General features: G+C 52.1%; 2 protein-coding genes across 2 annotated transcripts in view; both read right to left on the bottom strand.

Annotated features, from left to right (window-relative positions):
• Nucleotides 1-355: 355 nt before the first annotated feature.
• Nucleotides 356-29,354, bottom strand: LOC116833441 (uncharacterized). Its single transcript, XM_075064652.1, has 9 exons — nt 29,137-29,354; nt 27,544-27,667; nt 26,433-26,540; nt 25,987-26,113; nt 25,510-25,630; nt 23,471-23,923; nt 3,157-3,276; nt 1,204-1,637; nt 356-393 (listed from the first exon to the last, which is right to left on the bottom strand). The coding sequence occupies exons 1-9, from the start codon at nt 29,352-29,354 to the stop codon at nt 356-358; spliced, it is 1,743 nt and encodes a 580-aa protein (XP_074920753.1).
• A 29,935-nt stretch (nt 29,355-59,289) lies between these two features.
• Nucleotides 59,290-61,026, bottom strand: part of LOC116833434 (glycine-N-acyltransferase-like protein 3) — a 5,856-nt gene continuing 4,119 nt past the window's right edge. The window contains exon 6 of the mRNA XM_075064988.1: nt 59,290-59,746. Coding sequence (XP_074921089.1) covers nt 59,290-59,746 — 457 coding nt within the window. The remainder of the gene's footprint in view (nt 59,747-61,026) is intronic.

Genomic DNA, 61,026 nt, shown 5'->3' with positions numbered 1-61,026 from the left:
CCCCCCCCCCCCCCGGCAAAATGCTGCCACCCGAATAATCCTGGTGGCCTAGGCGATTGCCTAGGCTGCCTAAATGGTAGCGCTGGCCCTGTGTGCTCTCCCCAGTTGGGTGCTGGTTTCCCTGTCCCCACTAACAAAGCTCTTCTTGTTTCATACACACTCAGCACTTGTGAGCAAGGAAGCGTTTGCTCTTAAAGTCCCCCCAGGGAAGGTATTTAGTGGTCTCAGAAAGTTGTGGGGTGGCTCCAACTGGTATTGATTACTTTTCAAAATGAAGCCCTTGATATTTGACCCTGACCTTAATTGTTGGAGACACCACCCCGCAGACTGGGTTATGCACCCAGAACACTGGTTTTCAGACCTTCAGTATTTTGACACAAAGCCCGATGTTTTCTGGGAACAAGCAGAAGCTTTTTTAGGAAAATTTCATTTGAAAATCTGGTTGAAAATTGGGACACTGTTGTGTGGCCCTAGCTGTAATTCTGCCTTCCCCCTTTGCCCGTGTGGTCCCAGCCATGCCAGGGAGTGCTGCCCCAAAGGGGAAATACTCAAAGGTGTCTTCAACAATCAGTTTAATCACAGCTGGGATCACAAAGCCCAAAATGCTTCCTGCTATTGGTCAATGTTGGTGGGCAGAGTTAAGGGGATAGGGGTGTTGTGGCTGTGTGGTGCTGAATTTAACATATCTGGATTGCTTTTGGGTGTGACCTCAGGCTGGGAATCTTTGGGGATAGTGACGTTTGGTTTGAGGATTATCAACATTTCCAGGAGGTATTTAACCCTTGGGTTACTGATTCAGACTGGTCCTTGAGGGAGTCCTTGGCATGGGAACACTTTCGGACTTGTTAGTATCAATGTGGAACAGCCAGATGCATTGTGCGCTCAAAGAGATATTGCTGAATGGGGACCTATTGCACAGCCCCTTCAGCCTCATTTAAAGCTGCTGGGTTTGTATTGTCCAGGAGAGAGGAAAAGAGCTGATGAGTGCAGACTTCAATGCTGAGAAATGTGACAAGCCCCAGGGAAGTGGGGGAGAGAGATCCTGGGGAGATGACTCTGGCAAGGTGTGGGGAGGATGACACCAGAGGTGAAAGCAAGCCTGTATGGTATGGTATGGCATACCGGCAAGCCAGCTTCTCCGGGGATTTAAAGGGCCCAGGGCTCTAGCCACTGTGGGGAACCCTGGACCCTTTAAATCCCCACCGGAGCTCCGGCAGTCGGGCTCAGTTCTATGCAGTGCTGCGTTTTGGACGATGAAGTGGCACAAGTTGGGCTGGCGCTGGTAGCCCTGCCTCTTCTGCAGCCTCTGCATGGGGTAGTTGTCTGTGGCTATGTGGCCGTAGCTGGAATAGCCCTGTTCATGCATCTGCTTGGCCATGACATTCATCAGCACTTGCATGCAGCCACACCCCCGGTGCTGGGGCACGGTGTAGCTGTGCCTCATGAGGCCTAACGGGTCTGAAATTGTCCAGCTGACAGGGCATCCAGCAGCATCTAGCAGGCAGATACTGGGGAAGCAACAGATCAGGTTGGTCAGGTACCTCCTGTTGTTCTCATTGCCCCCAAAGGCCCACATCTCATTCAGCAGGATGGTGTGGGAGACATCCAGGGATGACAACCTCATAGCCGGGTCCAGCCTAGAGGGGCAGAGAGCAGCAGGGCCAAGCCCCAAGGACCAGTGATCGGGAGTCAGACGACCAGAATCATTAGGTTGGCCCTAAGATCATAAGGCTTTTTTAAAAATTATGCTGTGATCCTTTGATAGTTGAGCACCTCCCACCTTTGGGTGTTGCCAACACTCCCAGATTTATTATGGTTGTGTGGGCCCCACTGCAGAAGCTCCTAGCCCCACATCTCTCCATCTCCCATACAGCAATTCATCTTGCCCTATCATTTCTGTCCCTAGCCCCCCCTCATAGAATTATAGGGTTGGAAGGGACCTCAGGAGGTCATCTAGTCCAACCCCCTGCTCAAAGCAGGGCCAATCCCCAGATTTTTACCCCAGTTCCCCAAATGGCCCCCTCAAGGATTAAACTCTCAATCCTGGGCTTAGCAGCCCAGGGCTCAAACCACTGAGCTATCCCTCTTCAGCCTCCCCTCTGCACCTTGTGGTGGTGTTCCACATCTCCCAGCCCTGTGGGGGCTGCAGCAAGCTCCCCTCTCCCAGGCCAGGTGTCCCAGGGAATGGGGAAGCCTAAGCACTGTCCTGTCCCCATTGCTCACAGCAAGGGATGGGGAATGGAAGCATGTCACCCTGAGATGCTGAGCAATTCCTGCTGTCTCTCCACTCCCCATCCCCACCCCATGACATGGGTGTCACATTACTGCGGGGAGGGGCAGGGGCAGGGAACTCTTACTGCAGCAGCTCTGAGAGGCAGCCAATCAGAGGAGGCTTCACCCCACAGACAGAGGGGAATTCCCATGAAGGTCCTTGTGAGACCCGGTCAAGCTCATGGGACACAGGAAAGGGGTGTGCTGTAGCCAAGTGGAGGGGGGAGTTGGCTGGCTCAAGGGGTGGGCAATGGGACACTAATCCACACAGTGGCAACTCTGCCTAATGTCTCATTAGAACTGAGTGTCTTATTTCCCTTCCTGGTAGAGATTCCTCTTCTACAAAGCGCCCCCGGGGATCTGCTCCTCCTGGGGTTCTGGATGAGGAGCTGAGGGGTGAACAGGCAGTGGACAGGGAAGGTTCCTCTCCATCCTGGGCCAGGAGAGATGTGGTGAAGGGACAGGGTGAGCAGAGTTGCTCACGGCCCAAGCCTTGCCAAGGCTGATAGCTTTTTGCAAGAGTGCCCTTCCCCAGGGGCTGCAGGTGGGGCCCCATTGGTGGCACAGAAGCCATTTACATCAGCCTGTTCTGACAGAGGCTGGGACCCTGTGCAGCAGCTGAACAGGGCCCTCTCCATGGCTGGCCCCACCCAATGGCTATGCTCCCCAGCCTGGCAGGGTTCCTGAGGGAGGTTGGGCTCAGTGCCAGTTTCACTGGGATTCTGCTGGTGGAAACAGGACTCCAGTGCCCCAGGCCCTGCATGGGGAATAGCCAGCCAGAGTGTGGATATCCCAGTACCATGCTGGCCAATGCTCCAGCCTTTCAAGCTGTCCTCTTCCCTACCACATCCGCTGTTGGGGCCTGAGATGCAGGCAGACACTGACCAGACCTCGGGCATGGTGCTGGGATCTGGGTGGAGGTAAGTGAAGTAGCAGGACACTTCTAGCTGGATTCCCTTAGCCTCGGTGATGTCCCTGGAGGCCTGTACACCCTGTTCTGGAGCCCTGAAAGCGGCAGGAATGCACTGTGAGCAGTGGGAATGGTGATGAGAAAAGGCCCCATATGTGTGGGAAGCCCAGCCTGGGACAGGAGTCTGAACTTCCAATCCCCTAGCTTTGGGGCTGGCACAGTAGGGCGGGATCCAGCGGTTGGGCCCAGACATGACTTATATGCTCAGTTGCTGTGGGGCTCTCCCCAGCACTTTGGGGCTTATGTTACTGTGGATGCAGAAGGCCTGACCCCAGTTGATGGCGCTGCCCAGCAGGGCCCGGTAGATGCAGGGGCGGGTCCAGGGCCCAGCACGCCAAGCACGTGCTTGGGGCAGCAGGCCGCTGGGGGTGCTCTCCCAGCACCGCGAGGGCGGCAGGCAGGCTGCCTTCGGCAGTTTGCCTGCGGAGGGTCCGCTGGTCCCGTGGCTTCAGGACCAGCGGACCCTCCTCAGGCAAACTGCCGGAGGCAGCCTGCCTGCCTGCCGTGCTTGGGGCGGCAAAATCCCTAGAGCCGCCCCTGGGTAGGTGCCCAGGTCCCGGTAGAACGCCACATACGTGCTGGTGTAGAAATCAGAGTTGTCTGATGCCACTTGCCAGAGGAGACATGGAGCAGACTGGGGAACTCTCAGTGGAATGACCGATGTGCCTGGCTACCCTGAGCCATCCTGGAAAGGCTCCAAATCCCAATCCCGCCTCAGCCAGCCAGTTTCCCAGGTGCAATGCAGTGGCTAAGGGGCAGCACCTCTTTGTGTGGCCAGGTGAGGATAGCTTTGAACTTGGGCCACATATCCACCAGAACCTCATGTCCAGCCAGGTTCCCGTGGTTTATGTTCATCACGATGCTGTGAACCTGCCAGAGATACAAGGCTGTTGGGAGGGGAGGAGCTGGAGAAGGGACAGCAATTCCCACTCTCACGACTGTGTCAGGAGCCTCCAAATGTTGATGTGGTTTCGGCGTCTTGCGGTCTTCTGTGTCTTCTTTGGGTGTTTTTTGCCCTTCTCCAAAATGGCCACCCTCTCCGTCCCTGCCAATGTAGCTGACACTACAAGCTGCCCTTAGCGAAGATGGCTACCACCTCACAATGATTTCATAGGCCTAGGCCGGAAAGAAGGCTGCCCCAGGCTCTGGGGAGTGGACACTGGGGAGCAGCAAAGAGAAGCAATAGGGGACTGGGGGGCAGATGTGGGGTGACACTAGGGTTGGGTGTGAGAGGCAGGGAGGGAGTTGGGATGTGGAGGGCATGAATGCTGGGCGGCAATACGTGGCAGGGCCTATGGGGAGTGAGGGCTAGGGGGCTTGTCTTCCCTCCCTCAGTTTATTCTCCTGATTTGGGGTCTGACCCCTGAGTTGCTTTATGGCCCCTGAGCTGCTTTCACAGGGGAGTTCCTGAGTGTGGGGGACAGGGGTCAAAGCAGCTGGTGACCCCCATACACACACTTGAGCCATGTGATGGGCATGGAACCATGGAGGGAGCCAGAGCTACCCAGCTCTCTGATTAGCTGTCACGGTGCCTGCCTGTGGTGTGATTGGCTGACACGGAGCCAACTTTCCTTGTGATTGGTTGGGAAGGTCCCACTGGCTACGGTGGGTGAGCAGCAGGAATTGGTGCTAGGTTTGGACTTTGGGAGGCATGAGGGGTGAGGAAGGAAGTGGCTGGGAGAGCAGCCAGCATCTTCAGGGGAGGGGTCTGCCCCTCCAGCCTGATCTCTAACCCATCTCCCAGAGGAGTCAGAGGGACCTTCACCTGCTCTCTGCCCCATGGATGGGGGTGGGGAGGGTTGAGTCCTGGCACTGGGCAGCAGGCAGTGTGGCTAGGAACAGGCATGTCACCTGCAATGTCTAAGGCAGCTGCCTTCATAGTGTTCCCTCCAGCAGCCGCAGCTTGGAGGAGCAGTTGAGGATCAGCATCTCTTTTGAGATGGGCCCTTCCAGCGGGTGTGGCGTAGGGGGCACCTGCCCAGGTGGAGGAGAGAAGCTCATCAGTTACCTGTGTCTGTCACCACAACGTCACCCCAGAAGCAGGCAGGGTGTGTGTAATCCCCCATCCTGCAATAACAAACAAACCAGTCTGTGTGCAGCCTCTGTGCTCTCCAGAGACCCGACTATAATAAACCAGTCTGTGTGCAGCCTCTGTGCTCACCAAAGATCCTACAATAGCAACCCCTGTCTGTCTGTCTGTCTCCTGCCATGCCAGGGCTGGTCTGCAGGACTCAGGTGGTCCCAGTACCCCTCACTGACCTGAGAAGTCTCTGTGCCAGGGTAAGGGGCAGCCTCTGGGAAGATAGGGGGACAGAGTGTCTGTGAGGCAGTGAGGTCCCTGCCTGGCAGCAGGTGGTTCTGTCCCTGCTGGGTCTCTCCCCTGGAGGCTGCTCCACCCTCTTATCCCTGAGCAAATGAACCATTAACAGAGTCTGTGGCTGGCCCAGAGCTAGGGCAGCCAGGTCCCTGCAGTCACAAGGCACCACTGGGTTCCTTCCTTGCACAGGGAGGGGTGAGAGGGTTTCCTGGGGACGGCGGAGTAGAATTCTGAGGAAATACAAGCACTGCCAGGATTGGGGCATGGGCAAACCAGTTCTGCTGGTGCCCCTCAATCCAGATCCACAGCCTCTGCTGTCCCAGCATGGGCCTTCCCCACTCCAGCTCTGCTGATGCCCCTCAATGCGGAATGACACCATCTGCTGTCCCAGGCATGGGCTCTCGCATAGCAACTCCTTCCTAACTCTCAGTTTCTGTTTATTCCTTTGGCTCAGGGTTGTGCTAGGAGCTCCCAGTCTGTGCCCCTCTCCTTGGATTTCTGCTTGCCTCTGCTCTGTGTCTCCCCCAGCCTTGTCGCCCGAGCATGTGTGCCCTAGGAGATTCTGTGCCTCTTTAGCCCATGCTCTGGCTGGGATCTCATATTGGTCCCTATTGACATTGGGGAGTAGGCATGGGCTCCAGGCTGAGCAGGTTTCTGCCTCTGATTGAATCTCTTTGACAAGGGTCTGTCACAGTTTGTTACCTGCAGGGAGCAATGTAATCCATATCTGCAGCAACTCAGCATCACATTTGTTACCTTAACTGCAATCTGGCATCAGAGAATCCTCAGGTTAGCTTGGCAAAGCCGAGTTGAAGGCAGAGGTTGTGTTGGCAGTAACAACTGCCTCAATTCTCCCAGCTCTGTGGGATCCGTCTTGCCTCTCCCTCCTTTTGTCTCTGTGTTCCCATTTTACTTCCTGGGATGCTGAGTCTCTGGGGTTCTCACAAACACAGTTACCTCCCTCGCACCCTGTAACTTTGTTCCAAGCTACAGCAGAGCTGTGTCCACATCTCCTGCTCCCTTGTATGCCGGGCAGTCAGTGCTAAGTCACTGGCAAACCGTGGAATTAACATTGTGGAAGGGCACATGGAACCTCTAGGCCAGTGGTCCCCAACCTTTTCCGGGTGGTGGTCGCTGGACAACGAGCCACCGAGGACCATGGCTTGTGGACAAGCATCTGCCGAAATGCTGCCGAGAGGTGGCAACGTCAAGAAGCGTTGCTGCGGAAATGCTGCCAAAAATCTCTTGGTGATGCTGCTTTTTGGCAGCATTTCGGTGCATGCATGTCTGCCGGCTAGTACGCGGGCACACATAGATGCCCTGATGGGCGTCAGTGTGACCGCGGGCACCGCATTAAGGACTACTGCTCTAGGCAATGTCGAGCCCAGTAAAATTCGCACATCTGAAAACCAAGCAATGAGGAGTTAAGGTGCCTGTCAATGGTCCTTATCTCTGCCCCTGGAGCTGCCAAGAACCCCGGGCTCCAACTGTCCTCAGAACTGTAAGTGTTGCTGTATTGAACGCGGGAGGGATTAGCTGGACCAGCTCGGCAGAACTGTGACTGAGTCAAGGTGGTTTTGGGGGTTTTTCCATCGGTGACAGTCAGAATCATAGAATCATAGAATATCAGGGTTGGAAGAGACCTCAGGAGGTCATCTAGTCCAAGTCACTGCTCAAAGCAGGACCAATCCCCAACTAAATCATCCCAGCCAGGGCTTTGTCAAGCCTGACCTTAAAAAACTCTAAGGAAGGAGATTCCACAACCTCCCTAGGTAACCCATTCCAGTGCTTCACCACCCTCCAAGTGAAAAAGTTTTTCCTAATATCCAACCTAAACCTCCCACACTGCAATTTGAGACCATTACTCCTTGTTTTCTCAACTGCTACCACTGAGAACAGTCTAGATCCACCCTCTTTGGAATCCCCCTTCAGGTAGTTGAAAGCAGCTATCAAATCCCCCCTCATTCTTCTCTTCTGCAGACTGAATAATCCCAATTCCTTCAGCCTCTCCTCATAAATCATGTGCTCCAGCCTCCTAATAATTTTTTTTGCTATTCGCTGGACTCTTTCCAATTTTTCCACATCCTTCTTGTAGGGTGGGGCCCAAAACTGGACACAGTACTCCAGGTGAGGCCTCACCAATGCTGAATAGAGGGGAATGATCATGTCTCTTGATCTGCTGGCAATGTTCCTTTGTATACAGCCCAAAATGCTGTTAGCCTTCTTGGCAACAAGGGCACACTGTTGACTCGTATCCAGCTTCTCATCCACTAAAACCCCTAGGTCCTTTTCTGCAGAACTGCTGCCTAGCCATTCAGTCCCTAGTCTGTAGCATTGCATGGGATTCTTCTGTCCTAAGTGCAGGACTCTGCACTTGTCCTTGATGAACCTCATCAGATTTCTTTTGGCCCAATCCTCTAATTTGACTAGATCCCTCTGTATCCTATCCCTACCCTCCAGCATATCTTCCACTCCTCCCAGTTTGTCCTGTCTATGTGTCTGTGGCCTCAGCCATGCCAGGGCTGGTCTGTGTAGGATTCAGGTGGCCCCAGTAGCTCCCACTTACCTGGACAGTCTTCCTGCCAGGGTTAGGGGCAGCCCCTGTGAAGATAGAGAGACAAGGTGTCCGTGAGGCGGTGAGGTCCCTGCCTGGCAGCAGCTGATCCTGTCCCCGCTGGGTCTCTCTCTCCTTCAGGGGCTGCTCCAGCCTCTTATCCTTGAGTGAATGAACCATTAACAGAGTCTGTGCCTGGCCCGGAGCTAAGGACTGCCACATCCCTGCAGTCACGGGCACTCCTTCCATGGGCAGGGAGAGGTGAGATGATTTCCTGGGGCCAGTGGAGTACAATTCTGAGGAAACCTGAGCACAGCCAGGCGTGGGACATGGGCAAACCAGTTCTGCTGGTGCCCCTCAATCCTGAGTCCGACCCACAGCTCCTGCTCTCCTAGCCCTGGGCTCCCCCACTGCAGCTCCTTCCTAGCTTGCAGTTTCTATTTCTTTGATTGAGAGTTGTGTTGGGAGCCCCTAGTCTGGGCCCCTCTCCTTGGCTTCATCTTTGCCTCGGTTCTGTGTCACTCCCAGCCCTATCCTCCCAAGAGTTGTGTGCCCTGGGACACTCTTTCCTTGTTACACCATGCGACAGCCTGGATCTCGCATGGTCCCTATCAGCATTGAGGAGCAACTATGGGTTCTGGGCTGGGCAGGTTTCTACCTATGGCAAGATGGAAACCCCTTGGCATGGAGCTGTCACGGTTCGTTACCTGCCGGGAGCAATGCAATCTGTATCTGCAGCAACTTGGTGTCACGTTTATTATTCAGCTGGAATCTGGCATCAGAGAATCCTCAGGTTGGCTTGACAAAGCTGAGCTGAAGGCAGAGGTTGTGTTGGCAGCAACAACTGCCTCAAAACCCCCAGCTCTGTGGGATCCATCTTGGCTCTCCCTCCTTTTGGCTGTATGTTCCTGTGTGACTTCCTGGGATGCTGACTCTCTGCGGTTCTCACAAACACAGTTGCTTCCCGCACTGGCTGTGACATTGTTCCAAGCTGTAGCAGAGCTGTGTCCATATCTGCTCCCTTGTGTGCCAGGCAGGCAGTGCTAAGTCACTGGCAAACCATGGAGTTAACATTGCCCAGAGATTCCATGTACCCTTCCACAATGTCGAGCCCAGCAAAACTCTCACATCTGAAAACCAAGCAATGAGGAGTTAAGGTGCCTGCCCATGGTTCTTAACCTTGCTCCTGCAGCTGCCAAGAGCCCCTGGGCTCCAGCTGTTCTCAGAGTGTCGCTCTACTGAAGGGAGGAGGAGTTAGCTGGAGCATCTTGGCAGAGCTGTGACTGAGACAAGGTGTTTTTGGGGGGCTGTTGCACTTGGCAGAGGTGAGCCCTCTTCCTGCCCCCAGGTGTGTGATCAAAGGAAAGGTGCCTGGGTACCCTGAGAGATCCATTTCACCTCATTATAGCACTGAGTTGTCCATGTTGTCACTAATGGGGCACAGGGTTTTCCTGCCTGGGGGATTGTCATCAGTGAGGTGGGCATGAATGAAAGGTAAATGACAGGGTAGTGTTAGACGACATCATGTATCTGAGGAGGACGAGGTTGAAGGGATTGTAAAATTGAGCAAATGTGATGTGGAGCAGGATCAAGCCGTGTCTACACTGAAAACGCTTCAGTGACAGTTCTTACACCCTCCTAGCGCTGTTTGCGTGGGGACTTAGGGCAGTGTAAATTCATCGTTCCAGATTGGGGATTTCTCACTGGCTTTATCTACCTCTGTAGTGTAGACCAGCCCTTAGTGTTTGTGTTCAGGGTAAGGTTAGGGAGTCAGTGCAACGACAGAGTGAGAGTAGGTGTGTTATGGGTGTATCGTGGCATTGCTTTCCCCACTTCACCACGCACACTTGGTAACAGTGGAATGGGAATAATGCTTGTGCTTTGTAATGTTTGGAGCGTGTAGTTGGTCTATGACCCAAAAACTTGGTGGCTATTTATTACATGTGTAATTCCATCTCCCCTCCTTCACCATCTCCTGCAACTTACAGCCCCCATCCCCTGTCCTCCCTCCAGAATCTCCACCTCACCCTCTCCTTCCCGTCCCATTAAGGAATCAGCATTTCTGAAGGCAGGTGTGCACAAAAACCATTGGTAAAAGCTGTGAACTTGAAGAAAAGTTGTTTTTTCAGATGGCGGGTGGTTGTAGTTTAGGAATCTGTTCAAATGATCTCAGATGTGGGTCGCTAACCCTACATCAGACCCGCAGGAGTCAGTCCAAATTTCAAGACTATCTAGGTAAGCATGGGGATTTCAGAGCACTTAGAAAAATTGGTTTTAAACAGAAGCCTTCTCTATTTTACCCATAGCCGACCTGGCACTCACCTGTAAAATTATATGAAATTAATCATCAGCAGCTGCTTTGCTATCTCCAGATGCCTACCCTGGGACAATCCTGAAGGTACAGGGGGCTCTGAGCAGTGTGACGGGGCCCATGGATCTTGGTGTGATGGTATCCGCTGAAGGAGAGCACCCAGTGAGACGATACAGCCTGGGATAATAGCTCCATTCATCTCAATGGGTGTTCTCAGCCCCCCTCTCCTGGTCAGTGCTTGGGAACTTGTGTTATGCACCAAGCTTTCCTGTTCTTAGTTCCTCATCCCGATCTAGTGGTGTGGTTTTGGTGCATGCTCCTGGGATGGCTGCACTCAGGTCCCCACAAGAGGGACAGGGCTTCCCTAGATGCCGGCTCCCAAGGGTGGCAGAAAAGGACATCAGATACCCCCTAGTGCGGCAGCATCCCCAGATCCCAGCACACATGAGGGGAGGCCAGGAGAGGGGCCAGACACCATATAAAGGTGTGTGGACACTCAGATCTTGGCACACACCAAGGGGCAGGAAGTTAGGCTCGCACACCATCAGAGAGACATTCCCCCCAGATCCCAGCACATGCACAGGGGCAAGGAGAGGGGCTTAGAGCCCCGTAAGCTGGGAGAACCCCATGTTCTGGCTCCCATGATGCCTCCAGACATCCTCAGAGGGACAATACTGCCCAATCCCAGGGCAGATATGGGAGGGAAGAATGTGGGCATGACTGAGACCCGCTCAGCCTCCCTCCCACCATTACATCACCTGAACCCAACATCCCTTACCTGAATTCCCTAACCCCTCTGATCTCCTCATAATCCCCCTCCCTTTGCTGCAGCCCCAATCCCCTATACCCCTATTCCACCCCGCCTCCTAATTCCGTCTTCCAGCAAACGTTCACATATGGCATTTCTTTATTTGTTCTTCAGAGTCTTCTGTCATCCCGCAATTACATTTCCCTTGGTTCTCCAAATAATAAGATTAAAAACCCCTTTGGCAGAGTCATGTTGTAGCAGCTAGAATGGTTTGTTCTCAGACTTATCCCAAGGGTTGCATATGAATTTACAGCCATTCAACCACATTAATAGTGGCCTGTGAGCTGTGGCTGGCATATAGCTTTTTTGGTTGGGAGATTGGTATAGTTGCTAGGAGGTCTACAAAGGGGAGCTGTGCTGCTATGTTTATAGGATTTAGGGTAAGTTCCACCCTGGGAGGTTGTGAAAAATGTATTAGAGACCGTGAAATCTGCTCTACCCCAGGAAATCTGGCTATTGTAGGGGAATCATGGAATTTCCACACATAGTTTTATGCAGTTTTATGGCAGCAGTACTGCCTTATGAGCTGGGTGGCTGGCGAGTGGTGGCTGCTGGCCAGGAGCCCATCTCTTAAGGCAGTGCGGCTGCCAGCAGCAGCCCAGAAGTGAGGGTTCATGGTATGGTATTTCCACCTTCACTTGTGCACCACCACCACAAGCAGCTTCCTGCAGCCAGGAGAGGTTATGGAGGTTGGAGTGTAGAGCCCAGTGCTCAGAAGGAGCCCTCGGCTGGGGTGCCCTAGACCTGCCCCTTCCCGGATCCAGACCTGCTCAGTGGTTAAAGGGGCCTTGGGCTGGCTGTGTGTGCGCCACAGCACCCCAGGGATTGTCCACCCATAAGGCTGAACCTGTACTATCCCCACAAAAGTGACAACCCTCCCCTTACTATGCCACCCTTACTTCTCTGCTGCTGGTGGTGGCAGCTCTGCCTACAGAGTTGGGCTTCCAGCCAGCAGCCACTGCTCTTGGGCCGTCCAGCTCTGAAGGCATCACCACTGCTGGCAGCACTGCAGAAATAAGGATGGCATGATATGGTATTGCCATTCTTACTTACTTCTGCGCTGCTGGTGGTGGCCATGCTCACTTGAGTGCTGCTGCTGGTGATGGTGCTCCCTTCAGAGCTGGGCACCCAGCCATCAGCCACAGAGCTTCCTGCCACCAAGGGAGAATCCCAGAGGTGGGTCTGATCTGGCCCAGGGAGTCGCCCATACAGTGGAAGAGGAAGGTCCATCCTTCCCCAGCCTGACTGGGATTAGCAGCTGGAGCTCAGTATGTGGTAGGATTCCCCTGTCCGGGGAGGCCCCGGCCCTGCCCCTCGGTGACTCCGGTCCCAGCACTCAGAGGTTTAAGGAACTTTGGGATGGCTGACTGTAGGGGGAGTGTCACAGGGTTCTTTGCTGACTCTCCCACTTTTGTTCCTGCACCCTGTGTTTAGGCTGGTGTAATAAAGAGCCTTCCATGCCTTCTTTTGCTGGATCACCCAACTGTCTTTATTTACAACGTTTGTGCATTTCCCTGGTCTCCCAACAGCTAGTGCCCCACAGACTCTCCCCAGGATCTCCTGTCCCAGAGGCTTCCCCCTTTGGTAAGGCAACACAAACTACCTCCGTCCGTCCCTTCTACCTCCTCGATGTTTTCAGGTTAATAGCCTCTGTGGCTCAGTCAGCTTCAGCGACGCAGACGGCAGCTACATTTTGCGGCTTAAAGAAGTTTTACCCCTGCCCTCACACTCGCCCCTTCAATGAGCCAACCACGCCCCCTCTCCCTGCCCCTCCTCGGCAGAACAAAACTGCTCCTTCTTGGCAGTGCCGTTCCCCACTGGGACTTCCATGGCCCTCAGGTTTACAGGTCCTCCCCAGTCCCTGGTAGAGACAGGCCATCCCTTCAGTCCCTTGGGCCCCAGGGATGGTGCAGTAATCGCATCCTAGAGAAATTCACCTTGCACACCCCGCCATCAACCCCCCTACTCTCCAGGCAGCTAACACACCCCCCCACCCCTCCCACCTGAGGAGCCCCTCCCCCCACAGCAGCTAACCCCACCCGCCGTGGCAGCTAACTCACTCTCCCACCTGGGGATCCCCCACCCGGGGATCCCCCACCCTCGCAGCACCTACCCCCCTTTGAAAGCCCTCCCTCCACGGCAGCTAACCCAGCCCGGGGAGCACCCCCTGTGGAAGCTAACCCCGCCCACCTCCACAGCAGCCAATACCATTCCCTCTGTGGCAGCTAACCCCTCCCGGGATCTGAGCCAGGGAGTGGTTCCCCTGTGCGCCACCCCCCGTACTGCGGGTGGCCCTCCCCAAGTCCTCCACACGCCCCAACTCACCTCCACTCCACCTCCTCGCCTAAGCGGGTTTTTAGACACCCTCAACCACTAGGTGCCCTGGGCGACTGCCTAGTTTGCCTAAATGGTTGCACTGGCCCTGCTTGGCCCAGTACAGACCACAGACCCTGGGCTTTAGATTACAGAATAGGCAAATTAAGCATGTATTTAGGCCACCAGCAAACCAGGGGGCACGAAAAAAAAAGATTTTTTTTTTAAAAAATTGATATTTGATATTTCAAAAAAGCATCAAAGTAGTCACCATGGGAAAAATCAGAACTTTGTTAGACTTCCTTACACTCCACTACACGCTCTTCCCCTTCCCCCTTCTCACTGTTCTCTTTTTATTACTTATCTCCACCTGAACCAGGGGGCATCCTACTAACATAGATCGAAATAATGTGAGGAAATCAGAGACTGTAACTGATCATCCTACTGCTGGTGGTAAAACTGACATTGTTATAGTTCTTGAAGGTGTGGATGTGTCAGAGACTGAACCTGCTCATGCTGTAAATAATAGGAGAAAAGATCCTGGTATGTGGGTTGATTTCAGTACCGATGATGTAGCTTACTGGATAGATCGTGGACCAAATGACTGTCAACACCACACCGGGCCATTTGAGAAATCGCGTTGGACTTTTACCAATGGCAAACAAATAAGATATTGTCCACAAAAAATATTTTTCCGCATGAAAGCGAATGCTGAGAAATACACTCGAGAATGGAGACTGTATTCACCATCAACAGGGTCTGTGTACTGTTTTGTTTGCAAATTTTTTGTGCATAAACCTTCAACATCCTAGTTTGCTGCAGGTGGATTTAGTGACTGGCGGAATACTGTTTTAATTGTACAACATGAAAATAGCAATATTCACAGAGATTCAATGTTGACATATTTAAATCGAAGACAGGGCTTTGGATTGACACAAAAATTGGAAGAACAAATTAAAGGGGAATGTGAATACTGGCAACATGTCTTGCAGTGTGTTATAGCTTTATTCAAACATTAGGTGAACGTGGTCTGCCTTTCCGGGGATCAAATGACACATTTGGATCATCGCAGATTGGAAATTTCTTGGGATTGTTGGAGCTTGTGGCTCGGTTTTACCCATTTTTAGCAGGCCATATCTCAAAATATGGGAATGCTGGCAAAGGTAACCCATCATACTTATCCAAGACAATATGTTATGAACTCATTGGTCTAATGAGTGACAAAGTTCGTTCAGCTATTGTGGATGAAATAAGTACTGCTGGGTACTTCAGTTCATCTGTCGACTCTACACCTGATCTTTCACATATTGATCAATTGAGTACTGTACTAAGATATGTGTCTCCCACAGATGGAAAACCATTTGAACGATTTATAACATTCCTCAATTTGAAAAGCCATACTGGTGAAGAAATGGCAAATCAAATACTGCATTATCTGTGCCAAGTTTGCAAAATAGATTTCTCAAAATGCAGAGGTCAGTCTAATGTCAATGCTGCCAACATGTCAGGGCATTATCAAGGAATGCAGAAGAAGCTTTTAGAACAGAACAAATATGCCATATTCATACCATGTGCTGCACACACTCTCAGTCTTGTTGGCCACAATGCTGTTGATTGTTGTCTGGTGGCAGTAAGGTTTTTCTTAACAAGCTACTTACTTTATACTTTTTTCTCTTTCTAATACTCACTGGGAGGCACATGCAGTGTCAACAAGTGCAATTCTGGAGTCCTACTCAAAGATTGTGGATGCATTAGAACAGTGGTCCCCAACGTTTTTTGTCTGGCGGGCGCCGGATGACGAGTCACTGAAGACCATGGCCGGCGGACGAGCATCCTTCAAAATCTCGCTGAGAAGCGGTAACGTCAATAGGCATTGCCACCAAAATGATGCCAACAAGCAACCTCATCCAGAGGCGTCACTGCCAAAATGCCGCCGAAAATCAGCGACATTTCGGCAACGACACCTCTGGATGCTGCTGCTTCTCGGCAGCATTTCGGCGGATGCTCGTCCTCCAGACAGTACGTGGGTGCACATAGATGCCCCAGCGGGCACCATGGTGGGGACCACTGCATTAGAAAGTATAGACCAATCACAAAAGGGAGAAACTATACGAGAGGCAGAAAACACTGCAAACAAGATGCAAGAACTATATTTTGTAATCATGTTGACCATGTGGAATGAAATTTTACAACACTTTTACCACACAAGTCAAGCTCTCCAAGAAAAAGAGTTGGATTTGAAAACATGTGCAGACCTCTGTCAGTCATTAGCAGACCACTTACACACTTTGAGGAATGATTTTGAAAGATTTGAAGACATATCAAAAGATATCTTGCCTGATACTAACTACAAAGAAGCCCAGTCCTGCAAGCAAATCAGGAAAAAACATGCAAATGATAGAGTGCAACAGAAACAGCATTGAATCCTAGAGACAAATTTCACATATTTATTTATAGACTCATATATTATAAGGTCAGAAGGGACCATTATGATCATCTAGTCTGACCTCCGGCAACCTGTTAAACCCTGTGTATGTGGGCAAGACTTACTACACTATAATTGATACACGTGAATCTCATATGAAGAGGAGAGGTGAAGTGTACAAAGAAGTATCAAGTAGATTTTCTTTTCTAAATGATATGGGCTTATCTGATGAACAATATTCACAAGTATCAGAGGGGTAGCCGTGTTAGTCTGGATCTGTAAAAAGCAACAAAGAGTCCTGTGGCACCATATAGACTAACAGATGTATTGTAGCATAAGCTTTTGTGGGTGAATACGCTTGCATCTGATGAAGTGAGTATTCACCCACGGAAGCTTATGCTCCAATATGTTTGTTAGTCTATAAGGTGCCACAGGACTCTTTGTCAATATTTACAAGGTTCCCAAAAGCTAGTTGTCTCTTACTCTGTTGACTTGAACATGAATCTTTGTGGAGAAGTACGGCAGTTCCACTGTTATACACATGCAAAGTTTAATGAAAAAGGAAAAAGGAAATTCAGTCACATTGATCTTCATGACACAATATTGAAAGATGGACTACAATGTGCATTTCCAAATGTAGAAATCACACTATGTATTTTTCTAACATTGATGATTACTAGCTGCTCCGCAGAATGCTCTTTTTCTCAGCTGAAAAGAATAAAAAAGCCTCAGAGAAGAACAATGTGTCAGAACAGTCTTGATTCACTTTCCGTATTGTGTATGGAAGCAGACATGCTTCATCGAGTCAGCTTCAATAAACGTATCCAGAATTTTGCAATCAGAAAATCTAGAAAGAAGCTATTTTAATTTCATCATACATGTAAGTTTTGTGTCATTTCAAAAAATAAAATTTTATTTCACAGTATAGTATTTTTTTTATTTTGAATTACATATGAGGGGCACCATAATCTTTTCGGCGCTTAGGGCCTCTAAAGTTCTTAATCTGGCCCTGCACAGACCTGGTCCGCCAGTTTCTGGGTTCAATTCCTGGGCCCCCTGGGCTCCTGAGAGCCACACCTCTTGGCACTCCTGCTCATCAGGTCCATTATTCCCACATAGCCAACACTCCTTAAGGGGCTCGGCTTGTTGTCCGGGAGTTTTCTGTCCCATGGCCCCGCCTTTCCCCAGCACCGCAGGAGAGAGGGGAGTTCCTTTCCCTAACTGGAATTCGACCCTCTCCTCGCCCCCTTCTGTTCTCTCAGTTAGGTATCCCTGATCTCCTTCCTCTGGCTCCATGTCCTGACTCCTGCCCGACGGGGGTCCCCAATCACCTCCTAGTAGGACCGAATAGGGCAAGTTCTTTAACAACTCTACCCGCTGCCACCAGAAGTGCCCATGGACCTTCAAAGGTACCTACCCGGGCCAGTTGGCATCTCCAGGTATTCCCCTGGATGCACCGTAGGGGATGGGGGTTGCCCCTGGAATCACCCAGCACAGCTTAACTAATCCCTTCAGTACCAGTGAGCGAGTGGAAGCAGAGTCTACCACCCCCTTCCGGGGCTCCCCTCCCAAGCAACACTGGTACCGTAGCCAGGGATTGTACTCTGCTCTCCTCCGTTCTCCAGGCCACCCACAAAAGTCTGCCAGCCCACACTCCATTTGTGGGCAGTCCTGCTTCTTATGGCCCAGATGTCCCCACTGCCAACAGGTCAGTTCTCGACTGCGGACAGGCCCCAGGTCTGACCCCTTCTTGGGAGCAGGATCTGGTGGACTTCTTATCTTGCCCCTTTACTGGGCTTCATCACCCGCTTGGGCCCTTCAGCCTCAACATATTCTTCTGTTAGCCAGACAGCCTCTGCCACCTGGGCCAGCTGATGTCTTCGGACCCATACTCTCACTGGGTCCATAACCTCCTCCATAGTTTGGGTGTTAGGTCTCAGCCAGTGGGTAGCCCAATGGGTGAGTCTTTGGGCCAATGCCCTGGGCCGTGAAATTTCAGATTTAAATATCTAGAACCATGAAGTTTACAATTTTAACAATCCCCTAATTTTGACTCAAATGGAGCATGAATTTGGTTCCCCCGCCCCCTGCCCCCTAAGAAGCTGGTATGTGCTATGTTACAGGGAGGTGCTGAAGAGATGGGAGATGTTTCTAGTTCCATGGGGCCCAATGCAGAGCCCTGGATTTTCCTGGCCACCCTATTGGGCCTCAGCCCTGTCCCATGGAGGTTGCTGGGGAGAAGAAGGTGATGGCTGGTGCTGGGTCAAGGGGCTCAGGCAGGAGTTGTCCCTGTCTCTGGAGTGTGGCTAATGATGGCACAGACTGGGCTGGCGCTGGAAGCCCTGGCTCTCCTGCAACCTCTGTACAGGGAGGTTGTCTAGGGCCACATGGCCAAAGATGGGACAGCCTCGTGCTTGTGTCCGCTTGGCTGTCATGGTGCTGAGCACTTGCAAGTAGCCACACCTCTGGTGCTGGGGCAGGGTATAGCCATAAGCCATGGCACCAAAGGGGTCTATGAGGCTCCAGCTAACAGGGTGGCTGGTGGTATCCACAGGGCCAATGGAGTGATAGCTCAGTGGCTTGAGCCTTGGCCTGCTAAACCCAGGGTTGTAAGTTCAATCTTTGAGGGGGCCATTTAGGGATTTGGAGATTGGTCCTGCTTTGAACAAGGGGTTGGACTAGATGATCTACTGAGGTCCCTTCCAACCCTAATATTCTATGATTTAGGCAAACTAGGCGGCCGCCTAGGGCGCCTAAAAGCCCTCTCAGGTGAGAGGGTGGAGTGGAGGTGAGCTGGGGCGGGAGGCACAGGGAGGGCCACCCGCAGTAACGGGGCGGGGCGCACAGGGGAACCTGCCCAGATTGCCACCACTCTGCCTCCTCTGCTGAGCACACAGCCCCTGCTCTAAGTCTCCTCTAATCGGTGCCACAAGCCTGGGAGGGGAGAAGAATTAGAGCAACGCCGGCGTGCTAAGCGGAGGAGAGCTGGGGCGGGCTCCCTAGGTGGGGTTAGCGGCTGTGGAGGGGCATGAGGTTAGCTTCCATGGAGGTGCTCCCCAGGTGGTGTTAGCTGCTGTGGAGGGGGGCGGAATTAGCTTCTGCCGGTGGGGATCCCTGGTCGGGGTTAGCTGCCACAGAGGGGGGCGGCGTTAGCTTCCATGGCAGGGGGCTCCCCGGGCCGGGTTAGCTGCAGTGGAGGTGGGGCTTTCGTGGGGGGAGTAGCTGCTGCAAGGGGCAGGCTCCCTAGGTGGCGGGGGTTAGCTGCTGCAGTGGGTGGGGTTAGCTGCTCTGGGAGGGCAGTGGTCAGGGTTAGCTGGAGGAGGGGTGGTGCAAGGTAAAAGTTTCACCTAGGGTGCAAAACTTCCTTGCACCAGCCCTGGCTATCCAGGAGGCAGAAGCTGGAAAAGCGACAAATCAGGTTGATCAGGTACCACCGGCCCTGCTCAGTCCTCACAAAAGACCACGTCTCGTTCAGCAGGTTGGGGTGGGAGATGTCCAGGGACGAGAGCCTCAGGGCAGAGCCCAGCCTGGGGAGCACAAAGCGGCAGGGTAGAGCCAAGGGGTGGGAGGGACAGGCTGGCTCAGGAGGTGGGGAATGGGACATGGGGCCTTTCCCCTTAATGGGTGCTGGCTCCAAGCTGGTCCTGGGGCTGGGGAACTGACTGCCTTAGAGAAGTGGGGAGCATGGGATCTTTCCCTGGTAACACAGGTGGGAGCAGCACTGTGTCATGTCCCTGCTTGGCAGGTCTCAGAGGGGATATCTTGTTCCTCAGGGAAGCTTCTCCCAATTCCCAGAGCATCCCCTGGAGCCAGGCCCTTTGCTGGGGGCCTGAATGACTGAACCGGCTTTGGGGAGGGAAGATGCCCCTGACCCCGGGGGGCCCTTACGGCTGGTGGAGCCGCGACATGGGGCAAGTGGCTGGTAGCTGTCTGTGCTGTGCCTGGGCTGCTTGCCAGGGTGCAGGTCTCCAGGGTGCAGGTTGGGCAACTGTTCGGTAGGGCCATCATGTGCTGTGGAGCAAGGAAGGCCATTGCCCCTCTAGACCTTGGCTTGCCCTCTCCCCATAGGTCTGTCTGCTCCACTTTTTGCCCCACCTGGCTTTGCAGGATACAGGATCACCTGTAATAGTCAAACACAGCTTTGCTCTTCCTCCCCCCCTTGAGATTTTCTGAGATTACACCTCTGGTGTTGGGGAATCTAGAGTCCCCGTGCCTGAGATATGCAGTGTCTGCGGGCAGGACCAGCGCTAGGGATTTGAGGGCCCTAGGCGGACAGCAATTTCACTGACCCGTGCTCTGGTCCCGCGGCTCCTGTGGAGCTGCCTTAGTGGTACCTGCAAAGGGTCCGGTGCTCCGTGGCTCCGGTGGAGCTGCCACAGTCATGCCTGAGGGCAGTCCACCGGAGCCGTGCTAGGAGCCGACCATCCGCAGGCACAACTGCAGCAGCTCCACCGTAGCTGCCTGCTGCCCCCCTCCGGCAAAATGCTGCCCACCAATTATTCCGGTGCCCTAGGCGATTGCCTAGGCTGCCTAAATGGTAGTGCCTGCCCTGTCTGCGGGGTCTCTGAGCAGCCAGAGAACGGGCTGTGTGGGCAGTGCCAATCCCAGTGGGATACTGCCACTGGCATCACGAGCCCCTGTGCCTGCGGCCTAGATGAGGTGAGGAACAGGACCAGCTGGCCAGTCTGTGGGACTTCCAGTGACTCTGTCCACCCCACTGTTCACACGCCCAGGCAGACACTGACCAGATCTCAGGCATGGTGCTGGGATCCAGTGGATGTAGGTGAAGTAGTTGGATGCCTCCACCTACACCCCCTTGGCCCTGGTGATGTCCCTCAAGGCCTCATACACTCAATCCTGGAGCCCTGCAGGAGGTGGCGACAGGCCCTGAGCAGTGACAGCCCTGATGGGGAACGTGGCTGTTGGAGGCCCAGCTTGGAATGTGGGGAGGAGAGGGGACCAAGCTAACTCACCGGCATGCCGATCTCATGAAAGGAAGCCTGCACCAAGTGAGGCAATCCAGTCCTGAGACCATGGGGCACATGGGAGCAGCCTGGTGGGAAATGTGTGGACCTGGAGACTCAGAGTCTGGTAGTCTCAGGGCCTGCTTGAGTTTGGCCCCAGAAGTGGGGGGGACATGCCGTGACTGTGGGACTCAGGAGGAGGCAGCCGCAGACATTGCCGTGGATGCAGAAGGCCTAACCTCAGTTGATCATGCCCACGCTGCCCAGAAGGGCCTGGTACAATTCTGCATACATGTTGGTGTAGAAGTCAGAGTTGTCTGATGCCACCTGCCGTGAGAGACACAGAGCCGAAAGGCTAAAGCGGAACTCTCAATAGAACGATTGATTTGTCCGCTCCGCCTCCCCACCCCCTCCAAGTCAGCCGGGCCTCTGTCTGGATGCCCCCTAGAGGGAAAAATGGCTCCGTGTCCACTCCTTGAACCAGCCTGGCCACCTGGGTGCAGCATGGTGCTGAAGGGGGACACTTCAGTCTGTGGCTGAGTGAGAACGGCTTTGGACTAGGGTTGTGAATCCACCAGCACTTTGTGCCCAGTGGATTCCCGCAGTTTATGTTCATTGCGGTGCCGTGGATCTGCTGGAGATATGGTGGCAGGGGGGGAGGGAGTAAGATTTGCAGTTAGAAAACTCTTTGTTGGGAGGCAGCACTGAGGTGCCCCTTTGCCAAAGCAGCAGAGGATGGCACCAGAAATGAGGGAGCCCTGGGCAGCCCTCCCTTACCCCAGGCAAACGAGGCTGAAATCACCAGAGCTGGGTGGGGTAATGGAGCCTGGGGGCTGGCCCAGCCAGCATTTCTCAAAGGATAGGGCACAGGCCTGTCTGATGCCAGGCTCTCGGACGAGGCCAACAGCTGACAGCAAACTGTGAGTGGAGCGTAGCAAAGGAGGAAACCACTGCTGAAGGGGCATCTGTTCAGTGGTTGTGGGTCGGGAACTGAATCAGAGGGCACAGCTGGAGACACTAAGGGGCAGGACTGGGTGTTTACTTATTATTCATAAGTGCAGCAAGGTGAATTGTTATTGCTGAGCTCTCCCCAGGTGGGTGCTGGTTTCCCTGTCCCCTCTAACAAAGCTCTTCTTGTTTCACACACTCTCAGTTTGTCTCTTAATGTCCCCCCCAGGGAAGATATTTAGTGATCCTAGAAATTTGATAGGATGGCTCTAACTGGTGCTATTGGTTAGCTTTCCAAAGGAAGCCCTAGATATTTGACCTGCCCCTTGCTGCGGCGGACACGACCACACAGACCAGTTTACGCACCCAGAGCACTTTAGTCTTCTGACCTTCAGTATTTTGACACAAAGCCAACATTTTCTGGGAACAAGCAGAACCTTTTTTGGGAAAATTTCATTTGAAAAGTGGGTTGAAAAATAGGAAACTGTTGCATGGCCCTAGCTGTAATTCTACCTTCCACCTCGCCCACGTGGTCCCAGCCGTGCCAGGGAGTGCCGCCCCAAAGGGGAAATACTCAAAGGTGTCTTCAACAATCAGTTTAATCACAGCTGGGATCACAAAGCCCAAAACGCTTCCTACTATCGGTCAATGTTGGTGGGCAGAGTTAAAGGGATTTGGGTGTCTTGGCTGTGTGGTACTGAATTTAACACATCTGGATTGTTTTTGAGTGTGACCTCAGGCTGGGAGTCCTTGGGGATGGTTAAGTTTGGTTTGAGAATAATCAACATCTCGGGGAAGTATCTAACTCTTGAGTTACTGAGACAGACTGGCCATTGAGGGAGTCCTTTGCAGGGGAACACTTTCAGGCTGGTTAGTATCAAAGAGGAACAGGCAGATCCATAATGGGTTAGAAGCATCATGGGTTACAGCATGCTGTGCTCAAGGAGATGTTGCTGAATGAGGACCTATTTCCTAGCCTCTCCCACCCCACTTAAAGCTGCTCCAACTTGTATTGTCCATGAGATGGGAAAAAGAGCTGATTAGAGCAGGTTGGAACTGCACAAGACATGACAAGCCCCAAGGAAGTAGGGGAGAAAGAGATCTAGGGAAGATGTCTCTGGCAGGGGATGGGGAGGGTGACACACTGACTTTGGAAGAGTTAGAGATGCAATACGCTGAGCAGAATGCCCCAGGGAAAGCAAGGGAGGAGGAGCAGAGCAGATGCAGGAGGCAGATAAACATGCAGCTAGATTGGGTGGAAGATCATAGAGCCGTTGCTGGAGTGTCTGGAAGAGGAACTGGGATGGGGCACTGCAGGGAAGTGGGATGGGGGTGCTGTGTGTATGGGTCTGGGGTGGTAGGATCCATCAAGAAGGGCAGGTTATGGGCCCTGGAGATTAGGACAGAACCTCTAAAGGTGAGTATAGGGCTGCAGGGGAGAGCAAGGCCTGTGGGCCTGGGGGTAGCAGACCCCATGTGAGGCTGGACTTGGGAGATGTTACTGATTCCATTTGACCAACAATGATCCCCAGACTCCCCTACACTCCCTCACTTGTCAGGTCCCCTGGGCAGTTGGGCTGGGGACTCACGTGGGGGCTGTGCCTGGTACTGGCCTGGGGGTTAACGTGGGGGCGTTCACCAGTGCTGGGTTGTGAAGAATGAAGTACCACAGGTTGGGCTGGTGCTGGAAGCCCTGCTTCTCCTGCAACCTCTGCATAGGGTAGTTCTCTACGTCCACATAGCCGTAGCTGGGATAGCCTAGTGCATGCAACCGCTTGGCTAACAAATTATTCAGCATCCCCATGTAGCCGTGCCGCCGGTGCTGGGGCAGAGTGTAGCCAGGCCCCAGGGCATGAAACGGGTATGAAGCGATCCAGCTGACCGGGTGGCCAGCAGAATCCAGCAGGCAGAAACTGGGGAAGTGGCGGATCAGGGTGGCCAGGTACTTCCTGCTTTTCTCGTTCCCCCCAAAGCTCCATGTCTCATTCAGCAGATCAGCATGGGAGACATCCAGGGACGAGAGCCTCATGGCCGGGTCCAGCCTAGGGGGGCAGAAAGCAGCAGAGCAAAGCCCCAAAGGTCAGCGATCAGAGTGACACCTCAGAATCATGAGATGGTCCTAAGATCATGAGGTTTGTTAAAATTATGACACTGTGATTGCTGGTCTCCCTTGACAGCTGAACTCCCCTGCCCCCAACCCCTGGATGTGACATGATCAGTACTGTCAACACTCTCAGACTTATTATGGTGATGTGGGCCTCACTGCAGAATCTCCTATCCCCATATCTGCCCATCTGTTGCCCAGCAAATCATTTTGCCCCATCAGTTCTGCCCCCACACAGGCACCCATCAACTCTGTCTCCAGCCCTGCCCACCCTAGCCCCTCCCAGCTTCCCCTCTGCACCCCCTGGTGTTCTTTCATGCCTCCCAGCCCTGTGGGAGCTGAAGCAGGCTCCCCTCTGCCCTTCCCAGGCTGGGTGTCCCAGGGAAGGGGTGAACAGGGACACCACACTGTCCCATTGCTCACAAGAGGGGTGGGGGAGCAGGGAGTGGAACCACCCTGAGATGCTGAACAAATTCTGCTTCCTCTTCCTCCAACCAATCCCATGAGAAAGTGTCATGTTACCTCAGGGAAAGGGAGGGTCAGGGACCTCTTACTGCAATAGCTCTGATTGGCTGCTCTTCCCCCAGCAGGGCGTGTGGGAGAGGCAGTCAATCAGATTTGGCTGCCCCCACTGGCAGAGTGGGATTCCCATGAAGATTATTGTAAGATGAGCTCCAGACCTGGCCAAACTTGTGAGTCTCAGGAGAGGGGGATAATAGATCCAAGTGGAGGGGTGAGAAAGCTGCCTTGCTTGGGGGATAGGCAATGGGACAGGGGGCCTTTTCCCCTTACCCATACGGTGGCAAGGCTGCCTAATATCTCGTCTCATTAGAACTGAGTGTCTCCTTCCCCTTCCTGATAGAGATCCCCCATCCCTAAAGTGCCGTCGGGGTATCTGCCCCTCCCTGGATCCTGGGTGAGAAGCCGAGGTCTGCACAGGTTGTGGACAGGGAAGGCTCCTCTCCATCCTGGGCAAGGTGAGATGTGGTGCAAGGATGGGGGGCAGTCTCTCACTGCCCAAGCCCTGCCAGGGCTTGCTGGCTGAAGGAGTGCTTGGTCCCCAGGAGCCATTTGCATCAGGGTTTCCTGGCACAGGCTGGGGGCCCTGTGCAGGAGGTGAAGAGGGATACCCCACCCCATGGCTGGCCACACACGAATCTGGCTATGCTCCCCAGTCCCTGCAGGGTCCCTGAAGGAGGTTGGGCTCAGTGCCAATCCCACTGAGATTCTGCTGGTGGCAACAGGACCCCAGTGCTCTAGGCCCTGCATAAGGAATAGTCGGCCAGATCTTTGGCATCCCAGTTAGGGTGACCAGATGTCCCAATTCTATAGGGACAACCCTCATATTTCGGGCTTTGTCTTATGTATAGGTGCCTATTACCCCCCACCCTCATCCCAATTTTTCATGCTTGCTGTCTGGTCACCTTAATCCCAGTGACATGCTGACCAATGCCGCCACTTCTTAGGCTGCCTCCTTCCCTACCACATCCTCTGTGGGGCCCTGTGAGACAGGCAGACACTGACCGGATCTCAGGCATGGAGCTGGGATCTGGGTGAAAATAGTTGAAGTAGCGAAACACCTCCAACTTGATCCCCTTAGCTTCAGCAATGTCCTTGTAGGCTTCGTACACTCCATCCTGGAGCCCTACAGGAGGCAGAGATGGGCTATGAGCAGTGAGGAAAGGGACTGAATGGTGGTGACAAAAGGGCCCATATGTGTGGGGAGCCCAGCCTGGCACACGGGTCGGGAGGTGCAGGGGTCTGAGCTCCCAAATCCCGAGCCCCAGCCCTCAGGGAAAAGGATATGGTCAGGTGAGCTGACCCCAGCCCAGCACTGTTAAGGGGCTACCCCATATGTTCCTGCCCTGAATAGGGCTCCTGGGAGCAGCCTTGCAGCCTGGGGGGCTGGTATTGTAGGGTGGGATCCTGGGGTTGACCCAGACAGGACATATATGTTCAGTTGCTGTGAGCCTCTCCCAGATGCTTTGGGGCACAAGTTACCAAGAATGCAGAAGCTCTGTCCCCAATTGACAGCACCCGCACTGGCCAGCAGGGCCTGGTAGTCACCTAGGTCCCGGGAGTACACTGTGTATGTGTTGGTGAACAAATCAGAGTCATCCGATGCCACCTGTGGGGGGAGACATACAGCGAAGATGGGAGAATTCCCAGTGGAATGACTGATCTGCCTGCCCCATTTCCCCTGAGCCAGTCTGGTCCCCCCGAGAGGGGAAGGGCTGCATGTCCCATTCTCAGCCCCCAAGCCAGCTTGCCTCAACCCTGTGGCCCGTTGAAGAGGAAGGGCCCCGAATCCCAGTCCCTGTCTCCTTCCTGAGCCAATCTGGCCCCCGTCCTGGAGTCCCCTAGAGAGAAAAGGCCTCGGGTTCTACTCTACATCCTCCTGAGCCAGCCAGGTCCCCAGGTGAAGCGCAGTGACTGAGGGGCTTCACCTCCCTCCGCGGTCGGGTGAGGACGACTTTGAACTCGGGCCATGAATCCACCAGCACCTCCTGCGCAGTCGGGTTCCCCCGGTTTATGGTCATCATGGTGCCATAGACCTGCCAGAGACATGGAGGTGTTGGGGTCAGAGCTGGAGGGGAGGCAGCAATTCCTACTCCATAACTCTGTTTGGAGCCACTCAGTATTTATTGGGGGGGGGGGTTCAGCATCTTGTGATCTTCTGCACATTAGGTGGGTTTTTGCCCTTCTCCAACATGGCCTCCCTCTCCCATCCCTGCCAATGGGGCTGACACCACAGGCTGCCCTTAGTCAAGATGGCCACCACCTCACAATGATTTCAGGGGGCTGAGGCCTGGGAAGACGGGTGCACCAGGCTATGGGTACCAGAGGTGGGGGGCAGGGGAATGTGAGGAGCAGCAAGGAGAGGCGAATGGGGAGCGAGTGTGGGATATGGGGGATGCTAGGGGTTAGGGTGAGGGACAGGGAAGGAGCAGGGATATGGAGGGGAGAGATATGGGGAAGAGAATATGAGGGACGAGGCAGGGCCTGTCTCTAACCACCACCCCAGGTTTACTCTCCTGATTTAGGGGTCTGACTCCTTATTTGTGGGTCCTGGCCTGGTATCACAGGGGAGACCCTGAGTGCAGAGGAGGGGCGACAAAGGGGCTGGTGACCTCCACACACACTTGAGCCCTATGATGACATGGAATCATGGAGGGAGCCAGAGCTACACAGATCTTTGGTCGGCTGGCACGGAGCCTGCCCATGCAGTGACTGCTGGCACAGAGCCTGCCTGTCCTGTAACTGTTTGATATGGAGCCAATCTGCCCTGTGACTGGCTGGGGAGGTCCCGCCAGCTACACTGGGTGAGCAGCAGGAATTTGCTGGATTTGGAGTTTTGGAGACAGGAGATTTGAGTGGGGAAGAGGCAGCTTGGAGAGCAGCCAGCACCTGTGGGGAGGGGCCTGCCCCTCAAGCTAGCCTTTGACCCAGGGGTTGAGTCTTGCCCCCAGCCAGCCCAATCTCATCACCCCATCACCCTGGGGAGAGAGAACTTTCTGCCCTGCTCCCATTCCCGGAAAAAAGATTGGCTCTTGTCACCAGCAATGTATCGGGCAAGTGCCTCCGTAGTGTCCCCTCCAGCAGCCGCAGCTTGGAGGAACAGCTCAGGATCAGCATCTCTGGAGTGGATAGGCCCTCGGCAGATTCCAGCAGGGGTGGCACATGGGATGCCCTGTGTGGGAGAGACCCATCAGTTCCCTGTGACCTTCCCCCAGCCGCCCCCCCGCCACCTCCCTGGTGACATGAGAGGTGGGGTGTCTGCAACCTTCCAGCCCTGCCAAAATAACAAATGCTGTGGGTAGACCTACAATAACAAATCACTCTGGTTACAACACCTGTACCCACCAGAGACCCTACAATAACCACCCCAATGTTTATATTCTCAGTGCAGCATTTCCTGTGGATTTTCCTCTCCTCCTAAGTATCAACACATCCTTGCTGTTAATGTTTCAGCTTTTCAGTCTAAAATTACTTCTGATGAGAATTTGCACAAGTGGTGCTTGGATGTTCCCAGAGCGCAAGCAGTGGAAGGTCAGTACCTCAGCTGAGTCTTATTTCTCTTGTAAGGGGCAACAAATCTTCACAACATTTCCCCACAATTTGCTAAGCTGTGTTTGTGAGACCCTACAAAAACATACCAGTCTGGGTGCTTCTCCCTTGCTCATCATAGAGACCCTACAATAGAATCATAGAATCATAGAATATCAGGGTTGGAAGGGACCTCAGGAGGTCATCTAGTCCAACCCCTGCTCAAAGCAGGACCGGTCCCCAACTAAATCATCCCAGTCAGCGCTTTGTCAAGCCTGATCTTAAAAATCTCCAAGGAAGAAGATTCCACCACCATCCTAGGGTAACCCATTCCAGTGCTTCACCACCCTCCTAGTGAAAAAATTTTCCTAATATCCAACCTAAACCTCCCACACTGCAATTTGAGACCATTACTCCTTATTCTATCATCTGGTACCACTGAGAACAGTCTAGATCCATCCTCTTTGGAATCCCCCTTCAGGTAGTTGAAAGCTCCTGTCAAATCCCCCCTCATTCTTCTCTTCTGCAGACTGAATAATCCCAGTTCCCTCAGCCTCTCCTCATAAGTCATGTGCTCCAGCCTCCTAATAATTATTGTTTCCCTTCGCTGGACTCTTTCCAATTTTTCCACATCCTTCTTGTAGGGTGGGGCCCAAAACTGGACACAGTACTGCAGATGAGGCCTCACCAATGCCGAATAGAGGGGAATAATCACGTCCCTTGTTCTGCTGGCAATGTTCCTATGTATATAGCCCAAAATGCTGTTAGCCTTGGCAACAAGGGCACACTGTTGACTCCTATCCAGCTTCTCATCCACTGAAACCCCTAGGTCCTTTTCTGCAGAACAGCTGCCTAGCCATTCAGTGCCTAGTCTATAGCATTGTATGGGATTCTTCTGTCCTAAGTGCAGGACTCTGCACTTGTCCTTGTTGAATTTCATCAGATTTCTTTTGGCCCAATCCTCTAATTTGACTAGATCCCTCTGTATCCTATCCCTACCCTCCAGCATATCTTCTGCTCCTCCCAGTTTGTCCTGTCTATGTGTCTGTGGCCTCAGCCGTGCCAGAGGTGGTCTGTGCAGGACTCAGTTGGACCCAGTAGCTCCTACTTACCTGGACAATTTCTCTGCCAGAATAAGGGGCAGCCCCTGTGAAGATAGAGAGACAAGGTGTCTGTGAGGCAGTGAGGTCCCTGCCTGGCAGCAGCTGGTCCTGTCTCCGCTGGGTCTCGCTCTCCTTCAGGGGCTGCTCCAGCCTCTTATTCCTGAGTGAATTAACGATTAACAGAGTCTGTACCTGGGCCGGAGCTGGGGGCAGCCACATCCCTGCAGTCACGGGCACTTCTTCCATGGGCAGGGAGAGGTGAGCTGATTTCCTGGGGCCAGTGGAGTAGAATTCTGAAGAAAAGTGAGTACAGCCAGGCATGGGACATGGGCAAACCAGTTCTGCTGGTGCCCCTCAATCCTGATTCCAACCCACAGCTCCTGCTCTCCCAGTCCTGGCCTCCCCCACTGCAGCTCCTTTCCTAGCTTGCAGTTTCTGTCTATTGCTTTGATTGAGGGCTGTGTTGGGAGTCCTCAGTCTGAGCCCCTCTCCTTGGCTTGGTCTTTGCCTCGGCTCTGTGTCTCTCCCAGCCCTGTACCCCAAGGGTTGTGTGCCCTGGGACACTCTTTCCTTGTTACACCCATGCCATAGCCTGGATCTCGCATGGTTCCTATCAGCACTGAGGAGCAGCTATGGGTTCTAGGCTGGGCAGGTTTCTACCTATGACAAGATGGAAACCCTTTGGCATGGGGCTGTCATGGTTGTTTACCTGCCGGGAGCAATGCAATCTGTATCTGCAGCAACTTGGCATCACATTTATTATTCAGCTGGAATCTGGCATCAGAGAATCCTCAGGTTGGCTTGGCAAAGCTGAGCTGAAGGCAGAGTTTGTTTTGGTAGCAACAACTGCCTCAGTACCCCCAGCTTTGTGGAATCCATCTTAGCTCTCCCTCCTTTTGTAATGTTTGGAGTGTGTAGTTGGTCTATGACCCAAAAACTTGGTGGCTATTTATTACACGTGTAAAAAGATGGGCGTATCTCTCTCCCCAATCCCGCCCACCATCTCCTGCAACGTGCAGCCCCCATTCCCCTGTCCTCCCACCAGTATTTCCACTTCACCCTCTCCTTCCCATCACATTAAGGCATCAGCATTTTTGAAGGCAGGTGTACGTAAAAACCATTGGTAAAAGCTGTGAACGTGAAGAAATGCTGTTGTTTCAGATGGCAGGTGGCTGTAGTTCAGAAACCTGTTGTTCAAATGATCTCAAATGTGGGTCACTAACCCTACGTTAGACCCGCAGGAGGCACCCCAAATTTCAAGACTATCCAAGTTAGCATGCGGATTGCAGAGCACTTAGAAAAATTGGTTTTAAACAGAAGCCTTCTCTATTTTACCCATAGCCAACCTGGCACTCACCTGTAAAATTGTATGAAATTAATCATCAGCAGCTGCTTTGCTATCTCCAGATCCCCAGCTTGGGAAACTTGAAAGCACAGGAGGCTCTGAGCAGTGTGACAGGGCCCATGGATCTCGGTGTAATGGTATCCGCTGAAGGAGAGCACTGTTACCAGATGTGCCTGTTACTTTGGGGTATGCTCATTTATTAGGGTTACTCCTCTGAGGAGGAGGGTGGTTCTGTAATTCTATTAATGTACTGCTTGTGTCACTTGTGTGTTCACACGGAGCTCTGCTCCTTCCTTCTGCAAGTTCCCTCCCAATGGAGCTATCCTGCAGGACCTAGGTTCCCCAGGGCTGGGTTCCTCCAGCCCTAGAACCAGACGAACACTGACCCACACACCCACACACTAACAGAGCAAGTCTGAGAAGACTGGGTCAATCAGCATTCCCAAACTGACCCCCTTATAAGTCCATGGACTCAATGAGCTGGATCAAGCAGCACTTTCAGCTGTCACCCTTATATGCCACAGGTTTAACACGTCCCTGTGCCCACTTTCACATCACAATTGTTCTGGTAGTAACCCACTTGATGAGAAAACCCCTCAGTATTTTGGGTGCTGCAGGGATCTTTAGCTTAGGTAAAGGAAGCGTTGCTGCAGAGTAAATGGGGGAAGCTAAAGCCACAAAAGAGTAAAGTTAGAGACAGAGAGAGAAGGAACCAGCTTAACCATAAAAGTTATTCATTGAATAATAGTGATAATTACACAGGGAGAGCCTAAACCAAAATAGCAGTTACATTATTAAAGGTTACTACCTGAGGCCTGGTCTACACTACGCGTTTAAATCGATTTAAAGAGTGTTAAATCGATTTAACGCTGTACCCGTCCGCACTACAACGCCCTTTATATCGATATAAAGGGCTCTTTAAATTCGATTTCTGATTACTCCACCCTGACGGACGAGGAAGTTAGTACGCGCTAAATTCGATATTAACATATCGGATTACGGTTAGTTGATGGACGGAAATCGACGTTATTGGCCTCGGCAGTATATCCGCACAGCACCACTGACCAGCTCTGGACGCAAATCTGACTCGGATGCAAGCGGGGCAGTGTAACAGGAAAAGCCCCAGCAACTTTGAATTACATTTCTGTTTTGGCCCAGGCATGGAGCTCTGATCTACACTGGTGGCGATGCGCAGTCTCAATTCAAAAAGAGCTCCAGCATGGACCGTACAGGATGATACTTTAGAATCTGAACTGCTGCTATGGGGAGACAAATTTTGTGTATCAGACTCCATTACAGATACACGAAATCCAAAGCGTTTGAAAAAAATTCCAGGATACACAGCACTGGCGTGACTAAGCGTAATGGGAAGGCCAGAAGACTCAAATGGATGCTCATCTGGATGGAAGGGGGTATGGAGGACTCCCAGCATATCCCACAGTCCACAGCATTCTTCCTTGAAAAGTATTTGCATTCTTGGTGAAGCTCCCAATGCTGTAGGTTCAAACACAGTGTCTGGTGGTTCGAGGGAATAGCTCCTCACTCCCCCCCCCCCCGCCAACCCGACCGTGAAGAAAAAGGGAAGGAAATCATTTATTGGATTCTTTCAGTGTCACATCCTTATGCTGTTACTTGAAGCTCGCTGGTAGAGCGTCGATGCTGCCAGCACGTGAAAGAGCAGTATCCACTCCTCTTCCCTCCGCCGTGGTAGTATGTGCAATATGACTGTATATCTGTTGTCGCCATACCGGCGTGAGTGGCGTTGGTTCGGCCTAGGGTATGGGCTTGGCCAGGGTGCCTTGGGGGGTGGTAAAACATGGAATGACTCCCAGTTACTCCCAGTAGATGATACAGATGAAGGCGTAACAGCGTCTTCAATCATAGCAACATGGCTAGCTTCATCAGCCCCCCCTTTCTGCTGTAAAGAAAGAATTACTGTACTGTCGTGGACTGTCTATAGCCACGGGAGCTGCCTCCCCCTCATTTTAATCTCACTAACAAGTCTCTGTTTCTTATTCCTGCATTCTTTATAACTTCATGACACAAATGGGGGGGACACTGCCACAGTAGCCCAGGAAGGTTGGGGGAGGAGGGAAGATGGGTGGGGTTGTTGGCAGGGGCACCCACTGTGAATACTGACACAGAGCAGCTGTGCTCTGATACACTGGTCCTCTTATACACTTGCCCCTTATTCTAGTCAGGACTGACTCTATTTTAGAAACCATAAGGGAGGGATTGACTTCAGTCCACAAGTGAGTCAATCAATTTTGCTTTTGCGTTGCGCCCCTCGTCGATTTCAGCCAGGGGCAACTCATGATAGCAGGCGGACAGTACAGAGGAGGAGAGATAACCATCATCTCATTGCCATTTTTTTCGGCAGTAGAAGGTACAGAACACCAGTAACCATTCTGCTATCATTGCAAAAGCAAGTGAATGTGCTGCGTGTAGCTCTGGAGTATCGCCTCTCTTTCCGCGGCATCGCAGTACACATACGGTGCCGGAAAAAAAGCTGAACGGGCTCCATGGTTGCCGTGCTATGGCGTCTGCCAGGGCAATCCAGGGAAAACGGCGCGAAAGATTGTCAGCTGATGTTTTCCGGAGAGGAAGGATGACTGATGACATTTACCCAGAACCACCCGCAACAATAATGATTCAACCCAGAATTCCAAGGGGCGGGGGAGACTGGCGGGAAACTATGGGATAGCTACGGAAGAGCTACCGCACAATGCAACGCTTCAGAAATCGATGTAGCCTCGGACCATGGACGCACAACGCAGAATTACTGTGCCCTAGTGTGGCTGCATGAAATCGAACTCATAATATCAGTTTTATAAAACCGATTTTAGCTAATTCGATATTATCCCATAGTGTAGACGTGGCCTGAGATAGAAAACGAAACTGAGAGAGAGAAGTAGAGAGAGGGATTTCACCCACTCCATGGAGCTTGAACTGATCGGGGTTCCCAGCTGATGGCGGTAGCTCGGGGTCCTGAGTGCTGGAGACAGGCAGAGCCCCCAGCATAATCAGTCAGGAGATGGAATCCCAGTGGAACAGATGCAGGGATTGGGTCCATGCCTCAGAACCCTTATTTGAACATAGGTAGAGGGTTTTGTAGAGAAACAACAATGGTTCAAGGGAGAACACTAGATTTGTTTACGGGTAAACTGATGACTCAAGGGTTTTCTTTAGGCTAGACAATAGGAGCTGATCACTCTTGGCTATGGGTGGTGTTTTCTTCCAGGGAGCTCACAGTGCAGCTAGGCTGCTTCAGTATTTTGGATATCAATCAAGGATTCATTACTAGAATTGGTCTGATAACTGCTGAGCTGGGTGTGTGCAGGTGTAGGTTCATTAACATCTGGAGCAGAGATCCCCCATGATGCAGTGCTTCCCTTCTTTTCTAGTCCCAGAGTTCAGTGTGGTTCTCTGTTCTCCATTCTGTGTGCAAATGAGATGAATCCCTGTCCCATCTTTCATGCAGATGAGGCTAGGGGAGTTGTCTCTGTTTTCCATTCTGATTGCTAATGGAGATATCTTAATCTTGTTACCCAGCCACTCATGAACCATCAATACAGAGGGTACAGCCATTTCCCCCCAGCTCCCCGGCCTTGCACCCCAGACTTGTACTCTCTCACATTGCTCAAGGCTCCTATGGGCAGTGCAAGTTCATTAAGTTCGACATGCCTTCATAGGAAAATGGACATGCACCAGCCATTGTAATCTGAGCTGAGATTCCTCCAGCACTTCACCCAAAAACATACTGCTTTTGGGAAAAGAGAAAAGAGATTGATTAACTACAGAAAGATAGATTTTAAGTGATTTTAAGTAGCAGGCATAGAGATCACAGTTGAAACAAAACTAAGAAACAAAATAAATTCACAGTCTAAATTCTAACTTAAACAGACAAAGCAAGATTTGAATCAAGCAGTGTTTTACCCTAACGCAGTGATTCTCAACCTGTGGGCCTCATGTGGCCCAATTAGCACACAGCTACAGTGCAGTTATGTGCTAAACAAATCTAGTTCCCGCTGAGTTCAGTTGGGTCCAGGGTCCGAGTCCCAGTTGCCCAGCCCTGCACAGCGAGGTCCAGGTGTCTGGGTCCTGCCTGCATGGGGACCCTTGTGTCAGAGCTGTGGCATGTGGTGGCGCCCAGGTGGCATTTCACAAAGGACAGAGCACAGGCATGTCTGATGCCAGGCTCTGGGACGAGGCCAACAGCTGACAGCAAACCGTGAGTGGAGCGTAGTGGAGGAGGAAACCACTGCTGAATGGGCATCTGTTCAGTGGTTGTAGGTGGGGAACTGAATCATAGGACAAAGCTGGAGACACTAAGGGGAAGAACTGGGTGTTTACTTATTATTCATAAGTGCAGAGAGATGATTGGGTTTGTCAACCTCTGAGTCAGGACCCAAAAATGTGTTGCCAGAATATCTGAAACAGTCACATGGCTGCTCCTGTGGCTACTGTCTCATGGCACTGGCTGAACTCACTTCCCTGCTACAGGCACTGCAACCTCTGGGGTCCCGGTGGCATTCAGGTTTGGCTCAACCACTATGGTGATGGGAGGCCAAATTTGAGTGAGTGGCACTGCAGCCCCATGAGCCAGGGCACAACTCCACTCTCACAGATTTGGTCCAGTCAGGGGGGTGGGACCAAACCTGAGCGGCACTGAAACCCTGGAGGTGGCAATGGCCAGAGCAAAGAGCCAAGCCCAGCCAGCCCCACACCACAGGAGCTGCCATTTTGAGGTGAGTGCTAGGCAGGACCCAACCCCGCACAAGGGACAGAATCCAACAGAAACTACCACAGGGCCTCCACCCCCAGACTATTTACTGGGTCACAACAGTTAGAAATGGGTCCTACGCCCCAAAAGGTTGAGAACTACTGCTGTAGAGTGGGAAGATACTTAATACCAATCCCTGCCCCTCTGAACCAGTTTGATCCCTGCCCTGGGGCCACCTAGAGAGGAATGGAACTGAATCCCAATCCCTGCCCTCTGAGCTAGCCTGGCCTTCACACCATGGCCCACTCAGAGGGGAATGGTGCCAGGTCCCACTCCCATCCCCTGAGAGAGCCAGGACACCCAGGTGCAGCATGGTGTCTGAGGGTGGTACCTCTTTGCATGGCCATGCGAGGACAGCTTTGAACTCAAGCCACGAGTCCACCAGCATCTCCTGCGCTGCCGGGTTCCCACAATTCATGGTCATCACGGCGTCATGGACCTGCCGGTGACATGGATGTGGTGGAGGTTAGAGCTGGGGGCAGGGCAGCAATTCCAGCTCTCATGACTTTGTCAGGAGCCTCCCAATGTTTATCGGGGGGTTTCAGTGTCTTGTGATCTTCTGCACTTTGGCCGTTTTTTGCCCTTCTTCAAAATAGCCACCCTCTCCACTCCCTGCCAATGGGGCTGACACCACAGGCTGCCCTTACTCAAGATGGCTACCACCACACAATGATTTCAGTGGGCCGAGGCCAGGGAAGATGGTGGTTTCCTGCCCCCCACTCCGGCATTACTCTCCTGATTTTTGGTGTCTGACCCCTGGACTGGTATCACAGGGGAAACCCTGACCGTGACCCTGACTGTGGCTGGGTCAGGGTTGCCAGGCATCGTTTTCACAGACGCTGGTGGCTCCAGTCAGCACCGCTGACAGGTCAGTAAAAGTCCAGCCGGTGGCATGGTGGGCCTAAGGCAGCCTCCTCTGGCACCGTGCCCCACACTGCAGAGGAAGGCAAAAACAAACAAACAGAGTCTCTGCCATCTGCCTGGAGGAAAATCCTCCCTACCGCCAAATTTGTGATCAGTTAAACCGAGCATGTGGGCAAAGATTATCAACAGAGCACACGCCAGGAATAGGAATTCTCTTGTAGTAACTCAGAAATACTCACCCCATCTAACCATCTTCAATCGCAGGCCATTGGGCATTGTACCGCAACAGTCAAAGATCAATTAATTGCCAAAATTAGGGCTACCTATCATATTGTCTTCATAACTTATCAACTAGTCTTGAAGCAGATATAGTCTTCGCCCCACTGCTCCCTTGAGAAGGTTCTGTTCCAGAACTTCACTTCCTCGAATGGTTAGAAATCTTTATCTAATCTCAAGTCTAAACTTCCTGAAGGACAGTTTATATCCATTTGTCCTTGTGTCCATATTGGACTGAGGCTTAAATAATTCCCTCCCTCCCTGGTATTTATTCTCTTATATATTTATAGAGAGCAATCATAATCCCCTCTCAGCCTTCTTTGGTTAGCGGAAAACAAGCTGAGCGCTTTGAGTCCCTTTCATAAGACAGGTTTTCCATTCTCGATCATCCTAGCAGCCCTTCTCTGTACCTCTTCAGTTTGAATCATCCTTCTAAACTGGGAACCAGAACTGCCACAGTATTCCAGATGAGGTCTCACCAGAGCTTGTTATAAAGGTACTAAACACTTCCTTATCTCCTACTGGAAATACCTCATCTGATGCATCCCAAGACCTGCCTCATCGTGGCAGTCTCTGTGCTAAGGTAAGAAGCAGTCCCAGAGAAAACAGTTGCTGTCTCTGCCTGGTAGCACTGGTCCCGTCTCTGCTGGATCGTCTCCTTTGAGTACTGCTCCAGCCTCTTAATCTGAGTGTATGGGAGCAAATGAACCATTAGCAGAGTCTGTGTCTGGCCCTGAGCCAGGGGTACCTCCCTGAAGTCACAAGGCACGATCAGGCTCTGTCCATGGGCAGCCAGGGGTGAAATGATTTCCTGAGGCCAGTGATGTACAATTCTGAGGAACACGCAGCCAGCCAGGAGTGGGTGCCTGGGAAACCACTCCGCTGGCGCCCCTCTATCCTGACCCACAGTCCCTGCTGTCCCAGCCTCAGACTCCGTGCATAGGCGTCTCGCTACTCTGTTCTTCTCTTGATAGAGGGTTCTGCTGGGAGGGGAGCCCCCCATCTGGGCCCTCTCTCCTTGGCTGCATCCTTCCCTCTGGCCTGTGTCTCTCCCACCGCCGTCCCGAGGAGTGTGGCCGTAACCCTGTGCTTGTTTGCTCATGGAGAGGCTGAGATTCACTATCCTGGGTCCCTATCAGCATTGGGGAGGGTCATGGGATCCAGTCTGGGCAGGTTTCACCCACAACAAGATGGAAGTGTTCTGGGATGGGCTGTCATGGTTCATTACCCGCCAAGAGCATTGCATCAGTATCTGCATGACCTAAACGTCAATATTTATTACTTAGCTGAATAAACATCAGAGAACCGAGCTGAAGGCAAGAGGCCATGTAGGCTGTAGCAACTCTGTGGGATTGATCTTGATTCGCCTCCTTTTGTTCTGCCATCCCCGTGTGAGTTCCTGGAATGCTGAGCCTCTGGGGTTCTCACAAACACAGTTGCTTCCTTGCAGCCCCGTGTCTTTGTTCCAAGCTGCAGCAGAGCTGTGTCCATGTCTCCTGCTCCTTGCATGCAAAGTCACTGGCAAACCATGGAGTATGTTTTGCCCGGAAGTTCCATGCGCCCTCAGAATGTCAAGCCCAGCAAAACCTCACATTCTGAAAACCAAGCAATGAGCAGTTAAGGTGCCTGCCCCTGGGGCTCCAGCGTCCTCAGCGCGTTAAATGTTGCTGTACTGAATGGGGAGTGGTTAGCTGGAGCAAGGAGCAGAGCTGTGATTGAGATGAGGTGGTTTGGGGGAGCTGTTCCCTTCAACAGAGGTGAGCCCTCTTACCTGCTCCTCCCCCACAGTGTGTGATCAGAGAAAGGTTCACAGATACCCTGAGAGATTTATTTTGCCTCATTCCAGTGCTGAGTGCACGTTGTGTCACTAATGAGGCCCAGGGTCTTCCTGCTGGGAGACGGTTATCAGTGAGGTGGGTAAGCATGAAAGGTAAATGACAGTGTAGTGTTAGATGCACATGTATACCTGAGGGTAGGAGGTTGAAGGGGTTGTAAAAATTGAACAGATGTGATGTGGAACAGGATCAAGCTGTGTCACACTGAAAACGCTGGAGCGACGTTCTTCTACCTGTACACTGTTGCACGATCACTTAAGACCAAATGTTGATGTGTGCCACCCCTATAACTCCTCCCTACTACCATATCCTCCAGGAAGGCAGCCCAAATTTCAAGATATGTCCAAGTAAAGCTGGGGAATTTCAGAGCACTTAGAAGAATTGGTTTTAAGACAGAACCTACCAATTTAACTGTAGAACACCTATGCACTACAGCTGTACTCTAATGAAATTAATCAGAGCCAGCTTTCTTGGGCCTAATCTCCAGATTCCCCAGTGTCCCACCATAAAATGCCTCCCCCCGGGGGTCAGCATCAGCGTTGTATATATTGTAACTGCCTTTTTATGGCTGTGTATGTAAGTATCTTGGGAGAAGGAGTTGAAGGATGTGAGTCGTGGAGAGAAGATTCCTTGTGCAGGTTTACAAGAGGCCAAAGGGGGAGGAAGGGAGAAGAGGAATGGGTTAATATATCTTGATGATAACAACTAGGCCCCAAAGATAAGAACGAAATTGAAGCCGAAGGCCAGTGCAACAAATATCAACTCTCTGTGCCAAAACAGCCAGAAGCCTGTAGTTTAATCCCGGCCAAAGCCATCAGAAAGAGAGAACACGGAGCAGACGAGCAACTGAAGGTTGCAAAACTAGTAAAGATGCAACAGTCAGTGAGTTGAAAACAACAGTCCTCGCACAACCCTGAAAGCTAGCTGTGTTTGGGGAAACTAAGGGAGCCGAAGAAGGCCGGTTCGACCGGACTGAAGAAGCAGTGGGGATAGATGGGTCCTGCGAGGCGGAAAATGCCCCTGGAAAGAAACCCAGGGATTAAACCCTTGCTGAGAGCTGAAGGCAAGTCAAACCAGATTACAGCGGACCCTAGGACAGCCGTGCACAGGGCAGAACTCTTGTCTGCCCTTACCTCACCCCTTCTTCTTACATTACAACGCAGGCTTAGTTAGCCTTCTGGGTTGTGCATGTGTAAGTATGAAAGTGGGATTACGGCGCGGACACTAATGCTTTCCTCCTCCCTCTGAGTGAATGTGGGGCATGCCCAGCACTCACCATCTGTTTGATTTGGTTAATAAAGGCTTTTAAACTTGGTGTGCCTCCTTCATACTTCCTCCCTAAAGATCCTAGGACTTAGCCTGAATCACTTTCGGCAGATTGGTACATAAATCCGTTCAACACTCTCAGCATTGGGACAATTCTGAAGTACACGGTGGTTCTGAACAATGTGACGGGGCCCATGGATCTTGGTGTGATGTATCTGCTGACGGAGAGCACCCCATATGAAGACGATACAGCCTGGGACAATAGCTCCATTCATCTCAGTGGATGTTCTCAGCCCCTCTCCCTGGTCAGTGATTGGGAGCTTGTGCTAGGCACCAAGCCTTCTCGTTCTTAGTTCCTCACCCCAATCTAGTAGTGTGGTTTTGGTGCATGCTCCTGGGATGGCTGCACTCAGCTCCCCGCCAGAGGAACAGGGCTTCCCTGGATGCCGGCTCACACAAAGGGCAAGGAAAGAAAGTCAGATACCACCTAGAGAGGAAGAGTCCCCTAGATCCCAGCACACCTGAGTGGAGGCAAGTAAAGCAGTTAGACACCCCTGTAAAGGGGCAGGGACTCCCTAGCCTGGCAGATACAGGGGCAAAGAGATGGGCTCAGACTCCCCCAAAGCAACAGACCCCCTCTCCCAGACCTCAGGGCATATATGGGAGGGAAGAATAGCGGCGTGACTCACATCTGCTCAGCCTCCCTCCCACCACCTTATATCCTGTCCCAATATCCCACTCTACATAGTCCCCCTCCCTTTGCTGCAGCTCCAGTCACCTCTATCTCTATTTCGCCCTGCCTCCTAATTCCCCATCACAGCAAACTTTCACAAATGGCATTTATTTATTTGTTACTAATTTAAGCACCTTCTGAATCTTCTGTCATCCTGCAATTACGTTTCCCCCACAGCTCCAAATAATGAGATTAAAAACCCTTTTGGCAGAGTCAGGTTGTAGCAGCAAGAATGATTTGTTCCCAGACTTCTCTCTGGGTTTGGATATGAACTTAAAGACATTCAACCACATTGACAGTGGCCTGTGTGCTTTGGCTGGCATATAGTTTTATTGAATGGGAGATTGTTACAGTTGCTAGGATGTCTACAAGCCAAGGAAGAGGGCAGCAAAGGGAAGCTGGACTGCAGGGTGCTATGTTTATATTACTCGGGGTAAGTTCCACGCAGGGAGGCTACTGAGCCCTACCAAATTCACAGCTGTGAAAAATGCATTACAGATCATGAAATCTGGTCTACCTCAGGAAATCTGGCTATTGTACGGGGTTGCAGGATTTGGTATACCATACTATGAACCCTCAATTCTGGGCTGCTGTGGTGCCTCACAAGCAGGGACGGCTGCAGGCCGGGAGCCCAACTCGGAAGGCAGCACTGCCACCAGCAGCAGCCCAGAAGTGAGGGTTCATGGAATGGTATTTCCATCCTCACTACTGCACTGCCATCAGCAGCAGCTCCTTGCAGCCAGGGGAGATGCCGGAGGTTGGAGCGCAGAGTCTGGCGAACAGGAGGAGCCCTTGGCTGGGGTGCCCTAGACCTGCACCATCCCGGCTCTAGACCTACCGCTCAGTGGTTAAAAGGGCCTTGGGCTGGTTGTGTGTGTGCCACAGCACCCTGGGGGTTGTCCATACATAAGGCTGGACCTGTCCCGCTCCCTCCACCAAAGTGACAGCCCCCCCCCAATACTATGCCAACCTTACTTCTGTGCTGCTGGTGGTGGCAGCACTGCCTTCAGTGCTGGGCTTCCAGCCAGCAGCCACTGCTCTTGGGCCTTCCAGCTCTGAAGGCATCACCACTGCTGGCAGCACTGCAGAAGCAAGAGTGGCATGGTATGGTATTGCCAGTCTTACTTCTGTGCTGCAGGTGGTGGTAGCACAAATGTAAGGGTAGCCACCCTCATTTGAGTGCTGCTGCTGGTGGTGGTGCTCCCTTTAGAGCTGAGTTCCCAGCCATCAGCCATGGTGCTTCCTGAATCATAGAATATCAGAGTTGGAAGGGACCTCAGGAGGTCATCCAGTCCAAGCTCCTGCTCAAAGCAGGACCAGTCCCCAGACAGATTTTTGCCCCAATCCCTAAATGGCCCCCTCAAGGCTTGAACTCACAACCCTGTGTTTAGCAGGCCAATGCTCAAACCACTGAGTAATCCCTCCCCCACAAGTCATGTGCTCCAGCCCCCTAATAATTTTTGTTGCCCTCTGCTGGACTCCTTCCAATTTTTCTACATCCGTCTTGTAGGGTGGGGCCCAAAACTGGACACAGTATTCCAGATGAGGCCTCACCAATGTCAAATAGAGGGCAATGATCACATCCCTTGTTCTGCTGGCAATGCCCCTACTTATACAGGCCAAAATGCCGTTAGCCTTCTTGGCAACAAGGGCACACTGTTGACTCATATCCAGTTTCTCGTCCACTGTAACCCCTAGGTCCTTTTCTGTGAACTGCTTCCTAGTCATTCGGTCCCTAGTCTGTAACAGTGAATGGGATTCTTGCATTCTAAGTGCAGGACTCTGCACTTGTCCTTGTTTAACCTCATCAGGTTTCTTTTGGCTTGGTCCTTTAATTTGTCTAGGTTCCTCTGTATCCTATTCCTACCCTCCAGTGTATCTACCACTCCTCCAAGTTTAGTGTCATCTGCAAACTTGCTGAGAGTGCAGTCCATGCCATCCTCCAGATGGGTCTTGCAACAGCTAGCCCAATCTCATCACCCCGTCACCCTGGGGAGAGAGAACTTTCTGCCCTGCTCCCATCCCTGGGAAAAAAGATCGGTCCTTGTCACCAGCAATGTATCAGGCAAGCGCCTCTGTAGTGTCCTCTTCAGCTGCCGCAGCTTGGAGGAGCAGCTCAGGATCAGCATCTCTGGAGTGGATGGACTCTCGGCAGATTCCAGCAGGCATGGCACAGGGGATGCCATATGTGGGAGAGACCCATCAGTTCCCTGTGACCTTCCCCCAGCCTCCCCCACCTCCCTGGTGACACGAGGGGTGTCTGCAACCTTCCAGCCCTGCCAAAATAACAAATGCTGTGGGTAGACCTACAATAACAAATCACTCTGGTTACAACACCTGTACCCACCAGAGACCCTACAATAACCACCCCAATGGTTATATTCTCAGTGCAGCATTTCCTGTGGATTTTCCTCTCCTCCTAAGTATCAACACTTTCTTGCTGTTAATGTTTCAGCTTTTCAATCTAAAAATTACTCTTGATGAGAATTTGCACAAGTGGTGCTTGGATGTTCTCAGAGCTCAAGGAGTGGCAGGTCAGTACCTCAACTGAGTCTAACTTGTTTTGTAAGGGGCAACAAATCTTCACAACATTTCCCCCACAATTCGCTAAGCTGTTTTTGTGAGACTCAAGATGCTACAAAAACATACCAGTCTGGGTGCTTCTCCCTTGCTCACCATAGACCCTACAATAGAATCATAGAATATCAGGGTTAGAAGGGACCTCAGGAGGTCATCTAGTCCAATCCCCTGCTCAAAGCAGGACCAATCCCCAACTAAATCATCCCAGCCAGGGCTTTGTCAAGCCTGACCTTAAAAACCTCCAAGAAAGAAGATTTCACCACCTCCCTAGGTAACCCATTCCAGTGCTTCACCACCCTCCTAGTGAAAAAGGTTTTCCTAATATCCAACCTAAACCTCCCATACTGCAACTTGAGACCATTACTCCTTGTTCTGTCATCTGGTACCACTGAGAACAGTCTAGACCCATCCTCTTTGGAATCACCTTTCAGGTAGTTGAAAGCTGCTATCAAATCCCCCCTCATTCTTCTTTTCTGCAGACTGAATAATCCCAGTTACGTCAGCCTCTCCTCATAAGTCATGTGCTCCAGCCTCCTAATACTTTTTTTTGCTATTCGCTGGACTCTTTCCAATTTTTCCACATCCTTCTTGTAGGGTGGGGCCCAAAATTGGACACAGTACTGCAGATGACGCCTCACCAATGCCAAATAGAGGGGAATGATCATGTCCCTTGATTGGCTGGCAATGTTCCTACATATACAGCCCAAAATGCTGTTAGCCTTCTTGACAACAAGGGCACACTGTTGACTCCTATCCAGCTTCTCATCCACTGAAACCCCTAGGTCCTTTTCTGCAGAACTGCTGCCTAGCCAGTTAGTTCCTAGTCTATAGCAGTGCATGGGATTCTTCTGTCCTAAGTGTAGCACTCTGCACTTGTCCTTGTTGAACCTCATCAGATTTCTTTTGGCCCAGTCCTCTAATTTGACTAGATCCCTCTGTATCCTATCCCTACCCTCCAGCGTATCTACCACTGTTTGTCCTGTCTATGTGTTCTGTGGCCTCAGCCATGCCAGGGCTGGTCTGTGCAGGACTGAGGTGGCCACTCTAGCTCCCACTTACCTGGATAGTCTCCCTGCCAGGGTTAGGGGCAGCTCCTGTGAAGAAAAATACAAGGTGTCCGTGAGGCAGTGAGGCCCCCGCCTGGCAGCCGCTGGTCCTGTTCCCACTGGGTCTCACTCTCCTTCAGGGGCTGCTCCAGCCTCTTATTTCTGGGTGAATGAACCATTAACAGAGCGGGGGGCTGGAGCTGGGTGCAGCCACATCCCTGTAGTCACGGGCACTCCTTCCATGGGCAGGTAGAGGTGAGATGATTTCCTGTGGCCAGTGGAGTAGAATTCTGAGGAAACGTGAGCACAGCCAGGCGTGGGACATGGGCAAACCAGTTCTGCTGGTGCCCCTCAATCCTGAGTCCGACCCACAGCTCCTACTTTCCCAGCCCTGGGCTCCCCCACTGCAGCTGCTTCCTAGCTTGCAGTTTCTGTCTATTTCTTTGATTGAGAGTTGTGTTGGGAGCCCCTAGTCTGGACCCCTCTCCTTGGCTTCGTCTTTGCCTCGGCTCTGGGTTACTCCCAGCCCTGTCCCCCCAAGAGTTGTGTGCCCTGGGACACTTTCCTCGTTACACCCATGCCATAACCGGGATCTCACATGGTTCCTGTCAGCATTGGAGAGCAGCCATGGGTTCTGAGCTGGGCAGGTTTCTACCTATGACAAGATGGAAACCCCTTGGCATGGGGTTGTCAGTTCATTACCTGCCGGGAGCAATGCAATCTGTATGTGCAGCAACTTGGTGTCACGTTTATTATTCAGCTGGAATCTGGCATCAGACGAGCCTCAGGTTGGCTTGGCAAAGCTGAGCCGAAGGCAGAGGTTGTGTTGGCAGCAACAACTGCCTCAATACCCCCAGCTCTGTGGGATCCATCTTGGCTCTCCCTCCTTTAGGCTGTAAGTTCCCGTGTGAGTTCCTGGGAACCTGAGTCTCTGGGGTTCTCACAAACACAGTTGCTTCCTGCACATGCTGTGACATTGTTCCAAGCTGTAGCAGAGCTGTGTCCACATCTCCTGCTCCTTTTTGTGCCAGGCAGGGAGTGCTAAGTCACTGGCAAACCATGGAGTTAACATTGCCCAGAGGTTCTATGTACCCTTCCACAATGTCGAGCCCAGCAAAACTCTCACATCTGAAAACCAAGCAATGAAGAGTTAAGGTGCCTGCCAATGGTCCTTAACCTTGCCCCTGGTGCTGCCAAGAGCCCCTGGGCTCCAGCTGTCCTCAGAGTGTTGCTCTACTGACGAGGGGAGGGGTTAGCTGGAGCATCTTGGCAGAGCTGTGACTGAGACAAGGTGTTTTTGGGAGGCTGTTGCACTTGGCAGAGGTGAGCCCCTCTTCTTGCCCCCAGGTGTGTGATCAAAGGAAAGGTGCCTGGGTACCCTGAGAGATCCATTTCACCTCATTATAGCACTGAGTTGTCCACATTGTCACTAATGGGGCACAGAGTCTTCCTGCCTTGGGAATTGTCATCAGTGAGGTGGGCACGAATGAAAGGTAAATGACAGGGTAGTGTTAGACGGCATCATGTACCTGAGGGGGACGAGGTTGAAGGGATTGTAAAATTGAGCAGATGTGATGTGGAGCAGGATCAAGCCGTGTCTACCCTGAAAATGCTCCAGCGACAGTTCTTACACCCTCCTAGCGCTGTAGGGAGTCAGTGCAACGACAAAGTGAGAGTAGGTGCGTTATGGGTGTATCAGGGCATTGCTTTCCTCCCTTCACCATGCACACTTGGTAACAGTGGAATGGGAATAATGCTAGTGCTTTGTAATGTTTGGAGTGTGTAGTTGGTCTACGACCCAAAAACTTGGTGGCTATTTATTACATGTGTAATTCACGTGTAATTCCATCTCCCCTCCTCCACCATCTCCTGCAACTTACAGCCCCCATCCCCTGTCCTCCCGCCAGAATTTCCACCTCGCCCTCTCCTTCCCATTCCATTAAGGAATCAGCATTTCTGAAGGCAGGTGTGCACAAAAACCATTGGTAAAAGCTGTGAACTTGAAGAAAAGCTGTTTTTTCAGATGGCGGATGGCTGTAGTTCAGGAACCTGTTGTTCAAATGATCTCAAATGTGGGTCGCTAACCCTACATCAGACCCGCAGGAGGCAGTCCAAATTTCAAGACTATCCAAGTTAGCATGGGGATTTCAGAGCACTTAGAAAAATTGGTTTTAAACAGAAGCCTCCTCAATTTTACCCATAGCTGACTTGGCACTCAGGTGTAAAATTGTATGAAATTAATCATCAGCAGCTGCTTTGCTATCTCCAGATGCCTACCCTGGGACAATCCTGAAGGTACAGGGGGCTCTGAGCAGTGTGACGGGGCCCATGGATCTCAGTGTGATGGTATCCGCTGAAGGAGATCACCCAGTGAGAGGATACAGCCTGGGACAATAGCTCCATTCATCTTAGTGGGTGTTCTCAGCCCCCCTCCCCGGGTCAGTGCTTGGGAACTTGTGTTATGCACCAAGCTTTCCTGTTCTTAGTTCCTCATCCCGATCTAGTGGCGTGGTTTTGGTGCATGCTGCTGGGATGGCTGCACTCAGCTCCCCACCAGAGGAACAGGGTTTCCCTAGGTGCTGGCTCCCACGGGAGGGAGAGAAGAATGTCAGATACCCCCTAGTGCAGCAGCGTCCCCAGATTCCAGCACACATGAGGGGAGGCCAGGAGAGGGGCCAGATACCATATAAAGGTGCTTGGACCCCCAGATCTTAGCACACACCAAGGGGCAGGGAGTTGGGCTCGCACACCATCAGAGAGACATTCCCCCCAGATCCCAGCACATGCACAGGGGCAAGGAGAGGGGCTTAGAGCCCCGTAAGCTGGGAGAACCCCATATTCTGGCTCCCATGATGCCTCCAGACATCCTCAGAGGGACAATACTGCCCGATCCCAGGGCAGATATGGGAGGGAAGAATGTGGGCATGACTGAGACCCGCTCAGCCTCTCTCCCACCATCATATCACCTGAACCCAATATCCCTTACGTGAATCCCCTAACCCCTCTGATCTCCTCATAATCCCCCTCCCTTGCTGCAGCTCCAATCTCCTTTACCCCTATTTCCCCTGCCTCCTAATTCCCTCACCCAGCAAACATTCACATATGGCATTTCTTTATTTGTTCTTCTGAGTCTTCTGCCATCCTGCAATTACATTTCCCCCGGTCCCCCAAATAATAAGATTAAAAACCCCTTTGGCAGAGTCATGTTGTAGCAGCAAGAATGGTTTGTTCTCAGACTTATCCCAAGGGTTGGATATGAACTTACAGCCATTCAACCACATTGATAGTAGTCTGTGAGCTGTGGCTGGCATATAGCTTTATTGGTTGGGAGACTGGTATAGTTGCTAGGAGGTCTACAAGCTAAGGAAGGAGGCAGCAAAGGGGAGGTGCGCTGCAGGGTACTATGTTTATAGGATTTAGGGTAAGTTCCACCCCGGGAGGCTGTGAAAAATGCATTCAAAACCGTGAAGTCTGCTCTACCCCAGGAAATCTGGGTATTGTAGGCAAATCATGGAATTTCCACACATAATTTTATGCAGTTTTATGGCAGCAGTGCTACGTTATGAGCTGGGTGGCTGGAGAGTGGTGGCCGCTGGCTAGGAGCCCATCTCTTAAGGCAGCGCAGCTGCCAGCAGCAGTTCGGAAGTGAGGGTTCATGGTATGTTATTTCCACCCTCACTTCTGCACCACCACCACCAGCAGCTTCCTGCAGCCAGGAGAGGTTCTGGAGTTTGAAGTGTAGAGCCCAGTGCTCAGGAGGAGCCCTCGGCTGGGGTGTCCTAGACCTTCCCCTTCCTGGCTCCAGACCTAGTGCTCAGTGGTTAAAGGGGACTTGGGCTGGCTGTGTGTGCGCCACAGCACCCCAGGGATTGTCCGCTGAAGGGTATGGTTGTGTTTATTTTAGACAAAATGTGGTTTACAGGGTGCTTATGCATAGGGAAGCATGCTGTGGCTCACCGGCCTAGGAACATTCTGGAGAAGGCCAAGGGGAGGGGCATGAGCTCAGCATGTGGACTGGAGCACTATGAGCACGTGATAAACAAACCCATATATGGGTTTGTTTAACTCTGATTGGTTAGCGGTTCATGTTATGTAAGTTGTTATATAACTTGTTATATAAGCACCATGTGCTATAAAGTAGCAAGGGGAGGGGCTCCTTGCTGGAGGGACTCTGCCTGATTCTTTGTACCAGGGGCTCTCTTTGTGCACATGTTGAATAAAGCTTTATTAAATTGCACTGAATCGCATTGGATCGAAGTCCCATGATTTCTACCCAGCATCAGACTCACTGGGAACCACCAAATCCCAACAACCTTCAGTTTTACTTGTGCGATACAGCTCCTGTGCTCTGTTCCCAAAATGTTCTGCAGCAGGGGAGGGTCTCTGGTAGTGTGTGTGACCCATAAGGCTGAACCTGTACTATCCCCACAAAAGTGACAACCCTCCCCTTACTATGCCACCCTTACTTCTCTGCTGCTGGTGGTGGCAGCTCTGCCTACAGAGTTGGGCTTCCAGCCAGCAGCCACTGCTCTTGGGCCGTCCAGCTCTGAAGGCATCACCACTGCTGGCAGCACTGCAGAAATAAGGATGGCATGATATGGTATTGCCATTCTTACTTACTTCTGCGCTGCTGGTGGTGGCCATGCTCACTTGAGTGCTGCTGCCGGTGGTGGTGCTCCCTTCAGAGCTGGGCACCCAGCCATCAGCCACAGAGCTTCCTGCCACCAAGGGAGAATCCCAGAGGTGGGTCTGATCTGGCCCAGGGAGTCGCCCATACAGTGGAAGAGGAAGGTCCATCCTTCCCCAGCCTGACTGGGATTAGCAGCTGGAGCTCAGTATGTGGTAGGATTCCCCTGTCCGGGGAGGCCCCGGCCCTGCCCCTCGGTGACTCCGGTCCCAGCACTCAGAGGTTTAAGGAACTTTGGGATGGCTGACTGTAGGGGGAGTGTCACAGGGTTCTTTGCTGACTCTCCCACTTTTGTTCCTGCACCCTGTGTTTAGGCTGGTGTAATAAAGAGCCTTCCATGCCTTCTTTTGCTGGATCACCCAACTGTCTTTATTTACAACGTTTGTGCATTTCCCTGGTCTCCCAACAGCTAGTGCCCCACAGACTCTCCCCAGGATCTCCTGTCCCAGAGGCTTCCCCCTTTGGTAAGGCAACAGCAATACTAGCCTCCTGTCTCCTCCCTTTCTAGCCTCCTCTGCGTTTTTTTCAGGGTTTATATAGCCTCTGGTGGCTCAGGTCAGCTGTCAGCGAGCAGACGGCAGCTAGCATTTTGGAAGGGCTTTAAAGAAGTTTTTATCCCTGCCCTGCCACACATCTGCCCCCTTCAAGGAGCCACCAGGCTCACCCTGTCCCTGCTTCTCCTCGGGCAGACAAACCTGCTAATCAGTGAGAGTGCCTGTTTCCCCACTGGGGACTTCCATGGGCCCTCCCTGGGTTTTACAGGTCCTTCCCCACATCCCTGGTAGAGACAGGCCACCCTGCATGCCCCTTGGCCCCAGGGCTGGCGCAAGGAAGTTTCGCACCCTAGGCGAAACTTCCACCTTGCACCACCCCCCACTAACCCCCCCCCACTACCTCTTCCATGGCAGCTAACCACATCCACCCGCCCCTCCCACCTGAGGAGACCCTCCCCTCACAGCAGCTAGCCCCACCCGCCGTGGTGGCTATCCCACCTCCCCACCCAGGGTCCCCATCCTCATAGCAGCTACCACCCCTTAAAAGCCCCCCCTCCATGGCAGCTAACCCAGCCCGGGGAGCCCCCCTGTAGAATCTAACCCCACCCACCTCCACAGCAGCTAACAGTGCCCCCCTGCGTGGCAGCTAATGCAGCACGGGGAGCCCTCCCTTGGAAGATAACCCCACCCCCCTCCACAGCAGCTAACACCACCCCCCTCCGAGGCAGCTAACCCCGCCCAGGATCTGGGGTAGGGAGTGGTTCCCCTGTGCGCCACCTCCCGTACTGCGGGTGGCCCTCCCCAAGCCCCCCACATGCCCCAACTCACCTCCACTCCACCTCCTCTCCTGAGTGGGCTTTTAGACACCCTCAACCACTAGGAGCCCTAGGCAACCGCCTAGTTTACCTAAATGGTTGCACTGGCCCTGCTTGGCCCAGTACAGACCACAGACCCTGGGCTTTGGATTACCAAATAGGCAAATTAAGCATGTATTTAGGCCACCAGCAAACCAGGGGGCACCAAAAAAAGAGAGATTTTTTAAAAAAAAAATTGATATTTGATATTTCAAAAAAGCATCAAAGTAGTCACCATGGGAAAAATCAGAGCTTTGTTAGGCTTCCTTATACTCCACTACACGCTCTTCCCCTTCCCCCTTCTCACTGTTCTCTTATTACTTATACCCACCTGAACCAGGGGGGCATCCTACTAACATAGATCGAAATAATGTGAGGAAATCAGAGACTGTAACTGTTCATCCTACTCCTGGTGGTAAAACTGACATTGTTATAGTTCTAGAAGGTGTGGATGTGTCAGAGACTGAACCTGCTCATGCTGTAAATAATAGGCGAAAAGATCCTGGTATGTGGGTTGATTTCAGTACCGATGATGTAGCTTACTGGATAGATCATGGACCAAATCACTGTCAACACCACACTGGGCCATTTGAGAAATCGTGTTGGACTTTTACCAATGGCAAACAAATAAGATATTGTCCACAAAAAATATTTTTCCGCATGAAAGCGAATGCTGAGAAATACACTCGAGAATGGCGACTGTATTCACCATCAACAGGGTCTGTGTACTGTTTTGTTTGCAAATTTTTTGTGCATAAACCTTCAACATCCTAGTTTGCTGCAGGTGGATTTAGTGACTGGCGGAATACTGTTTTAATTGTACAACATGAAAAAGCACTACTCACAGAGATTCAATGTTGACATATTTAAATCGAAGACAGGGCTTTGGATTGACACAAAAATTGGAAGAACAAATTAAAGGGGAGCGTGAATACTGGCAACATGTCTTGCAGCGTGTTATAGCTTTATTCAAACATTAGGTGAACGTGGTCTGCCTTTTCGGGAATCAAATGACACATTTGGATCATCGCAGAATGGAAATTTCTTGGGATTGTTGGAGCTTGTGGCTCAGTCTGACCCATTTTTAGCAGGCCATATCTCAAAATATGGAATGCTGGCAAAGGTAACCCATCATACTTATCCAGGAGAATATGTGATGAACTCATTGGTCTATGAGTGACAAAGTTCGTTCAGCTATTGTGGATGAAATAAGTACTGCTGGGTACTTCAGTTCATCTGTCGACTCTACACCTGATCTTTCACATATTGATCAATTGAGTACTGTACTAAAAGATCTGTGTCTCCCACAGATGGAAAACCATTTGAACGATTTATAACATTCCTCAATTTGAAAAGCCATACTGGTGAAGAAATGGCAAATCAATACTGCATTATCTGTGCCAAGTTTGCAAAATAGATTTCTCAAATGCAGAGGTCAGTCTTAATGTCAATGCTGCCACATGTCAGGGCATTATCAAGGAATGCAGAAGAAGCTTTTAGAACAGAACAAATATGCCATATTCATACATGTGCTGCACACACTCTCAGTCTTGTTGGCCACATGCTTTGATTGTTGTCTGGTGGCAGTAAGGTTTTTCTTAACAAGCTACTTACTTTATACTTTTTTTCTTCTAATACTCACTGGGAGGCAATGCAGTGTCAACAAGTGCAATTCTGGAGTCCTACTCAAAAGATTGTGGATGCATTAGAAAAAGTGGTCCCCAACTTTTTTTGTCTGGCAGGCGCCAGATGACAAGCCACTGGGAAATGGCCGGCGGATCAGCATCCGGCCAAAATCCCGCTGAGAAGAGGTAACATCAGTAGGCATTGCACCAAAATGACACCGACAAGCAGCATCATTTCCAGAGGCATCACCGCCAAAAATGCGCCGCCGAAAATCAGCGACATTTCGGCAATGACACCTCTGGATGATGCTGCTTCTCGGCATTCATTTCGGCGGATGCTCATCCTCCAGACAGTGTGCGCGGGTGCACATAGATGACCCAGCGGGTGCCATGGCCCCAGCGGGCACCACGTTGGGGACCACTGCATTGGAAGTATAGCTGAAGACCAATCACAAAAAGGGAGAAACTATACGAGAGGCAGAAAACATTGCAAACAAGATCAAAACTGTATTTTGTATTCATGTTGACCATGTGGAATGAAATTTTACAACACTTTTACCACACAAGTCAAACGCTCTCCAAGGAAAAAGAATTGGATTTTGAAAACATGTGCAGACCTCTGTCAGTCATTAGCAGACCACTTACCTTTGAGGAATGATTTTGAAAGATTTGAAGACATATCAAAAGATATCTTGCCTGATACTAACTACAAAGAAGCCCAGTCCTGCAAGCAAATCAAGAAAAAACACACAAATGATAGAGTGCAACAGAAACAGCATTGAATCCTAGAGACAAATTTCACGAATTTACTTATAGACTTATAGACTCATAGGCTTTAAGGTCAGAAGGGACCATTATGATCATCTAGTCTGACCTCCGGTGACCAGTTAAACCCTGAACATGTGGGCAAGACTTCCTACGCTATAATTGATACACGTGAATCACATATGAAGAGGAGAGGTGAAGTGTACAAAGAAGTATCAAGTAGATTTTCTTTTCTAAATGATATGGGCTTATCTGATGAACAATATTCACAAGTATCAGAGGGGTAGCCGTGTTAGTCTGGATCTGTAAAAAGCAACAAAGAGTCCTGTGGCACCTTATAGGCTAACAGATGTATTGTAGCATAAGCTTTTGTGGGTGAATATGCATGCGTCTGATGAAGTGGGTATTCACCCATGAAAGCTTATGCTCCAATATGTTTGTTAGTCTATAAGGTGCCACAGAACTCTTTTGTCAATATTCAAAAGGTTCTCAAAAGCTAGTTGTCTCTTACCCTGTTGACTTGAACATGAGACTTTGTGGAGAAGTACGGCAGTTCGACTGTTATATGCGTGCAAAGTTTAATGAAAAAGGAAAAAGGAAATTCAGACACATTGATCTTCATGACACAATATTGAAAGACGGACTACAATGTGCATTTCCAAATGTAGAGATCGCATTACGTATTTTTCTAACATTGATGATTACTAACTGCTCCGCAGAATGCTCTTTTTCTCAGCTGAAAAGAATAAAGAAGCCTCAGAGAGGCACAATGTGTCAGGACAGTCTTGATTCACTTTCCGTATTGTGTATGGAAGCAGACATGCTTCATCGAGTCAGCTTCAATAAACGTATTCAGAATTTTGCAATCAGAAAATCTAGAAAGAAGCTATTTTAATTTCATCATGCATGTAAGTTTTGTGTCATTTCAAAAAATAAAATTTTATTTCACAGTATAGTATTGTTTTTATTTTGAATTACATATGGGGGGCACCATAATCTTTTCAGTGCTTAGGGCCTCTAAAGTTCTTAATCTGGCCCTGCACAGACCTGGTCCGCCAGTTTCTGGGTTCAAATCCTGGGCCCCCCGGGCTCCTGAGAGCCACACTCTTGGCACTCCTGCTCATCAGGTCCATTATTCCCACATAGCCAACACTCCTTAAGGGGCTCGGCTTGTTGTCTGGGAGTTTTCTGTCCCATGTCCCCCCCTTCCCCCAGCACCACAGGAGAGAGGGGAGTTCCCTTCCCTAACTGGAATTCGACCCTCTCCTCGCCCCCTTCTGTTCTCTCAGTTAGGTATTCCTGGTCTCCTTCCTGTGGCTCCCTGTCCCGGCTCCGGGCTTCCCCCAACAGGAGTCCCCAGTCACCTCCTAGTAGGACCGAATAGGGCAAGTTCTTTAACAACCCTACTCGCTGCCACCGGAAGTGCCCATGGACCTTCAAAGGTACCCGGGCCAGTTGACATCTCCGGGTATTCCCCTGGATGCACCGTAGGGCCATGGTTGCCCCTGGAATCACCCAGAACAGCTTAACTAATCCCTTCAGTACCAGTGAGCGAGTGGAGGCAGAGTCTACCACCCCCTTCCGGTACTGTAGTCGGGGGTTGTCCTCTGCTCTCCTCCGTCCCCCAGGTCACCCACAAAAGTCTGCCAGCCCACACTCCATTTGTGGGCAGTCCTGCTTCTTATGGCCCAGATGTCCCCACTGCCAACAGGTCAGTTCTCGACTGCAGGTGGGCCCCGGGCCTGACGGCCTCTTGGAAGCAGGATCCGGTGGGCTCCTTACTTGGCCCCTTTACTGGACTTCATCACCCGCTTGGGCCCTTCAGCCTCAACATATTCCTCTGTTAGCAGGACAGCCTCTGCCACCTGGGCCAGCTAATGTCTTCGGACCCATACCCTCACTGGGTCCATAACCTCCTCCATAGTTTGGGTGGTAGGCCTCAGGCAGCAGGTAGCCCAATGGGTGAGTCTTTGGGCCAATGCCCTGGGCCGTGAAATTTCAGATTTAAATATCTAGAACCATGAAGTTTACAATTTTAAGAATCCCCTGATATTGACTCAAATGGAGCATGAATTTGGTTCCCGCCGCCCCCTCCCTCCAAGAAGCTGGTATGTGCTATGTTACAGAAAGATGCTGGAGAGATGGGAGATGTTTCTAGTTCCAAGGGGCCCAATGCAGAGCTCTGGATTTTCCTGGCCACCCTATTGGGCCTCAGCCCTGTCCTATGGAGGTTGCTGGGGAGAAGAAGGCGATGGCTGATGCTGGGTCAGGGGGCTCAGGCAGGAGTTGTCCCTGTCTCTGGGGCGTGAATAATGATGGCACAGACTGGGCTGGCGCTGGAAGCCCTGGCTCTCCTGCAGCCTCTGTATAGGGAGGTTGTCTAGGGCCACATGGCCAAAGATGCGGCAGCCTCGTGCTTGTGTCCGCTTGGCTGTCATGGTGCTGAGCACCTGCAAGTAGCCACACCTATGGTGCTGGGGCAGGGTATAGTCATAAGCCATGGCACCAAAGGAGTCTATGAGGCTCCAGCTAACAGGGTGGCTGGTGGTATTCACAGGGCCAATGGAGGGATAGCTCAGTGGTTTGAGCATTGGTTTGCTAAACCCAGGGTTGTAAGTTCAAATCTTGATGGGGCCATTTAGGGATTTGGAGATTGGTCCTGCTTTGAGCAGAGGGTTGGACTAGATGATCTACTGAGGTCCCTTCCAACCCTAATAATCTATGATTCCATGATTTAGCAAATTAGGTGACTGCCTAGGGCATGTAAAAGCCCTCTCAGGTGAGAAGGTGAAGTGGACGTGAACTGGGGTGGGGGACACAGGGGAACTGCTCCCTGCCCCAGATTGCCTCCTCTGCTGAGTGCACAGCCCCTGCTCTAAGTCTCCTCTAAATGGCACTGCAAGCCTAGGAGGGGAGAAGAATTAGAGCAATGCTGGCGTGCTCAGCAGTGGAGAGCTGGGGCAGACTCCCTGGGCGGGGTTAGCTGCTGTGGCAGGTGGTGTCAGCTGCCATGGAGGGGGGCGGCGTTAGCTTCCACGGCAGGGGGGAACTCCCTGAGCAGGTTAGCTGCAGTGGAGGTGGGACTTTCAAAGGGGAGTAGCTGCTGCAAGGTGGGGGCTCCCTAGGTTGGGGGGCGGGGGTTAGCTGCCCTGGGGGGGCAGTGGGCAGGGTTAGCTGGAGGGGTGATGCAAGGTGAAAGTTTCACCTAGGGCGCGAAACTTGCACCGACCCTGGGCATCCAGGAGGCAGAAGCTGGAGAAGTGACAAATCAGGTTGGCCAGGTACCGCCGGCCCTGCTTAGTCCCCACAAAGGGCCTCATCTTGTTCAGCAGGTTGGAATGGGAGATGTCTAGGGATGAGAGCCTAAGGGCAGAGTCCAGCCTGAGGAGCACAAAGCGGCAGGGTAGAGCCAAGGGGTGGGAGGGACAGGCTGGCTCAGGAGGTGGGGAATGGGACATGGGGCCTTTCCCCTCAATGGGTGCTGGCTCCAATCCGGTCCTGGGGCTGGGGAACTGACTGGCTCAGAGAAGTGAGAAGCATGGGACCTTTCCCTGGTAACACAGATGGGAGCAGCACTGTGTCATGTCCCTGCTTGGCGGGTCTCAGAGGGGGTATCGCGTTCCTCAGGAAAGCTTCTCCCCATTCTCAGAGCATCCCCTGGAGCCAGGCCCTTTGCTGGGGGCCTGAATGACTGAACCGGCTTTGGGGAGGGAAGATGCCCCTGCCCTCGGGGGGCCCTTGTGGCTGGTGGAGTTGCGATATGGGGCAAGTGGCTGGTAGCTGTCTGTGCTCTGCCTGGGCTGCTTGCCAGGGTGCAGGTCTCCAGGGTGCAGGTATGGCTACTGTTGGGCAGGGCCATCATGTGCTGTGGAGCAAGGGAGGCCATTGCCCCTCTAGACTTTGGCTTGCCCTCCCCTCATAGGTCTGTCTGCTCCACTTTTTGCCCCACCTGGCTTTGCAGGATACAGGATCACCTGTAATAGTCAAACACAGGTTTGCTCTTCCTCCCCCCTGAGATTTTCTGAAATTACACCTCTGATGTTGGGGAATCAGAAGTCCCCCACACATATACCCCATGCCTGAGATGTGCAGTGTCTGCAGGGTCCCTGAGCAGGCAGAGAGCAGGCTGTGTGGGCAGTGCCAATCCCAGTGGGATACTGCCACTGGCATCATGAGCCCCTGTGCTTGGGGCCTAGATGGGGTGAGGAACAGGGCCAGCTGGCCAGTCTATGGGACTTCCAGTGACTATGTCCACCCCCAGGCAGACACTGACCAGAGCTCAGGCATGGTGCTGGGATCCAATGGAGGTAGGTAAAGTAGTTGGATGCCTCCAGCTGCACCCCCTTGGCCCTGGTCATGTCTCTCAAGGCCTCATACACCCCATCCTGGAGCCCTGCAGGAGGTGGCGACAGGCCCTGAGCAGTGACAGTCCTGATGGGGAACGTGGCTGTTGGAGGCCCAGCTTGGAATGTGGGGAGGAGAAGGGACCAAGCTGACCCTCTGGCATGCCGGTCTCATGAAAGTGAGCTGGCACCAAGTGAGGCAATCCAGTCCTGAGACCATGGGGCACATGGGAGCAACCTGGTGGGAAATGTATGGACCTGGAGACTCAGGGTCTGGCAGTGTCAGGGCCAGCTGGAGTTTGGCCCCAGATGGTGGGGGGAACATGCAGTGACTGTGGGGTTCAGGAGGAGGAGGCAGCCCCAGACATTGCCGTGGATGCAGAAGGCCTAACCTCAGTTGATCATGCCCATGCTGCCCAGAAGGGCCTGGTACAACTCTGCATACATGTTGGTGTAGAAGTCAGAGTTGTCTGATGCCACCTGCCGTGAGAGACACAGAGCCGAAAGGCTAAAGAGGAACTCCCAATGGAATGATTGATTTGCCCGCAACTCCCCCCCATCCCCTTCAAGTCAGTCGGGCCTCTGTCCGGAGGCCTCCTAGAGGCAAAAAAGGCCGTGTCCCATTCCTCATGCCCTGAACCAGCCTGGCCACCAGGGTGCAGCATGGTGGCTGAAGGGGGACACTTCTGTCTGTGGCTGAGTAAGAATGGCTTTGGACTAGCATTGTGAATCCACCAGCACTTTGTGCCCAGCCAGGTTCCTGCAATTTATATTCATTGCGGTGCTGTGGATCTGCTGGAGATATGGGGGGAGGGAAGGGAGTAAGATTTGAAGTTGCAAAAATTCTTTATTGGGAGGCAGCACCGAGGTGGCCCTTTGCCAAAGCAGCAGAGGGTGGCAGCAGAGATGAGGGAGCCCTGGAAAGCCCTTCCTTACCCCACGCAAAAGAGGCTGAAATCACCTGAGCTGGATGGGGTGGTGGAGCCTGGGGGCTGACCCAGCTGGCATTTCTCAAAGGATAGGGCACAGGCCTGTCTGATGCCAGGCTCTGGGACGAGGCCAACAGCTGACAGCAAACCATGAGTGGAGCATAGCAGAGGAGGAAACCACTGCTGAAGGGGCATCTGTTCAGTGGTTGCGGGTGGGAAACTGAATCAAAGGACACAGCTGGAGACACTAAGGGGCAGGACTGGGTGTTTACTTATTATTCATAAGTGCAGCAAGGTGAGTTGTTATTGCTGAGCTCTCCCCAGGTGGGTGCTCATTTCCTCGTCCCCTCTAACAAAGCTCTTCTTGTTTCACACACTCTCAGTTTGTCTCTTAATGTCCCTCCAGGGAAGATATTTATTGATCCTAGAAATTTGATAGGATGGCTCCAACTGGTGCTATTGGTTAGCTTTCCAAAGGAAGCCCTAGATAGTTGACCTGACATTGGTTGCTGCAGATACAATCCACAGACTAGGTTACACACCCAGAGCACTTTGGTCTTCTGACCCTCAGTATTTTGACACAAAGCCAACATTTTCTGGGAACAAGCAGAACCTTTTTGGGGAAAATTTCATTTCAAAAGTGGGTTGAAAAATGGGGAACTGTTGCATGGCCCTAGCTGTAATTCTACCTTCCCCCTCGCCCACGTGGTCCCAGCCGTGCCAGGGAGTGCCGCCCCAAAGGGGAAATACTCAAAGGTGTCTTCAACAATCAGTTTAATCACAGCTGGGATCACAAAGCCCAAAACTCTTCCTACTATCTGTCAAGGTCAGTGGGCAGAGTTAAAGGGATTTGGGTGTTGTGGCTGTGTGGTGCTGAATTTAACACATCTGGATTGTTTTTGAGTGTGACCTCAGGCCGGGAATCCTTGGGGATGGTGAAGTTTGGTTTGAGGATAATCAACATCGCGGGGAGGTATTTAACTCTTGAGTTACTGAGTCAGACTGGCCCTTTAGGGAGCCCTTTGCATGGGAACACTCTCGGACTGGTTTGTATCAATGCAGAACAGCCAGATCCATCATGGGTTAGAAGCATCATAGGTTACAGCACGCTATTTCCCAGCCCCTCCCACCCCACTTAAAGTTACTCCAACTTGTATTGTTCATAAGATGGGAAAAAGAGCTGATGAGAGCAGGGTGGAACTGCACGAGACATGACAAGCCCCAAGGAAGTAGGGGAGAAAGACATCTAGGGAAGATGTCTCTGGCAGAGGATGGGGAGGGTGACACACTGACTGTGGAAGAGTTAGAGATGCAATACGCTGAGCAGAATGTCCCAGGGAAAGCAAGAGAGGAGGAGCAGAGCAGATGCAGGAGGCAGATAAACATGCAGCTAGATTTGGTGGAAGATCATTGAGCCGTTGCTGGAGTGTCTGGAAGAGGAACTGGGATGGGGCACTGCAGGGAAGTGGAATGGGGGTGCTGTGTGTAAGGGTCTGAGGTGGTAGGGTCCATCATGAAGGGCACGTTATGGGCCCTGGAGATTAGGACAGTACCTCTAAAGGTGAGTATAGGGCTGTGGGGGAGAGCAAGGTCTGTGGGTCTGGGGGTGGCAGGCCCCAAGTGAGGCTGGACTTGTGAGATGTTACTGATTCCACTTGACCAACAATGATCCCCAGACTCCCCTACACCCCCTCCCATGTTAGGTCCCCTGGACGGTTGGTCTGGGGACTCATGCGGGGGCTGTGCCTGGTACTGGCCTGGGGATTAACGTGGGGGCTTTCACCAGTGCTGGGTTGTGAAGAATGAAGTACCACAGGTTGGGCTGGCGCTGGAAGCCCTGCTTCTCCTGCAACCTCTGCATAGGGTAGTTCTCTACGTCCACATAGCCGTAGCTGGGATAGCCTAGTGCATGCAACCGCTTGGCTAACAAATTATTCAGCATCCCCATGTAGCCGTGCCGCCGGTGCTGGTGCAGTGTGTAGCCAGGCCCCAGGGCACCAAATGGGTATGAAGCGATCCAGCTGACCGGATGGCCAGCAGAATCCAGCAAGCAGATACTGGGGAAGTGGCGGATCAGGGTGGCCAGGTACTTCCTGCTTTTCTCGTTCCCTCCAAAGCTCCATGTCTCATTCAGCAGGTCAGCGTGGGAGACATCCAGGGACGAGAGCCTCATGGCCGGGTCCAGCCTAGGGGGGCAGAAAGCAGCACGGCAAAGTCCCAAAGGTCAGTGATCAGAGTGACACCTCAGAATCATGAGATGGCCCTAAGATTATGAGGTTTGTTAAAACTATGACACTGTGATTGCTGGTCTCCCTTGACAGCTGAACTCCCCTGCCCCCAACCCCTGGATGTGACATGATCAGTACTGTCAACACTCTCAGACTTATTATGGTGATGTGGGCCTCACTGCAGAATTTCCTATCCCCATATCTGCCCATCTGTTGCCCAGCAAATCATTTTGCCCCATCAGTTCTGCCCCCATACAGGCACCCATCAACTCTGTCTTCAGCCCTGCCCACCCTAGCCCCTCTCAGCTTCCCCTCTGCACCCCCTGGTGTTCTTTCATGCCTCCCAGCCCTGTGGGGGCTGCAGCAGGCTCCCCTCTGCCCTTCCCAGGCTGGGTGTCCCAGGGAAGGGGTGAACAGAGACACCACAATGTCCCATTGCTCACAAGAGGGGTGGGGGAGCAGGGAGTGGAACCACCCTGAGATGCTGAACAAATTCTGCTTCCTCTTCCCCCAACCAGTCCCATGAGAAAGTGTCTTGTTACCTCAGGGAGAGGGAGGGTCAGGGACCTCTTATTGCAGCAGCTCTGATTGGCTGTTCTTCCCCCAGCAGGGGGTGTGGGAGAGACAGTCAATCAGACAGGGCTACCCCCTCAACCCTAGCAGGGTGAGATTCCCATGAAGATCATTGTAAGATGAGCTCCAGACCTGGCCAAACTTGTGGGACTCAGGAGTGGGGGATAACAGATCCAAGTGGAAGGGTGAGGAAGCTGCCTTGCTTGGGGGATAGGAAATGGGACAGGAGGCCTTTTCCCCTTACCATACGGTGGTAAGGCTGCCTAATATCTCGTCTCATTAGAACTGAGTGTCTCATTCCTCTTCCTGATAGAGATCCCCATCCCTAAAGTGCCCCCGGGGTATCTGCCCCTTCCAGGGTCCTGAGTGAGAAGCAGAGGTCTCTCCATCCTGGGCAAGGTGAGATGTGGTGCAGGTATGGGGAAAGCACGGTCTCTCGTGCCCAAGCCCTACCAGGGCTTGCTGGTTAAAGGAGTGCCTGGTCCCCAGGGGCCATTTGCATCAGGGTTTCCTGGCACAGGCTGGGGGCCCTGTGCAGGAGCTGAAGAGGGATACCCCTCCCCATGGCTGGCCACATACGAATCTAGCTACGCAACCCCGTCCCTGCAGGGTCCCTGAAGGAGGCTGGGCTCAGTGCCAATCCCACTGAGATTCTGCTGGTGGCA

Source organism: Chelonoidis abingdonii, chromosome 4, assembly GCF_003597395.2.
Source record: "Chelonoidis abingdonii isolate Lonesome George chromosome 4, CheloAbing_2.0, whole genome shotgun sequence".
Lineage (NCBI taxonomy): Eukaryota > Metazoa > Chordata > Testudines > Testudinidae > Chelonoidis > Chelonoidis abingdonii.
This window is presented reverse-complemented; position numbering and strand designations above follow the sequence as displayed.

Coding starts and splice junctions, on each gene's coding strand:
- LOC116833441 (XM_075064652.1), bottom strand. CDS start 29,354: ATGTGGCTGCCCCCAGCTCCGGCCCAGGTACAGACTCTGTTAATCGTT. Junction 25,631..25,986: donor ACAGAGCTTCTGCATTCTTG/GTAACTTGTGCC, acceptor TGCCTCCTGTAG/GGCTCCAGGATGGAGTGTAC. Junction 3,277..23,470: donor GTACCAGGCACAGCCCCCAC/GTGAGTCCCCAG, acceptor TGCCGCTTTCAG/GGCTCCAGAACAGGGTGTAC.